The sequence below is a fragment of the Peromyscus eremicus genome, chromosome 8b, assembly GCF_949786415.1.
Source record: "Peromyscus eremicus chromosome 8b, PerEre_H2_v1, whole genome shotgun sequence".
NCBI classification, from domain to species: domain Eukaryota; kingdom Metazoa; phylum Chordata; class Mammalia; order Rodentia; family Cricetidae; genus Peromyscus; species Peromyscus eremicus.
The window spans coordinates 34,860,566-34,930,442 of record NC_081424.1 but is presented as its reverse complement, the minus strand read 5'-3'; the positions used below and the strand labels follow the sequence as shown (position 1 = coordinate 34,930,442).

The following is a 69,877-nucleotide window of genomic DNA, read 5'->3' as shown; positions in this document are numbered from 1 at the left end:
CCTGGTGATAAATCCTGGTCACACCATTTCTAAAAGGGTTTTCAGAATGTTGGGGCCCACAGAGACTCCATAGCGTGGCCTTATTCCATCTTGACTCAAGGCCAGAGAGTCCGAGCTTGTTTTGTCCCGAAAGGCTGCATAATAAGATGTTTTGGCCAGAGGCATGCTTACCAGGTGCCTTATACTTCAAGGCCTAATTACAAGATGTTTTGCCATAAGGCATGGATACTAGGTGTTTTGAGGATTAAGGAAGTGTTTACATTTGTCAGTGCTTTGTACCTTGAACCTTGGTGTCCTTGAGATGGGGAGGTCTTTTGCCTCCCCACTTGCTGGTGTATAAAAAGCTCATGAGGAATAAATTTGGGGTGACTGTGATATTGACTCAGAGCCCTCCTGAATCTATTCTGCATCTCTGTCTCTCTCTTTTTTTTTTTTAACGTCTACATCTCTATTTTTCATATCAATTATTTCTCAATCCACACTTCCTTATATCAAGGACTGTCTGAAGGTTGGGCTTGGGCATCAGAAGACTTGGAACCAGTGGGTCAGGTGATTCCTCTGCCTGCTACAGTAGTCCAAGCTTCCCTATACTGTACTCACAGTACTGTTGAAATGATACAACTTTCTTTGGAGAACAAATTCCTTGAGGACAGAAACCATTCGTTTGTTCCCTGCCTACATCCCTAACATAAAATATTCACTGACTTTACTGCCTACCATGATCCTCCTACTGTGTGATCAACATTATGAAGGACTTACTAAGAGCGAGGCCCGTTGCCCAAGGACTTGGGAACAATACAGTAGCTCTCAACATGGATCCTGGAACAGCAGTATTGGCGCCACCTGGAAACATGTTAGAAATAGAACATTTTAAGCAACCAGCTCAGGCCTGGGGACTCAGAAGCTCTTTGAGTTCACAGTTCTGCAGGGACATGATGCATGGTAATATTTAAGGACCACCTTGGTCACCACAGTTATCTATTTCCATTGTCCATGTTGTTTTGTTCAAGGATAGCGGATCCATAACAGAGAGCACCCTCTCAGTAGCTAGGTGGATCTCAAGCCTGACTCTGCTTTGATTTTTGAGATGCTGGGGTCCCAACCCATGGACTACATCTTAGAATCACATGAGAGATTTTCCAAAAGAATGAAATTCAGGGCTTGTTCCTTCCTGGGAGTCTACCTCAGTTGATCCTAGGTGTGGCTCAGGTGTTCATTTTTTAAAAAAATACATGCTTTTGGTGACTGAAATGTGTAGGTAAACTTGGTAACAACTGAGCTAACAGAGGAATTATAAAGGGGCTGGAGATAGGGCTGGAGAAACTGCTCAGTAGTCAAGATCACCTGTACTTGAAGGGGACCCAGATTCGTTCCCAGCACTCACACAGCCATGATCTATAGACAAAAAGAAAAAAGACCTGGGAAATGGAGAGCTCTTAATTGAGGTAGAAGCCATCATCGTTACTAAAATTGCTATTTGGGTTTTTAATTATTCTTCTTTTAGGGCTGGGATCCCAGACTTTTCTAGATTTTAAACATTAAAGTTTTGCGGGACACATTATTCCCCAACTACTCAATCGGCCACTGTAGCAGTTGAAATCAGTCATAGACAATATAGAAATGAAAGCGTAGGGCTATGTTCCAGTGGAATGTACTTACTTCACCAGGCACTGGCCCCGATCTGGCCTGGGGCTGTAGTTTGCCTACCCTTATTCTAGGTTGCTGATTTTTCATGAATGGTAGGAAGCAGATGTAGCTGATTTTAACTGTTCTATGATGAAACAGCTGGCTGGGTGAATAGGGATACCCATTAGTTATTGTTATTATTACATTATTATTAATTAATTATTAATATTATATTATTAATATATTATTATTATACCCACTAGTTATTGGACACTCAGAGCCTCCATGTGCTGAGCAGCCTTGTTGGAACAGCGAATGTTGCTGGTTCCTTTTGAATACATTTAAGCATCAATGCAAAGCTTGGGGAATCAGTAAGGGAGGAGCCTCTTCCTTCATGTACATGGTAATTAGCAAGCGTTATTAAAGGTATTACCATCATAAGCAATGCATATACCAAATATTCTAAAACCACTGTAGTTTCCCATTTTCAAATGATTTTTACTTAGAGATGATAAAAATGAGGAATATGGCTAGGCTAGTTGTCTTAGCTTGCTTCCTATGGCTACAGGGAAGACACTACAGCCAAAGACAACTTTGGGGAGAAAGGGGTTTATTTCACCTTGTATTCCATCAGGGCGGGAGCCTGGGGAAGTCAGGACAGGAACACAAAACAGAAGCCTGAAGACAGGAAGTAAAGCAGAGGCCTTGGAGGAACACTGCTTACTATTTTACTCCTCGTGGCTTACTGAATCTGCTTCTTTATACTACCCAGGACCACTGGGGTCAGGGCGGGCATTGCTCACAGTGGGCTGGCCCCTCCCACATTAATCACTAATCAAGAAAGTGCACCACAGGCTCGTCTGCAGTCCAGTCTCCTAGAGGCGATTTCTCCATTGATGTTATCTCTTCCTGGATGACTCTAGCTTGTGTCAAGTTGACAAAAAATTAAACAGCATACTCATGCAAACTTATTTATAGATGAGCAAAAATAGATCCCGAGAAATGAGGTGATTATCCACAGACACACAGTAAGGCAGAGATGATGCTAGCTCAATTTTTTTTTTAATGTAAGAATGCTAGCCAGCATTTGTCTATGAATTTTTCAAGTATTACTGAGCACCTACCTTGGGTTGGGTCCAACACTGGAGACATAAATGGGTCCCCCACCTGGAATATTTCTGACATCTAACTCATGAGTCATAGTTAGGCATGTAGCTCAGTTGTGCCAGGGTAGTCTTCATGGGATTTTTCTTAGTTTCAATATGAATGAAGAGAAAGGAGATTTTTAGCTAGAGTTTCTGCTCAACATTCCAGGGTCTTCATTTATTTTATGGTATCATCAATTGCATAACTATGAGTCTATAACAGTTTCAATGTCAGGAAACCCACACTAAGCTACTGACAGAGCCTGATGCCAAAACTTTTTTTTTCTTTTTTTTTTTTTTTTTTTTTTTTTTCTTTCTCTGTGTAGTTTTGGTGCCTGTCCTGGAACTCACTCCATAGACCAGACTGGCCTCGAACTCACAGAGATCCGCCTGCCTCTGCCTTCCGAGTGCTGGGATCAAAAATGTGCACCACCACTGCCCGGCTGCCACAACTTTTAAAATGTTGAAAGGGACGTTTCAGATTTATTTTTCCGCTCTTCTATTGAAAACAGATTCTTTTCTCACACAACCGTATACTGATAACAGTTTCCCCTCCCTCTGCTCCTCCCAGTTTCTCCCCACCTTCCCTCCCATCGGCTCCACTTCCTTTCTGTCACTCATGAGACAAGAACAGGCTTCTAGCCACATTGAGGTCCGTGTTCTGTGGTGCTGCTGGAGGCTGTGTGGATGTCCGTGGTCCACACTCCTGCTGGAAACCACGTGCGAGTCCATCGTCCATGCTGCCCCCCCCCCCCCCCCCCCCCCCCCCCCCCGGGGAAAAAAGAAAACAAACAGTCCAGACAGGAAGCTATTGAAGAGAGTCCTTAAAAGTTGCAATAAAGATGCTAAAATGTAGCTCTTCACAGTTGATGGCTTCTCCCGGTGGAGGGGGGGCGGGCGGGGGGGGGGCGGGGGGGGGGGGCGGGAGGGGATTCAGTTATCTTTAAGGTGCTGGCCATTGGGAGTTTGATCATATTTCAAAGAGTATAGGGGCAACACAAATTGAATTTGGTGTACTGGGGGGAGGGGGCACAAGTGTGAGAGGGTGGACTTGGGAGGAATGGGAAGCTGGTGTGATAGGGGTACATTTTTTGAAATTGCCAATTAATCAATAAAAATATCATGTTGGGGAAAAAAAACCCAAACAAACAGTGATAGCTTAAAAAGAAATTTGGCTGTAGGCAAGCCTGTAGAGTATTTTCTTAATTAGTGATTGATGTGGGAGGGTCCAGCCCATTGTGGTGGGGCTATCCCAGGGCAGATGGTCCTGGGTTCTATAAGAGAGCAGTCTTGGGACTGGAGAGATGGCTCAGTGGTTAAGAGCACTGACTTCTCTTCCAGAGGACTGGGGGGTTCAATTCCCAGCACCCACATGGCAGCTCACAACTATCTGTAGCTCCAGTTCCAGGGGACCTGACATCCATGACGAAACACCAATGTACGTAATAAATAAATAAATAAATAAATAAATAAATAAATAAATAAATAAATAGATAGATAAATAAACAAATAAAAGAGAGCAGTCTGAGCAAGCCAGTAAGCAGCACACCTCCAGGCCTCTGCATCAGTTCCTCTCTCCAGGTTCTTGCCCTTTGTGAATTCCTGCCTGAACTGCTTTTGGTGATGTACTGTTATATGGAACTATGATGGAAATAAACCCTTTCTCCTCCCTTCTTCCTCCTCCACCAAAAAAAAAAAAAAAAAAAAAAAAAAGAAAAGAAAGAAAGAAAGAAAAGAACAGGCTTCTAAGAGATAACAATCAAACATGACAAAATAAAATATAATAAGATAAAACAAAAAAAAACCCACACATCGAAGTTGGACAAGGCAACAGAAGGAAAAGAGTCCCAAGAGAAGTCACAAGAATCAGAGACCCACTTGTTCACACAATCAGGAATCCCATAAAAATACTAAACTGAAAAGCTATTGTATGTGCAGAGAATCTGGTGCAGACCCTGGGCAGGTCCTGTGATTGCTGCTTCAGTCTCTGTGAGTTCATATGAGCTTTGATCACATTGATTTAAAGGGTCTCGTTCTCCTGGTGTCCTCTGTCTCCTCTGGCTCTTGCACTTGTTCTGCCTCCTTCTCCATGGGGTTCCCTAAGCTCTGAGGGGAGGGATTTGATGGAGACATCCCATTTAGAGCTGTGTATTCCAAGGACTCTCTCTCTCTGCATAATGTCTGGTTGTGGGTCTGTAGTTTTGTTCCCATCTGGTGCGGGAGGCTTGTCTGCTAACAGCTGAATAAGGCATCAATCTATGAATATAGCAGATTATCACTAGGAGTCATTTTTATCACTACTTTATTTTTTAAGACCAGTAGTATTTGGATTTATTCTAGGTCTCTGGGCTATCTAGTCTCTGGTTCTTGGTCACCCAAGCAGTGTTGGATTGGGTTCCATCTCACAGAGTGGGCCTTGAGAAAAGGGACATCTTAAATGTAAAGAAATATAGTTACCAAAGTATAAGTCTATTTTTTGTTTAGTTTGTTTGGGGATATCCAAGAAAATACTCCTGTCTATAATCATAAATGTTATACACACAGACACTTGTATGTACTTAGAGTATATGTGAGATATATACTCAACGGAACTGTGCCTTGCATTGGAAATGTTCAATAAAAAATTGCTGAAAGAGTGTTAGGTTCTAACCTGAATAGCCGGATAAGTTAGGTCAGGCTATATTGAGATATTTAGTGCTATTTAAAAGTAGGTGGATAGACTAATTTTTTTTTTTTTTAAAGAGATGAGTTAAATGAAAACAAGCTCTCTGTTCTTACGGCTTCCCCGAACATTTTAAAGATGACTCCTTAGCTTACAGGTTCATCTCAGAGGATGCTCTTGACCCAAAAACCTCACAATCTGCCCTGTGTGTTCCAATGTCTTTGGGCTACTGAAGCTTTCTTTGAGTTTTGTTTATCTTCGATCTGAGGACTTCTTATGCATTGTAACTGTATACAGGATTAAATATCTCCTCCATTCAAACAGAAACCCAAAGCACAGAGGCTTAGACACACAATGGAGACCAACAAGATCATTACAGCCTGGTTTAGAAACAAGGACTTGGGGATGATAGCTTTGCTTTTGTTTCCATGTTAAATTCACAAATATATAGATTCCCTCTTGATAGAACATGGGCAATAGAACCATATGATAAAGGAGATTCAAACTTATTGTGAATGAAACTATCCTTCCTGCAATTGCAAAGTCAGACAAAGACAGACCTGAAGGCCAAGGTCTAATTACCAACACTGGTAAATCACTAAATCCCAGAGCTATGGGCTAGTTTTCTAATGTTCTGTAGATGAGGGGACATTTTCATTAGAAAGTGGAAGTCTTGAAGAATGTGCAGAGAGAAAGCACAGGTTGTGAATTTGTTCACAAGGCAGGGTTTCCACTTGTGTTGGAATTATTTAGTGACTGTTAAACACTGGTGACTTAGAGCCTGCATATCACTCAATCCTGACTTAAATTCCTGAGGGTGAGATGGAGAATTTCCATTCTAACAGAGCTCTAAGTCTCTGATGTCCAATAAAACTCGAGAACCACTGAGTATCAGAATGTGTCCTATACTTAAGGACAGAACGCAATATGAGATTAAGATGAAATTTCTTCAAGAACAAATTGTTGGCAGGATTCCCTAATTGATGAATAAAAAAATACATCAAAATATCAAAAAATAATCAAGGTTTTAAACCATATAAAGATTTGGAGGAAAGTTTGACAGGGAAGGTCTTAGAGAAATTACTGGTTGAAAATACCCTGCCTTCTAAAGGAGAAAAGTGCCCCATGCAGTTGCTTCTTCCCAAATCAATTATTATTTTACAGATTATAAAATGTAAAACTTTCTATAAAATGTAGGTCAAGTATACTTTTGCAGTTAGGTTTTCTAGGATTAAAGCACACACATCCTTTTGAAATTCAGCAGCAGGAAATATGGTGGGAAAAAGAAATTAACTGTCATGGAATTCGGACTTTGACCATCTTTTACTAACCCGAGGATTAATTTTATACTATATATGAAAAAAGAGTTTAAGCAGGATGGTTTATATAAGTCAGATAAATTAATCATTGTATTTATCTACCTAAAAGCCTTTAATAACTCCCCATATCACAAAGGACAAGGTTCAAACCTCAATTCATGGCCTATCTTTTCCCTTTTTGCCAGATTTCCCTTTCTGTTTCTTAACACTCTGACCCCTTGGCTTTCACTGTCAGGCTTTGCATTGCTGGAAACCTCCCTCCTGCCCTCGTTGGCAGCATGTAAGAAGCACTCAGCCAACACAGTATCATTGCGTATATCGTTCCTAGCAATGCAGGAGAATGAGCACATGTAAGACACACTGTATAAGAAACCAAGAAGTTGAAGGAAAATTGCCCTATCATTTGTATATGTATACATTATAGAAGAGGGATTGATCTACAGTAGAATGACCGAGAATATTAGGGAAAAATATTTATATTTGAATATATTAAATTTGCAACCAGAGATATGAGCCTCAGAAATCTTTCCTTCCCCATCGCTGGCCAGTCAACATAGTACTTGATTACTCAGGTGTCATAGTGATGTAGCTTAAGGACAGGCACCACACGGTCCTACGGAGATCCAGGGATGGATTTCCTGTTTGACATCATCTTCTCAATGCCCAGCGGCCTTGAGGTGGACTTCGATACCCGATGTAAGTAAAACTGAGTTAGAGAAGTGAAAGGAAATCTGTGGCAAGTCACAAAGATGGCAAGAGGTAAAGTCTGAACTACAACCAAATCTGATCAGACTCCAGAACAGATGCAGGGGCCCTAACAGAAGACCCTGGTGATGCTGAAGCCCCTTCGGGACCTTCATTCCCTGACATCTCTTGCATCTACCAGTCTCATCTGAGGACAGGGGACAGATTGGTCTTCTCAGTATCTTTCCTGTTCTTCAGATGCCATTTTACAGCAGCTATATGTCACCTAAGAGCAGCTTTTTGTTTAGGTAGTAAATACACTACTTCCATGTAGTTTGCTACCTGAATTTCTGTCACAGAGCAGGATCACTAAAACAAGAAACAAAACAAACCAGCCAGAACTGGGTGTAAGGGCCCATGCCTGTAATCCCAACACTTGGGAACTGAGGCCAGAGGTTCAGGAATTCAAGGTCATCTGAAGCTAAGTAACAAAGTCAAGACCAGCCTGGGTTACAGGTGATCCTGTTTTAATGAGCAAACCAACCAACCAACCAACCAACTGAGCGAGCAAGCGACCAACCACCAAAATAAATCAGGCCCTTCTGTCATGTGAAAACAGAAAACACAACAAAATGGTGCCTTCTGTGAAAAAGGAAGTATGCTCCAGCCAGACTAAATCCACTCACAGGACAGTGGTCTGGAGTTTTCTAGCACCCAGAACTATAGAACAATATACTTCAAAGCAATGTATTGGAAATCTCTGACCACTGCCTTCCAGAAGCCGCTAGAAAAAATCTGGGTCGTAGACTAGCCATTCACAATTGCCTTCCAAGAAACTGTGGTTTCCATATAGGTAAGAGGTTATAGAGAGTCAAACCCAGGCTTCACATGCTCAGCTCTTGCCCTGCTCCTGAGCCACACCCCTAGCCCTCTTATAGATGAAACCCATTGTTATCCCCACATTTCATCGTCCGTTGTGGTTAGCTTGACACACGGAGAGAACCAAGCAGCCATCAAGGCTCCATTTTCTGACCTCAGCTGCCAGGTGCCTGATCAACAGAGCTTCCCAACACTCAAAAAATGTGTTCTTCGCTGGGCGGTGGTGGCGCACGCCTTTAATCCCAGCACTCGGGAGGCAGAGCCAGGCGGATCTCTGTGAGTTCGAGGCCAGCCTGGGCTACCAAGTGAGTTCCAGGAAAGGCGCAAAACTACACAGAGAAACCCTGTCTCGAAAAACCAAAAAAAAAAAAAAAGTGTTCTTCATCAGGACAACCAAAGATCATAAAATGGTCCTGAAGACTAGTCTTTACATCTAACACACCCTTGCCTTTATGAACCACAGATTGTGTTATGCATAAGCAAACTCATCAAGTTGGAGTTTGGATCTGAGTGACTTGGATGAAAAGTAGTGTTGGTTCAAGGATACTGAACATTGAAGGGGGATTCATCTGTAGAATGGGGGAGCTTGGCTGAATGGACCACACTGGAATGTCTGTGTTTACCTTTCATCACTGTGATAAAAATCTAGAAGCAGCTTGAGGACAGGTAGATTTATTTGGGCTCACAGATTCAGAGATGTCAGCCCATTATGATGGGAGAGCAGCAGAAAGAAAACCTGCACCTTACCAAGGGTTATTGATCGCATTTCTCAGTGTCTCCTAATTTCTATGACTCTCCCCTTCCATATAGCTTGACCCTTCAGTACCCACACCCTGTCTATATCTGTTTAAATATCACTTAAAAACAAACAAACAAACTCTGTGTATCCATGAACACCTATATGTCTGTGTGTGATGGGAACATGCATGCCACAGTACATCTGTGGAGGTTGGACAACAACCTTGGCTTTCAGTTCTCGACTTCCCCCTTGTGTGGAGACAGGGTCTCTTTGTCGTTTGCCACGTCCTGTGTCCGTCCATTCACTGGACACAAACCTCCTGGGATTGCCCTGTGTCCATCTCCCATCTTGCCATAGGCACACATAGATGTCTTGTCTGGCTTTGTGTGGGTTCTGGGAATTGGAACTCAGGTCCTTATGCTATGTAGTAAGTACTTTACATGCTAGCCATCTCCCCAACCAGATGTCAGTACTTCTGTATGTGTATTTTGTTTGCAGTTCAAGAGTTTTTGAACCTTGCTTGACACACTCTGGAAGAGTCTTCTCAATTGTCATTGCGATTATTCTGTGAACTACTTCATTGCTTTGTCTCTACTTTCCCTGTGGCAAGGACACGTCACATAAATTTCAGATGGCATGCACATTTTGGAAAGAAAATGGTATTTTGAGTTTGTTTCGTTTTCTTAGATGTGTTATTATTACCTCAAATCACAAAAGCAAGAGAAGTCAGGAAGTATGTAAAATAAGGGCACAGCTTTATTTTGCTACAAGGCAGTAAGTACACTGTCATTTCCGAAGCTGAGGGCCGGCCATCTTGCACCCAGTGTTCTCAAGGCAGAAACCGGCTAGTGACCTCTGTTTGTCTCCACAAACACAAGAACCATGAGGCAGTTCTGTCAGACTCAGAATGCCTGAATTAATGAACAGTCAACTCAAAACAAAACATATGACATGAACAACATAAAATTTCCCAAAAAAAGAAGTGCAATGCATGCTTTTATAAACCAACAATAACAAAAAAAAACTTTCCTAAAAAAAAATAAACGAAAACATACAACAAATGCGAAAATCTCCCAAATAAGTTTTCCAATTACAAAAGGAAAAAGTATATATATAAAAATAAAAAAGTCTTAAGTACTAGTGCATAGTTCATTATCTAACACAGAGTTTCTTTCCTCTCATCCAAGCTCTACCGCATCTCAGATTCTAGCAGCATGTCTACAGGCTAAGACCATAGCAGCGAAACACATTTTTTTTTTTATTTGGCATTTACAAAATTAAATTACTGAATAAAAATATAATTTTTTTTATAAAACTATTTCATACAGTAATAATTTTTAAAGCAAGCTAACAAAAAAAAAATCCTCATGAGTTGGTTTAGTCCAATAAACGTATTTCCAATATTGTTAACTACAAATGAGCTCTGACAGGCTCCATGAACTATTACTTGGTATTTAGCCAACATTCATGATAATGCTTTTACTGGTTTTTAAAAAATATTTGTGTGTATGCTTAGTGATTGAGAAATGTGGAATACTGGGGTATTTCTTTGTATAAAAATTTAAAAATTTACCACAGTCAAAAATACTGATCTGTTGGATCCTCTAGAATACAAATAAATCATTTTATTTTTTTTAAAAAAAATCTGATTACGATATTAACAAATGGTTACAATTCACTACCTAATAATTTAGGTAAGACTGCTATTCATTAATTTTTTTTAAAAAAATCCTTTTTAGTTGGGTGAAATCCAATAAGATTTCATGCAACTAAAACGCACTTGGTGCTGTTCTCAACTGTTGTAACAACAACAAAAATAGGTTCTTCTCTCAATCATGAAGCGCTCCATGTTGAGGAATGATATATCACAAGGTAACTTGAAGTGTTCTGAAAACCATAATGCTTTTCTGGAAATGTCTCACATGACCAGAGTCCGAGCTGAGAATGTGCTCACATATTTTCGAGCCTGACCGGAGACGGTCATCTGATCCTCTGTCTTCCCACAGGATGCTGGTTCCCAGGCACCACCACTGCAGGGCTAATGGGGGAGAGAGGGAGAGAGGAGGGTCAGAGCAGGAAGCACAGGCTGCTGTCCAGAGGGGCATCCCCACCCCAGCAGGGCAGCCAGGTGGGAAGCTGTCCCTGCTGGGAAGCCATGGTCAGGGAAAGTCTGACCCACAGAAGCAACACTTTCATATAATGCAACATCTTGTTATTGGAAGGCTTTCGGCCTCTTAGGCAGTTTTACAAGGTGGAAGACAGGATTGGACATCATTCTCCAGAGTTCCAGGCCTTTTACTCACTCCACAAACTGATGGGTACTTGAGCCAATTACTTAATTAAGCCAATTAAGCCTTGCTTAATTTCTGTAATGCATCAAATCCTGATGAAACCTATACATATACATATGTATGTGTATATTTAAAAATTAACTTTTTAATGTCTATATCAGGACAGCTTTTTTCTTTCTTGCTGTATTGAAGGTCAAACCCAGAGCCTCGTGTTCTTGCTAGGCAAATGCTCTACCACTGAACTAAACCCCATCTCCTGGATTAGCTTAATTTTCTCCTTTCTTTTTAGCAGAGTCTTATGTATCTCAGGCTGGTCTTGAACTCACTGAGTAGCTGAGCTGACCTTGAACTTCTAATGTTCCTGCCCCAACCTCCCAAGTGCTGGGTCAGGCCCTCGTGTACTACAGAGAAGTATCCTGCTTACCGTGCTACACCTCCAGCCCTACTTGAGCTTAACTTTTAAGGATACACTGGAAGTCACAGGATAGACCTAACAAGGAACAAGGTCCAGACACAGTACTGGGGCCTGTGCATACACAGTCATACATGTACATCATACAGCCACCGCATGAGGCAGGTCCAGACAAACTTTAGTTGGCCTGGAAAATGAATCGGTGGGGTTTGGAGATAGCTTGCCCAAGCCCATGCCATGCTATGCATACAGTGGCTTGAGCACTGGTCTCCTGCCTGCCCCTCCTGACTCCTGCTGTTTTCCCAGGTTGACTCAAACTTACGTACAATTTATGTCCCACTTAATTCTCAGGACAATTTACAGTGTTCATAGCATAGACATAACAGTGCTTCAAAAGGTGCAACAAGCAAGATCACAGGAAAAGCAATCAGTGTGAAGACTGGGAAAGGTTTGCATACAAAATACGTCTTTAACAGTACAGTGTAGCTGATACAATAATCACTCAGAAGCTTATATTAATTAAACTGCTTGACCTACTACTGACTAGCTCTTATACTTAAACACAGCCCATTTCTGTTAATCTATATGTCGCCACATGTTCCGTGGCTTTACCTGTTGCCTTTACATGCTGCTCCCTGGACGACAGGCTGGCGTCTCCTGACTCAGCCTTCCTGTTCCCAGAATTCTCTTCTCTGCTTGTCCCGCCTATACTTCCTGCCTGGCTACTGGCCAATCAGCATTTTATTTATACAGAGCGATATCCACAGCCGCACAGTGCCTGGACATAGGTAAACTACCACTCAGACTCTGAGCTACCCAGCAGCCATTTCAGAGAGGAAGACAAACATAAGGCCCAAGAGTGTAGGAAAAACATGATTCCTGGTGTTGACATCTAACAGGAATTGTTTTCCACGGGACAAAAGAAAAGGAAGAAAGACCATCTGCAGGCCCAGCGGTGAACCACAGTAACTCCAGCATTTGAGAGTCAGAGGTAGGAACATCAAGACTTCCTGGCCAGTGTGAGCTACACAGTGAGCTCAAGGCCAGCAATGGACTACATAGCTACACCTCGTCTCCAACAACCAGGGCTTTGTTCTCTCTTCTCATGTTTCTTTGGAGAGACAAAATGCACGCATGGTTTTATAACACGTAATAACAGTCTGTGGAGGTTTGTGGTGCCACAAGCAATCGAACAGGGCACGGGACACTGAGAACACCACATCCAGAGAAATGCTGCAGGGAAAGGCTAGGGGTGGTGGGGACTTAGTGATCTGGACAGTGTTGGTGTGAAAGGACACAGAGAGACCAAGGATCCAGTGGTTACACAGCAGCATGGAACAGACCCTTACTATGTACTGCCCACACTCCCGTCACATTTTAACCCTCACACAAAATACCCACGGCGTAGCTACCCTGTAGTACCCCCACCATAGTTCACATACCAGGAAGTTCACATGGAAGAGAGCACCTGAGCAGCATGTTCCAGATTACACCACTAAGAAACTACAGGATCTGAACTGAGGTGAAATACGATAGTCCATGCCCCTGAGCAGTGGGTGATGCTGCTCCCAGCAGACCTCTTGCCGAGAACACAGTGAGGGAGTTGATAGGAATTTCAGGGGTTCAATCCCCAGGACCTTCCAATGCACACAGAACCATGGGGGTGTGGAGTGAGAAGTGTCAACGCTTGCTGGCAAATAGCTACGGCAACTCGGAATGGACACGGCTGGCCTGGTGCTGAGGTTTCCCGGTTCTAGTGAACTGAGGTCTGCATGCTGTGTTCTGATTTCCCTGAGCCACAGTCTCTCAGTCCCCTCCTCTCCCTCCCCATCGACGTTAATGGCAGTCAGGTGCACAAATGTACTGTGTTCAGAGGCGCAACATTCAACTTGACACCCCTACAGTAAATGGGTCATCCTACAGACTTTCAAGGAATGGCGTATCACAGACATGATGCAACAAAGATGGCCTGAATTCCAGGTTGGCTTCTAACACAAAGTCACATTTAATATTTCCCAAAACAATAAGTTTAGTTACGACATTCTTTGAAATGGTTCTAAACCAGTGGTTGTCAACATGTGAGTCGCGATCCCTTTGGGGGATCGAACAATCTTTTCACAGGGGCCCCCTAAGACCACAGAAAACACAAATATTTATATTATGATTCATAACAGTAGCAAAATTACAGTTATGAAGTAGCAGTGAAAATAACTTTATGGTTGGGGGTCACCACAATATGTGGAACTGTATTAAAGGGTCACAGCATTAGGAAGGTTGAGGATCTCTGTAAAATGAATGTTTCCTTGGACTCAAATGTGCAGACCAAACATACACATCTCTGCACAGCACTTCCGTTCACCCAAAGGCCCTGGAGCTAAGGTCTTCCAGTGCAGCACAGAAATACAGACGGACACATGAAATCGCCTAAAATAACAAAATTTATTGTCCCATGTCCACCGACTGAGTTAGTGCTTGTAGTCCTGGTAGCAAAATAGGATCTATAATAATCAGTGGTTGAGAGGCAGTAATTCAATACGGTGAATCCTCTACACAGAAAGCAGTGTGCAGTGCTTAGAATCAATGACTACACAGAGAACAAGGAGAGAGGATCCCGAAAATCAAATGAGCAATGAGGAAGCCTAATGCAGTACCTTAACCTAAAGACGCCATGTACGTAGATTTAAGATACACAGAGATATACAGTCACAGAAACATGTGTCTTCAACAAATGGAGGAGAAAGAGGAAAGAAGGGAGAAAACAAATAGAAGCAAAAAAGGATTATTTCTCTTTTTTCTCTGATTTTCTATTTAAAAAACAAATTTTTCTACTGGGCTTCAATTAATACAGAATACAATTTCTCAGATTAAGTATCTTAAAATTCCACCACGAAATCAGTTATGTTTGCTTTTACTTATGCTTTCTGGTGATGGCCACATTCTGATCCTTCGTAGAATGGTACTGTGGGTGACTCAGACTGTCCAAGTCTGCTCAGGAATTCTTATTAACTTAGATTCTCAAGTTGAATATGATCGTGATTTTGACAAATCCCCTACATGATTATCCCTAGATTCACACTTTGTTCTGCCTCCAGGACTAGATAGCTGAGATGGAATCAATATATAAAGAAGGTGCCACATATTTTTCATGAGTACTTTGTGGGAAATTTTCAAATAATTAGCTTCTCCTACAATTAAAATATCCAAATTCACCAGGTGGTAGTGGCGCATGCCTTTAATCCCAGCACTCGGGAGGCAGAGGCAGGCAGATCTTTATGAGTTTGAGGCCAGCCTGGTCTACAGAGTGAGTTCCAGGAAAGGCGCAAAGCTACACAGAGAAACCATGTCTCGAAAAAAACAAAACAAAAATCCAAATCCCTCAGCACATGTCCTAAGGCTCAGAGCCTGGGGCTGGTGAGAGGACTTGGGACACCTGGGTCTTGGTGTGTACACAACAGTGCACAGTAAGCTACTGTGTGCGAGAATCACATCACGGCAGAGAGAAAGGCCCGGAGCACATGTGCAGCAGCTCTCTCCGCACTAGAAGTGCACACAGGAGGCACATCCCACAGTGAAGGTAACACACTGTCTTTGAGGACAGACGGGTGGCAACGGTGTGGAGGGGAAGCAAGGTCAGATAGTGGGACCCTGTGGTTGAAAGGAGAAGAACCGTTCAGGCTGCAGTGACAGCCGCCTGAGCGAAGTACTTGCTCTGCAATGAGGACGAACCAGAGTCTGATGTCCAGAAACCGTGTTTCAAACAAACAGACAAAAAGGCTGGGCATGGTAGTGTGCGCTTGAAATCCTAGCACTAAGAAGGCAAAGGCAGGAGGAGCCCTGGGGCTCCCCAGCAGTCAGACTAGCTCACTTGACCATTTGAGGAGTTCCAGGTCAAGGTCTTGAAAAGGGGTGGGGTGGGGGGTTAGATAGGATGAACAGCACGTGAGGTTGTCCTCTAGCTGCCACAAACACATGTGTGCTTCTCCCAAACACACACACACACACACACACACACACACACACACACACACACACACACACACAGAGAAAAAAGGAAAAAAAAAAAAAGAACAGCTTCTCTTTTGTCTTATGATCTTGAACCCAGGGCCCCACAGCAACCTCTCCAGCAGAGGACAGCTCTGACAAAGGATGAGGTGCCTTAGTGTTAAGGACTATTTTTCAACGCCGTCATCCAGGTCTGCGTGTTCTGGTTTTCACCCCCTCAATTTTTGCTTCATTTACTTTAAGGAAGCTGCTGGGCATTGCGGACTTCTGCACATGGATTCTCGCTCTGTTCCTAAGCCATGGCGTTCTGCAGATGTCAGCCTGTCTGAATTCATTTCAATGTTAGTAATCCTACCCGAGAGTCACCTTGCTTATCCTGTAATGCATCTTCCATTGCCGCTGGGCAGAAGTGAACTATAAACAGTCTGTCAAAACTTTAACTGGGATATCCTGTTAAGGCACTTTGGAAAAAAAAAAAATACCCAGACCCTTTGCAGAAGCAGAATAAATGAAAGGAGACAAGACCACATCCACAGGTGGTTTTCTGCCAGAATTAGATTATCTTAGCATTTTCACTTAGACTCCAGATAGTTTTTTTTTTCCATCATGCTGAACAACTGCTAGCATTATTACATTCATACAGCAATCTCATACAGTATCTGCTGAGGTCAAGGTGCCTGGGAAACTGTTATACAATGTAAAAAGTTAATAAGGTATCTAACTGCATCTAATATGTATATACATATATATATTTTTTCAAATTAAAGCAACTTGTGAGATGACGTGTCTTTAATATCTTTAAACTAATAAGCATAGATGGATGGTGTCTAAAGAATCAGAAGTAAGAATTCTCTGATTCTATTTAATTCACCCAAATGAAATACTACTTATCTTATCCTGAATGAAGTCCTGAAAGTCAGAATTCCTTGCCAGAGGGACATCTGTTTACAATGTCATGCATGAAGGATAGCATTGAAAAGTTGAGTTGTGGCTTAAGTCAAGATGTTGCTAAGGTACGATCAATGCACAATTACGTGCTCACAACTTGAGAATTCCTAAGTGAGGGATGAACTATGCATCTGATGGCTGGAAGCTCCCTATCCACCCGTGCCTCCACTTCCCAGGCTAGACTGACAAGTGCCAGCGCAGAGGGATCCTTTGTAGTCATGGGCTTCTTTGACCTAGATGTCTCTAGAGGTTTTCATTCTTACACTTTTATAGCTGTTCCAATAACTTATATCCTCCTATAACTTGGGATACCCAAGTGTTTAGAAGAATGACTCTTCTTGGACACCTCCTAGTAGCTGATTATTAATATCTAGACAATTGCCAAATTACTCTAAAGCAATTTCTCTTTCCTGGCCTCCCCAAGGCAGATTCCATCTCAGTGTTTATTCTAGATGTCATCAAACAAAGCATATGAAGAGTCCGTATCTTGGAATGACTGGGGCATGGCAGACTGACTCGGTTCATCAGAGAGTCACATTTGGTTGGCCTCTCTCAGTGCCATTCCAGAGATGCACACAGAAAGCTCACTTGATTTATATCACCGACTGAAAGCAGGTCACCAAAATACATCGGACAGTGACATGACTTTCTGCCAATGTAAGGGGTTAAATAGTGACCAGATGGAGTACCAGTGATTGTGAAGACACCCTGGGGAGGAACTCAGCAGCACTGTAGACAAACAGATTCTCTGAGTGGACACTGTCCACATCTGTCTTCCTGCTACCAATACAACAACAGAAAAGAAAAGAAACCCAGTCCATCGTCCCTTTTGTCTCCACAGTACCAAGAGGCCTGACTACTCCCTGGGTTTCTGAATGGTTGATCAGCCTCTTTCTTTTAGAGACCCACTAACAAGGCTCTGCAAGGTGAGGCAGGGAATATATATGTATGCTAGAAGAAAGTAATTCATGGCAGTAATTCAGAAAATCTGGCAAGAGTGAGTGAGACCTCTTTACCTGACTTTTAGTTAATTTATATGATATATTTTTTAGATGAGGTCTCATATAGCGAAGGCTATGTCGAAACTTACGATGTAATCACAGTTAGCAAAGGCTATGTCGAAACTTACAATGTAATCACAGTTGACCTTGAACTCCTGATCCTCCAGAGTGCTGGGATTACCGACAGACACTACCTGGTTTATGTGGTGTTGGATCAAACCCAGGGCTTCACACATGCTAGGCAAGCACTCTACAAACGGAGCTATGTCCCTTTTAAAGGGCGGAGACTGTGTGTAGTTATTCTCTAACAATGAATATCATGGGAACACAGTAGTTCAGGTGCCGCCATCTTGCAAACAGCACCATATCCAGCTGATGTTCACAGAGACCTTATGAGATCAGTGGAGGGTGCACTATGGTCCTCAATTTATAGACAAGAACAATGGACTTCATTTAATTTATGAAGCCATCCAAATAGAAAGTGATGGAGCCCACAGCAGAGCCCAGGCTGTTAGCCACATGAGAATTCATGACACTTCTGTGCAACATCTGTTACGGGGAAAGGGTTGGCCTTGTTGTTTAAAAAATACACACATTCATAAACAAGTCATACAAAGATAGTACCAGCTGAAATACACAGAACCAAAAAAAGAAAAGAAAAGAAAAGAAAAGTGAGCCTCAATCACTAGTTAACAGTCCTATAAAATTCTTTGATCTTCTGAGAATATGTTTAAGTAATAAAGACTTAAGAAATTTATTTAAACTCATTGTATGTTAAGAAAAAAAAAGAGTAAAACCCTGACAAACCAAGTCAGGAAATTAAAATTTAAGGCTGTCATTTTGTGGTTACAAAAAAAAGAGGAAAGTGAGTAAGTAAAAAAGCATATAAACACAGCTTTTACACTTGAGTTTTAAATAGGAAGAAAAGGAAATTATAATTTAAGAGAAAAATCCAGAAGCTCAGGGAGCTTATAGCCTGAGTATGGTTTTGAGTCTGGCGATATGAATGCCTACCTTGAGAAACGTTTATTAGCACAGGGTATGTTTTTCAACCAGTAAAGGAAATTGAAAGCATACAGAAAAGCAGGTGACTCTTCCCCCACAGAGGAGCTTTCTCTGGGTGTCTACCTCAGCTCTATCAGGTTAAACTCTGCATGGTAGGACACAGTGGCCTCCCACAGAAAGTCTGACTTTCCTGCTCCAAACTTCAAGTTTTCTAAGATAAATGAATATTCTCTCTGCTTCTCCATTTGTGATCACTGTATACACATCTAGACTCCAGCCAGCTCCCCTACATAACTTGCGGGATAGGCTAAGTACTGATAAAGAAAACAAGAAAGTTTCACACCTACGGAGCCACATGAAAGACACAGATACCCAAAGTGTCTCAAACTAGTTGTAAGAGTGCATTCGCTCTTACAGTTTTAAAGTAAAAGAAAAATGTCTTAATAGAGAAAGAAATCCAGCAATTATGTCTATGCAGTTTTAACAAATTCCTTCTGAAAACAGGGTAAGAAACTATATTTAAGAAACAAATATCTGCCGGGCATGGTGGTGCGTGCCTTTAATCCCAGCACTCAGAAGGCAGAGGCAGGTGGATCTCTGTGAGTTTGAGGTCAACCTGGTCTACTAAGAGAGCTCCAGGGCAGCCGAGGATGTTATATAGAGAAACCCTGTCTCCAAAAAAAGAAAGAAAGAAAAGAAACAAAGACCCAATTATCACATGGCTGTGTGCAGCAGCTCACAAAATTTTTATGCTTCTGTTTACTTAAATAAATTTATTAGACATATAGATTAGGAGATAAATAATAATCAGGCTGGTGAGATGGCTCAGCTGTTAAAGGCTCAGCTCACAACCTAAACTATAGAAGACAAATGGTAAGTACTGTGTTGCTTACAATCCACTGTGTCTCAGGAAGAACCCACATAACAAAATGCACACCCAGCACCTGGGTTTTCAACTCTACATTCCGTTTCCCAACACAGGATTCAGAGCACTTTGGGGGGAAATAATGGGTCCAAAGGAGAGTAAGGAAACAGGGCCAGTAACAAATAAATAAAACTGAAAATTCAGTTCCGAGCCGCACAACTTTCCAGGAACCCCACACGACAACCCAGCAGACCTCACCACCACTGCAGCTAGTCCTCAGGGTGGTGCTGTCCAGAGAGATTTGGAGCACCTCAGAGAAAATGCACCTCAGTGAGTGAGGCTATTTCAGTTTTAATCAAACAAGCAAAATAGACAGCTTTCTTTTGACTGATAAAGTTAATTATGCCCTGGGAATCAGAATATTAAGGAATGATTACTAAAAATGTATGATAATGGTGTGGTGTCCTATAGGGAAATGTCCATTTTTAGAATACAAGGTTATAGCTGGGCTTACATTTAATGCTTCTCAAAAATAGACAAATGTAGCAAACTGTTAACAACTGCTGAGAACACTATAGTTTCCATATCTCTGTGTGTTTGAAATGTATCCTAATAAAGTTTAATACTTCTAGTTTCTTGCATTTCACTTTCTCTCCCTCCTTCAGTGGTTCTGGGGATGGAACCCAGGGCCTTGCACATGCTCAGTAAGTGCTCTACCACCATCCCAGCTTCCTGTATTTCTAACTTTGAAATGTCAAATGTTTTGCACATAGGCATGTTTATTCAATAATAGTGTATATACTAGAAACAAAGGCATAAAGCACTCAGTATGTGGACCCCAACATGATAATAACTGCTCTGTCTAAAAATTTGTTGTCATGATCAAGCCTAGGATTATTAAAACTAGGTTGAATTACATTTACAAATAATTACAAATATTTTACATTTTATAATTAATTATACTATATAGGGCAAATATTTCACATCTTACAATTAATTATAATACATAGGTGGCAAATGTTTTACATTTTATAAAACATTCAAAGTGAAAATATTTGGGGAATTTGTTGTTTTGGTTGAAAGCTGGGCACAGCGAATTACAACTTGCAATCCCAATACTCAGGAGGCTGAGGCAGGAGGATCATCACAAATTTGGGGCCAGCCTGGGCTACACAGTATATATTAAGACCCTATTTCAAAAAAAATAAAAGTAAAACAAAAAAAAAATGAAAAACTCTGCTTTGACAAAAACATTAAGACCGTTTGGCTCAAGAACGATTTAATATTTAATTTATTAAGGGTACAAGTTATAGGTTTTAAACAACGCTCTTTGTTCAATGAGATGGTTGATAGTGAGGACAACTTGACAAGATCTAGAATCAGTCAAGCGCAAGCCTTTGGGCGTGGCCGAGAGGGGCTATCTAATTAGGGTTAGCCTTTGGGGGTCTCTGTGAGGAATTACCTCAATTGGTTCATTGAACAGGGAAGACACATTAACAAGGGCAGCACTGTTCCCTGGGCTGGGGTCTTGGATTACGTACAAAGGAGAAAGCAAGCTGACCGCCAGCGTTGACTGCTCTCTGCTTCCAGACCGGATGTGACCAGCCCCTGCTGCCATGATGGATGATGCCCTCAAACTGTGAGCCAATGCGAGCGCCTCCTTCCCTAATAGTGCTTGTGTCTGGTTACTTATTTCACAGCAACAAGGAAAGTGTCTAAGCCAGGCCATTTAATAAGTGCACAGTATCTTCACCAATGGCCCGTGTGAGAGATCTGCCTAATGAGATCCAACTGAATTACCAACGGAAAGGCAGGAAATGGTAATATGTTCAAACAAATGAAATTACCATTGCATGGGAAAACAGTGAATCTCCCTATGCCCCACCCTTAGTTTTTGTTTGTTTGTTGTAGTTTCAGTTATCTGGGGGCAATGGTGGTCAGATGATATTAGAGAACACAGAAATAAACATTCATGGGTTTAAAATACCATCTATTTACAGTATATCATTATACCTGTTATATTTCACTGTTAGTTGCTGTTATTCTCACTGCCTAATTTATAAATTAGACTTTATGATAGGTATGTAAAAAACCGTGTATGTAATGTTTGAGATCAGCTACGATGCAGGCACCTCTTGGGGTGGGGGAGGAGAAAAACACACCCTCAAAGGTGAGGAATGATATTGCTTAAATATTGTTGGATTGAGATAATAAAGAACATTAGGGATGTGTTTAGATATTCAGGGTCACTTTATGCACCCTTCAGTATTTATCATGAAAGTCTGAAACAGTTTAGAAATCACATGTGTGTATCTACAGTCTCACAGGCTAGATGCCCATGTTGACAGACTCATACTGGCTGTCAAAATGTTAACAGCATTAAAAATTCTGTAGGAGGGAGCCGGAGAGCTGGCTCAGTGGGTAAAAGTACATGCTGCAGAAGCCTGGTGACCCGAGTTTGGATTCCCAGAACCCGTGTAAAAGTCAGAGGTAATGCATGCATATGTAATAATCCTTGTGTGGAGACACTAAGGTGGAGATTGGTGAATCCCCCTGAAGCCCCTGGGCCATCGCCTGGCTTACACAGTGGTGAAGAGTCCCTTCCCCAAACAATATGGAAGGGTAAGGACTGACACTTTCAGTCACACAGCCTAGTTTTTATGAGTTTTTTTGTTTGTTTTTCGAGACAGGGTTTCTGTGTAGCTTTGGCGCCTGTCCTGGAACTCACTCTGTAGCCCAGGCTGGCCTTGAACTCACAGAGATCTGTCTGCCTCTGCCTCTGCCTCTCAAGTACTGAGTTTAAAGGCCTGCACCACTACTGCCCAGCTTTTATTAGTTTTATATCTACCCCATGTTCAGCTCTGAATAGTTTGACCTAACCACTGTTTGGTTAAATCAAAAAATAATAGGATTCAATTTTAGGAGCATAATCAAGAGTTTTCAATATATAAAATAATTATTGTTACCAAATATACTCACATATTTCCTCTAAAGTTCAAAATGTTCCTTCCTTTCTTTTTCTTTTTTGGACATGTTCTCACTATGTAGCTCTGCTGGTATGGAACTCTCTACGTAGACCAGACTGACCTTAAACCCAGAGATCTGCCTGCCTCTGCTTCCAAAATGCTGAGATTAAAGACTGCCATCTCACGCCAGGCTGTAGTTTTCTACACTTCAGTAAACACAGGCTGAATCTTGGGCTACGGTTATAAAATATCCATGAAACTTAATGCATCTTGAAGTACGAAGAGCATTAGTCAAGTTCTATGCTTTGGAAACCAAGGGCCAAGAAACAAAGCGAGGGTTTCCCTCGGCACTGATGATCAGCTCTAGATAAAATGACTGCTCCTTGCTCTGACATCCTTTTAATCCCTTTCCTGTGTCCCACTAGGCCTGGATGAAGTGTGCTCTTCTTTTTATCTCCCCTACCTCTGTGGTACTCAGTCTGTACTACACAGAGCCAACTCAAGCGTGACTGCTTCAGGAACTGACTTTGCATAAGTATTGGCTTCCCCTCCCTCATACTCCTGGCCACACCCATCTTTCATCAAAGCAGTGAGTGTTTGAGGAAAGCTATAGGGAAGTGATCCAATTGAATGAATACATAATTGGACCTATCTATAACTCATCCAGTTGTCTGTATTACCTAAAAAAGTGATAGAAAGTACCAACTTGATTTCTCCATGTCTTGTGACCAAAGGGTATGGTGTCTTCAACAGCTGAGTCTTAACATCAACCATGAGCAATGGCAGTAGCCTGTGTTGTTTTGGGGTCTCTATACTACCTTTGATCAACATATAGAGGGGAGTTATCTTATTTAGCAACCTATGCTTCTGAAATGAGTATAATCCCCTTTGTAGGGTAACTTAATACACACACACACAAATTTATATATATGGTATATATATAAATCATTATATGGTATATAAACTAGTAGGATTCCACATGGCTTTTTCAAACATCCTTAGTGTTGGTTGTCTTTCTCTTAACCCCACCCTCTATTGTATTCTCCCATGCCTCTTCCCCACTTCAACCTCCCTCCCATCATCCCTCCTGTTTCCCCCTTCATACCACCTTTGTTCTGTTAGTCCTCTCCATAAGATCTTTCTTCCCCCATCCCCACCAATGAACCATTTCTAGAGTCCTAGATTATACAGGCAATCCAAATTAAACATACGATTATAAAGAGTCAACAATAAAATCCACATGAGATGTTTGTCTTTCCGGGTCAGCACTAACCAGGAAGCTTCCTCCATACTGGCTAGTTGTCACAGTACTGGAAGATGCTATGCAGACTGCCAAGAGGACAGAGAGTTAGCATCAGTTTTACCCAGCTGTGAGCACTGTGAACTACAATAATGATCCACTTGACAGGATATACCCATGGCCGCAACAGTGGCACTGACGTTATGGAGGTAACCAACTGTTTTCTAATTAAATTTAAGGCCTGCTTCATAGGAGTAAGCATATGCCTGGTACCACAAATTTGGTCGAGAACCCATGGTTGGGGAGTTCACAGGCCCCATATTTAAATCTACTACTATTATTCTGACAAATGGGCATAGTATTAAACTGCCCTCTAAATTCATATCTCTCTACAAATATATTAGAGAAGCTCTCAGAACTCATCAGATAAGTTTTCGTGTTGGATGGTGGCTAATGCAGAAACTCATAACTGGTTAACTCGGAGTCAATAGGTTATTGACTATAAAGAGTAAGTGACTGAGAAACGCTCAGCAACAAACGGAATACCTGTGTCACAACTCTCTCCAGGACTCAGGAACCACCACAGATGAGGGGGTAAAAGACTGTAAGAGCCAGAGATTGGGGGAATCTGAAGCAAAATAGCATCTTCTGGGAATGACAGAACCATGGCACTCAAGAACTCACATCAGCTGCAGCTGACCACACAAGACCAAGCCAGGCCACATTCTAGGACAGAGTGGGAAGGGGTTCATGAACCGTCACCCTTAACTGCGGAGCTATGGACAGTTGGGGGCTTCTTGGGGAGGGAGAGTCAGTTTTCTTTAAGGGTGTGAGGCTCCTGGCAGGTTGGCCATGCTGCAGTGGATGGTTCCACACCCAGGATTATGGGTAGCACAAAGGAGAGTCAATAGGTTGTTCACTAAAACAACAACAAAGAAGACAGGAAGTTGGGAACCAGGAAGGTGGGAGCGGATCTTAGAGGAGTTAAGGGGAGGAGTTGGGGAGGGCAATGATCAAAATATATTGCATAAAGTCCTCAAAGAAATAATAAAAATATATTTAGATGATAACAAGTATCACAAATACCAAAAAATGGGTTTTAAGAGTCTTACAACTTAGCCGGGTGGTGGTGGTGGTGGTGGTGGTGGCGGCGGCGGCGGCGGCGGCGGCGGCGGCGGCGCACACCTTTAATCCCAGCAATCAGGAGGCAGAGGCAGGCGGATCTCTGTGAGTCCGAGGACAGCCAGAGCTACACAGAGGAGGGGGGGGGAGATTCTCAGGACTTGGAGTGAGCAGGCATAGCACAATGGTGGTAAGGTCCTATTAACAGAGATCAGCTCTCAAAGTCTACCATCCTTTTACACTGCCTTTGAACTTACAGCATCAAATATGACTTCTTCCTTCTAACCAGGCTATCTACTTGCTCAGGTAGAGCTTCCCTCTGAGTAACAGTGGGGGAATAGAGGGGGGAGGGCTGCAGCTGTCTGGGTGCTAGGCTCTTTAATGGTGGGAGCTGCTTTAAATAATCTGAGGGAACAAATTTGCATTCTTATGTACACTTGGCTCAGGATTAATTTGGAATTTGCTGTATTTCATCAATACACCCTACTTCAGAGTTACAAGGGAAATCCCTTTGGTTATGAAAACTTGATGTCAGATGGCCCACCACAGATGATCTATGCAACCTTTTTGTTCTCATAGTCAAATGCATTGCAATTATTTTCTAACTAATTTCATATTTCATTAAAAATCTAGTCTCTGAGCTCTTGGTTGCTTGACGACAGAGCATGCATAATAAAGTTCTGAAACAAAAAAAAAACTATAGAGATACATATTTTTAAGATTGTTTAAAAGCAGAAGGAGATACTAGCACAGTCTAGGGTAGCACATGATTTTAGTCTCAGTTACAGTTAAAAAAGAACGTTTCACTTCATCATGCTTGGGGGCCCTGATTTGACAAGACTTTCCAGTGTCTCACATGATTAGTAACAAAAACACCACTGGGTGACTTCCAGACACTAAGAAGTTGGTTAAAAGCATCATTCCTTTATATCTAAAACATTAAAAACAATGTAGGGAACAGATTTTCGGGCAGTGAGTCTTAAGACACCAAATGTTAGAACAGTCATTACCTGTAAGGGACCCACCAAGGGCCTGTTTTTAGGTGCTGTGAATGCTTTGAGAACATTGTCTTCGTCTTCTGACACCGACGTCATTAAAACAGAGCTTGTAAGAATATTCTAAAGGGAAAGGAATCATTTGAAATTTCAGTGGGGTGGGATAATCCAGGAGCGAACTAAACCTAAGTCTAGAGAGTAGATTACTAAGAGATGATATACATTAGCATGAAGAAATGCAAGCGTCTGCCAGAAATTCCTTCCCCTCTGAGCTAAAAGGAGCCAACGCTACACTGGCTTCTCACCCCATTGTTGCAAACGTCACCAAAACAATAAAAAGGTGGGAGGGTCCCACCTAAATCTAGGCATATGGCATGTACACAAAACCTATCTACTAAATGAATTTATTAATCCATGCTTCTAAAAATAAGAGGTGTACTACTGAGAACTCTTTATGTTATCTATTGGCACAGAAGTATTTGAGACCTACAAATCACATCAGTAGAATACAATGATGGAAGTGTGGCCTTAACAAACACACTTTCACAGTCCTCGTGCAGCACCACCCAGTTAAGTTTATAACATTGAGCAACTAAATCACTAAGTTACCCAGCGGCTTGCAGTTGGTACAATGAAAGTGAAAATGTTATCACCATTTTGAGGATTACAGGAATTAATTCAGCTAAAGCCCTTGAACTTGTACTTACCAGTTAGCACACACTGAGTAAATATGAACAATTTTCCTTAGCTCTGATTGTCCATAAGATGTAGGAGACAGACTCACTGTCAGAATGCAATTACAACCAGAGCAAGGTGACAGAGCTTCTGCTTTGCATCCATGGATTCACCAACCGAAACACTCAGACAGAAAAGTGCTCTTCACACAGCCTTTGCACACCACGTGAGATAGGAGGGAATCCACAAGCGATTTAAAGTATATAAGAAGATTGTGTGGGTTATATGCAAATATGGTGCCATTTTAATTAAAGAACGGGAACATCTGGTATGGGGCCATTCTCTTGTGGCTATGGAAGAACCCCTATGGTAGGGCCTAGAATGCCAAGTATTTGCTACACACCATGACTGACACTACCCTAGATACCCCATGGAACCAAACAACAGATTGCTTAAGTAGGAGGAAATACACAATATTGAGAAGACAAAGCAAATGCCATAGAATCATGTGGCTGTGAATATTTAGAAACCGGGTGACACTAACGAGTGAGTGCTGAAGGCACTGTGGTCCCACATGCCACACACAAAACTCCACGGGTCACAGGATCACAGAAGAGTCAATGCCCAACCTGATACTTACCGGGGTATCTGCCACAGGAGACGCCTGAGCGAACAGCTGGGCGCTCAGACTGTTCCCTTCCCAGTGGTTTGAGCAGAAGAAATTTCCTGCTTTATCAGTTGGTGACTCCACCTGAAAGCAAACAGGAAGTGCTTTGTTATGGAAGATACTTCCAGGAAACACTTACTCTCAGGTGTAAATTTCTATCCAGTCTTCCGAACACAAAGCCTGGCAGAAAGGAAAGGGAGTTTGGCCTGTGGGAAACGGCTCTTCCCAATAAGCTAACGCTTTGATTCCTGATGGTTAAAATTTCTTTCTGTTGTGCTGGGAAACTCCTTATTCTCTAAGGGAACATGCCACTCAGGGCAACTTGAATCTATATTCTCTGGCCATGGTCATTCTATCTTAGAATAAACTATTTCTTAGTCCTTAAAAACAGATGATAGGAATGAATCTGTCATCTATCTCCTGTCTGTCTGTCTCTGTCAGTCTGTCTGTCTATCCGTCCACCCTTCCATCCCCCTCTACTGATAAACCAGCCTGCCTCCATCTTAGGCTTGAAAGATACCTTATAGTAAAGACAAACTAGGTTCCTTCCTGTTATGATTAAATCTGTTTCTCAAGGATTGTGCTATGCGCCACCTGTGACCTTAACTACAAATGGTTCTGTACTGTCTGTTTCAGGAAAGGACAACCATGCCTTTGGTTCAAAAGTTGCTATGACCACCTTGCAAATATGTCTTTGTTTCAGGATGTTGTTATGACTTACACTTGTTATGTTATGCTTATGTTCAGCTTCTGTAACACTGCGTGCCAAATCACCCACTTGGAAATCCCCTCCTCCCGAGCTATAAAAACCCTTATTTTCCCCTTGTCCAGTGTTGACCTCTTGAGCCCTGTCTTAGGGAGAAACAAGCCCATGTACAGGAAAAAAACATCTTGTTTTAATTAATTTGGCCATGATTTGGTTTGGTGGTGTTAGGATCCTGCTCTCTCTGGCTGCACTCGGGCACATGCACAGCTCGGGGTCTGGCGTCTTATGTCATCCGGGGCATGGGCAACTATGTACCCGCAGTGCAGTCATGCAATCCCCGCCTTAAAAAGGTGGACGCCAACCCCCACCCCGCATCTTTCTGTTTCCTCTCTGCTCTCTGCTCTGCTCCCCACTTCCCTCCCCCCCCCAGGCCTGGCTCCTCCCTCCTATCCCCTCTTCTTTCTCATAAAGCTCTTTATAACTCTGGTAGTCATGCCCGTGACCTTTCCACTGGTAACCAGCGCTGTATACCCATCAGGTGGTCTTTCTACTTGCATCTATGTGATTAACACGGTCTATCCGTCATCAGTAATTTCTGAAGGTAGAGCATAGACCTGCTGCCCCTTCTTCCCTTGAGCCTCTCTGGCATCTTTTCAGTCTAAAGGAGTTAATGGAGGTGAATTTCCAAATGGGAGACTGGAGTCCACAGCACAGCAGTGCCTTTCAACTTTATTTATTTATTTATTTATTTATTATTATTATTATTATTATTATTAATGAACGTCTTGTGTGAAAAGTGTCAGTGTCACTAAGAACCGATGTCAGGCTTACCTCCTGCTTGATTTTCTTCAGTAGTGGGGGTCCATTCTCTTGAAACTCAGCAACAACTCCTGATTCGTCAGATTCCTGCTTGATCACATCCTGCAGGTCTTCCACCAAGTGAGAGGGTGTCTGAGGCTGAGGGAAGAGCGGATGTTTCTGGATCAGAGGAAACTTAGTGTCTACCTACATACGCCCATTCAACCCAAGGACCTTTCTTGAACTTACTAGCATCTTCAGGGGACCGTATTTGATTTCTTGAGCGGCGAGTGCGTGTTTGAATGGCGTGGGTGTCCTCGGGGAGCTTTCAAGGATTGACCTTTTGATAGCTGGAGTTCTAAAGCTAAAGAAGAGAACAGTCAAAGGCTCAACAAAAAGACACGCACTGCTTACATCACCCTCAGCACATAACCAACAGCTGGTCGTGGCATTCGTTAAGGGATAGTGGATCTGCATTAAGTTATATTGCAGATCTACAAATATTTCAAAATGCTATGTTCTAAGACTAAGAGCACTGAAATAGTTCTTATCTCTTGAGAACAGTCCTGGAGACACAGGTAATGGCCCTGGATCTGTGTAATGACCAAAAGCACTGGGAATATCTGATATCACTTACAAATCAGTCTTACTGACTCCCTTAAATCAGGCCAAAACTAGAAAGCATGGTAATGTCTAAAACTTAGCTTTTATTTGGAAGTAATAAGAATGCTTTTCTTTCAAAGAATGTATTTCTTTTCAATTACTCAATCACCCAGGCTTTGAAAGACACACACACACACACACACACACACACACACACACACACACATTCATTCCTGTGATTATCTAAAGAGATCCTAATATATATATATGTAATAAAAAAGAAAAAAAATAAGCTTAAAAAATAAAAAAAAAAACTATGAACCATTCTCAATTCTACTCCGAATGCTTTAATCTTTTTTTAAAGGACACTGAAAAATAGTGAGAAGAAAAAAACTGGGTGGGAGTACTGTGTGAAAACCACTGCTGCATGCATTTAGGGCACACTACAGAAAGTAATTAAGCTCATTTCTGTCTTTCTTCCCTGGTTAGTTAGTGGTAACATGTTCCGGATATAGTCACTGTGGGAATGCACAGGATACACACAGTGAATGAATGACATGTATACAAGGGGCTTGGACTTCTGGGACTGTATTTTCATTAATGTAAACAAATAAGATAAACATTTTTTTTTTTCTCATTGAGCTGAGGACTTACACGGAATTTTCCTTCTGGGGTTTCACAGTCTGGTCTCTGTGACACGGTGTTGTCAGTTTGTGACCGCTGAGAGGAGTGGAGGGTAAGGAAGGCCCTTCTAAGGCCGAGTTTTCGTGGTTGCTGGGAGTGTTCAAGAACTAGATATGGAAAGAAGGAAGAAAAAATAACTTAGATGAAATAATGAGTCTGTGCTCACCCCAATCCGGAGCCAAACCCAGAGAGCAAGCAAGGATACTCTAGTGACTCATGACCCCAAACACTGACAACGCTAAGAATCATGCCGTGTTGATGAGGATATTGATTCCCTTCAACTGAGCAGCAAAATTTGAAGTGTTATTTATAAACAACAAAAATCTAGGGTCAAAGCTAAAACCTTGCAAAATTCAAAGAAAATCTTCTCCATAAATGACACTTGCCATTAAAGAGAATGGGATGTGCTCTTGACTAACATTAGAAAGATTGTTATTTTACTCCTCCTTCATATTTAGCTTTCTCGTTTTAATGATCTAGTAACTTAGAGTAATATTACATAAGGTTGGCATTATGTGGGAAATCACAGAGTAAGAACCTATATGTCTCAGAATCCTGATGTTCCCAAGAAAAATAGTTTTGGGAAGAGTAATGGATCTTAACTCCTGGGAAGACCCGATACACATCAGCACACTTAAAACTCTCAGGGAGGTCAGGCATAGTGGCTGGTCCCTGTAGTCATGGTTATTCAGAGGCAGGAAGGTTCTAGAGTAGAGGAGTATGAGGCAAGCCTGGGCAGCATAAAGGCTCGCTCTGTCTTCAATTTGAAAAATTAAAAAAATCCAAACAAAAACAAAGTCTGAGGGGTACTCAAGTAAAGAAGCCTTTCAAAACATTGAGTTAGCTTTCCAAACTTTTATATCTATCTAGATTTTTCCCCCCTGAGAGATCTATTAGGTCTTGCAGAACTAATTTCACAGAGCACCGTTTAGGAAAATATGAGAGAAAAAAACAACAACCCTAAATCTGTATTTCAGTGGATGGGAAGATCATTTGTCTATACTTAAAGTTCTTTTTAAAACATGTCCAGGAGTATATATAGCTCAGTGGCAGAGCACTTCCCTAGTATTCACAAAGCCCCGGGTTCGATTTCAAGAACCACAAAAAAAATAAAATAAAATAAAGTAAAACAAAATACAAAACCCTCAACAGATATAACTCGGGAAAAATGTCTTACAGAGCCAAATTGTCTCTTAATTATGATTTGGGAACACATGGCTCTGCTAAGCATTATAACGTTCATACCTTAAGAGCGCTATATGAAAATAAGAATATTCTTTGGCAAACAGTGCCCTAGTAAAATGCCCCGGCAAAATTTGAAAGAACCAATGTTGAAAATGCTAAATTATTTTGCATAAGCATCTGTTTCTCATTGCCTCCCTAAACATTTCCACTTCCAGATAGGTTATGATGGTTTCGTTTTCTCATTGTAATCCAAATGTTATGTAACCATAATTTGGTTCCCTCCTCCCTGGGGTCAGTAAATCACTTAGTAATAAATGAACAAAGAGGCAGAAAACATGTTAAAATTTAAAGAGGGAGGGACGACATGAGGGACAAGGAGGGGACGTAAATGTCCCGTTCTAGTGGAGAAGGAAATGAAAGTACATCTCATGCAACTATCTATCTTCCAAACCACCAAGAGTCAGAGAGAGAGAGAGAGAGGGAGGGAGAGGGAGAGAGAGAGAGAGAGAGAGAGAGAGAGAGAGAGAGAGAGAGAGAGAGGGAGAGAGAGAGGTGACAGATCCATCTGTCGGCCCGCAGCCAGCCTGAACTCAGGGAGGCCATCTGCAGTCACCCCAGCTAGATCTGATGCAGAGTTAAATCGGCCAGGACAGTGGTCAGTCGTTAGTGATTTGTTCAAGAGATTAGTCTCTAATTATCAAGGCTCAGGTGTCCGCTGAAAATTAGTAACAGCTGTGCAGAAATTGTGGTCTACCTGAGTGGGAGAGAAGGGTAAGCCTTTGACAGGGGAACGCTTGGGAGTTGAGCTGCTGATGTCAGCAAAGAGGAAGGAGCTAGAGTCTCCCGTGGCTAAGGGGCTGTCCTGGCCCCACTTTTTTCGAAGGATGACCAGTGGAACAATGTTGTGCCTTGCAAGAGGTAAGGCCTTGGCTGGGCCAAGGGATGCCTCCTGGCTCAGCACCGGGCTGTTCACCCTCAGGCCAGGCTCTCCTGAAGGTCTAGTCCCATGGCCCTCTCTTTGCTGAAGCTGGAAGGCTTTGCCTGTGTGCTGTTGGCTACGTGAAAAAGCTGCTTCTTCTTCTTCAGAGAATGCAAAACTGCTGAGATCACACCATGAAGAATCCTGAAACAATGTGGGAGGCACAGAGCTTTGAGACAAGACCTGTGCGGGTGAGGAGAGCCACCATCACCTGCAACACAGCACTGAGTGGGGGATGCCCGATGCAAGAAAACACCGGGCCTGTCTGCTGGACTTCCAGCTCACGGGTCACAGCGGTCCAGAGGTGACCTTGCACGTCTACTGTGGGGAGCTCGTGCACTCTCTTTTGTATGCAATTTAAAGCAAGCAGAAAACCTTTCTAGATGATACATTGTGGCAATAGCTAACCCTGTCCCATGTGTAGGCAATAAATGCTTTTTAACCAACTAGGTGACCAAGAAAATGAACTGTTGGTTGAACTTAAAGTTGTTTCATTGAGGATGGTTTGTTTCCGTGAACCAACGAGATGGTTAATCAGTGTTCAGTATTCTGTAAGAGAAAGCTGTGTCCCACCCTTGAGCTGAAAGGCTGTCTTCAGCTCCAGGGAAACATAATTCCAAATGTGCTGTCCAAAAACAAACGGACGAACAAACAACAAACCAAAACAGCAAAAGCAAAACAAAACAAACAAACAAAACAAAAACAAAAAACAGCAAAGAAAAATTTTTAGAGAATCACAAAGAAGTAAGCAAAATACAAGAAATTCTGTTTAAAAATAGCTCAGACACAGTGCTTATCCTGAGCCCTTCTTGGTAAGTCAGAAATTCATTATTATTTAAAGGAATTCACATTTGGAAGCCAAAATAGGGAAAGCTGCCTCTTGTGTGGATAGCATAGGACCTCAGGCTGCTGAGCGAAATGGGTCCTTTCACTTTCCGTGAACGTAGGCCCAAAGCATACTTGCTATAGAAAATGGCAATGACTTATGTTATCAGTCTCAATTCCTCTTCCAGAAACAGTAACGCGCCTTAGCAATTCTACTTACAGAATCTATAAATTGGAGTGTTTCTGCAAATTCTAAGAGGTTCTTAACGTTATCCAGAATGGTGCCCTGGTGGACGATCATGCACCTGGCTGGTGAGGCGCTTTCTTCAGGTAGAGAGCCAGGATCTGCAGGCAGAGAAGGAGTGGAGGAGTGGTGGTCTCCCAAACAGGAAACAGGTGCACTGTCTCCATGAGGTCTGGTCTGGTCCACAATGGAGGTGCTGTGCCACCCGGGGTAGCTGCAAGTATGGTTCTGTGTCTGAGGAAGGGGGTGTGTAGAAATAAGGATGGGGGAAGAAAGGAAGAAGAAACTTAGCACCGATGTTGCACAAGGTATTAGATGCTGTTGGAGGCAAGATAAAAAAAAGTAGTTGCTTCATCCAAACTCATGCCCGCCAGACAGTTGTCAAGATGTTTCCTTTCCGACCTCTTGGCAATAGCTCTCTAGTTTATAACTACAGGATTGCTTCAGCTGCCCTGATGTTAGTCCAATGTAAAACCTGGGGACTGCTAGAAAATACACAAGTCTTGGAGTGTTTTAGAAATCCATTTGAGTTTAATTTGCAAACTGCCCATGTTTGCTGTGACTTAACAATGATCCTGTTTGCATTCACAGCCATTGAAAGGATTCGATGGTTAGAGCTGCTTTTATCTGTACATATCCTGTTGCTTCTATTCTTCTTCTTCTTCTTTTTTTTTTTTTTTTTTTTTTTTTTTAAGGCTACAGGTTGTACTGACGCAAGGTGGGACTGCAGAGGGTATGTGGTTAGGAAAGTAGATCAAGTTAACAGAAATCCCCTTATGACCATGCAAGAGGAGAAATTGCAAAATATTAATTCAAGTTCAAAAGTGGTTGAACTCCCATATGCATGCTATTTTATTATTTAACAACAACAACAGAAAAGAAATTTCACCGGAAGAATCCCTACCGGGTATCGCTTCTCTCATACTCACTTTTTGGGTAAACTACATATGCTCCAAAGTGTAAGCTGCTTTTTCAGTTTGCTGCCCAATCAAGGATTCAGAAATGGCCCACATGAGGGTTAGTGCTGTGGCTCAGGGGAAGAGTGCTACCTAGCATGTGAGAGGCCCTATGTGCAATTGTCAGTACAAAAAAGGAAGGGGTGGGGCTATTGGGGAGATGTCTCAGTCTGAAAGGTGATTGCTAGGCAAACAGAAGAATCTGAGTCTAATCCACAAGCACACACAGCAGTTCAAGTTTGTAACCCCAGTGCTAGGGGTAGAGACGAGCAGAATCTTGAGCTCATTGGCCAGCAAGCCTAGCCAAATGGGCAAACCCCAGGTTACAAAATATAAAAAATTTTGAAAAAATTAAAGTTTGAGACCCTGTCTCAAAATATAAGGTGGATGGCCAGCAAGATGGCTAGGCAGTTAAAAAAAAAAGAGCCCATGGTAGAAGGAAAGAATTGATTCTGGAAAGTTGTCCTCTTACCTCCGAAAGTGTGTGTGTGAGCATGTGTGCACACACAGACACAATTATAATAAAAATTTTGATCTAGAGATCTATCAAGGAAGACACTTGATGTCAACTTCTGGCCTGGACACATGTGTGCACATACACCTGCATGCACATGTGCACACACCTATGGGAACATGTGTGTGTATACAGAAACACGCTATCACTACCAATACGAATGGGCCTCACAGCTTTCATACATGCAAATGAAAGATAGGAACAAACATTTGAAGAAGTGGCTTATGTATATATTCCTTTTTTTACATGTATATATGAAATGTACATCAAATTGATTTTGAGATTGTAAACTATGTAAATATGGGCTAAGAAAATAACAATAAAAGAAAAAGACTCAAGCAAATGAGCACTACATGTGTATAGAGCTTTGCTAAAATGCATAAAATGCAGATTGTTCAGATCATTTTATCTTTCTTAGTCTTCAAATTGATGAACGTCCTTTTGAAGGAAACAATGGGATGCTGATGGTCACAAGTGGGTACTGTGGTCCTGTTATAAAACAAACGGCTAGGCTACTTCTGATTCAGTTCATGCACATTCTGAGACTAGTGGACTTTTATTAGTAGCAGTTTCTGGTGTGAGCATTGTTAGCAGATACACAGAACTTGGCTGGCACAAGCTTTGCAAGAGGAGAAACAGGATAGAGAAGAGTGCTAAGATAAAGCTTCCCACCACACGGTAACACTCTTACTGGTAACGTCTGCTGTCCTTTGAGCTCATTTTCCGTTGACATCAGGAGCAATTCTAATTCCTTTATTCGCTTTTCTTTCTCGGGGTCTTCATCATTATAGTGTCTCTAGAGTAACAAGCGAAGCAGGGAAAGACAAGGTCTGAGTGAGGTACCTTACACAGCCCAGAGAGCTTCCATGTGGAGCCGCCCCCACGCTATTCACCACCACTTGCTCAAAGTAATATGGGACTTAAGGCAATCAGGAGAAAGCAGAGGCCAGAGCACATGCTCACAGATGCATCAGAAAATTCCAGAAGCCACCATTGGTAAATGGCTGTCCCAGAGTAGATCCTCAATGCTGTTAGCTTTTCTTTCTATTACAGATGGTAAAATATGTGCTTATGTGGAAGAAATAAGGGATTCTTTAAAAGTGGTGTCTTGCTCAGCTATTGGGTTTGCCCATCGGACAATCTCACCTGTATGGCTGCAGCAGCTGGCTGAGGGACATTGACTATATTTACATGCAACGCTACAGGATATGGAACGTGACTGGAGACCTAGACCAAAAAGCAAGACAAAGACCAAGTCATTCACACTTACAGGTGCTTCGGGGGGGACTCATGTGTTCTGGGACCGAGGGGGGAAAGGGACTTGGTTGATAAAGGTCGCTGAATGATTAAATAACCAAAACAAAACTTCTCTAACTTGAAATTTAGCCAGGTATTTATAAATGGCTCAGTAGTTCAAGAAACAGGGAAAGAAGCCCCAAGGGTCTTTCTATCCCAACAGAAAGCATTCCTCAATCAGAGAAAGGAACAATGGAAAAAAGTATTCACGGATGTGTGAAAGAAGTTTTGAGAGACATCCACACCACTAGCTGTTTGTCACCAGGGATATTTTTCTTAGAATAATGTTGAGTTTTAATAAAAAGCACAGAAGCTTTTATGATAATTCATTCACCGGAGACCTTTCTGGAAATTCTGTAGTCAAATCTAAGAAATGGATAGAGCCAAGTAAGAACTACTCATGAATATGTTTTACATAACATTTGCATGTGATCTTTGTAATTCTTGTCTTTTTTTTTTTCTTTTTTTTTGACAGGGTTTCTCTGTGTAGCCCTGGCTGTCCTGGAACTCACTCAGTAGACCAGGATGGCCTTGAACTCACAGAGATCTGCCTGCCACTGCCTCCCAAGTTCTGGGATTAAAGGTGTGTGCCACCACTACCTGGTGGCAAATTTTGTCATTTTTTAAAAAATCATCAGTTCTATGATAAGCATTTCTTGATATTCTCCTCTTTAGCCTTCTCGCCCACATATTATAAAGGATTTCTTTCCCTAGCTATGAATGTCTAGAAATGGGGAAGGAATGATACCAGTTCAAATGAGGATAAAGGGAGATGTACAGAATCAATGTCACAATGCTCTTGACTCAGAGTAAGAAAGTAAACATTTACTGAATGTGTAAATGAATACATTTCCCTTAGATCATTGCCAGAACTGGATTTATAGTCTCCCTTTGTATTTCAGAGTTGAGCTATCACCTCTTTGCGATTTAAATGTAATATTACATCCATTTTTCATTTTGGAAAAGAAAAATATTGGACTATAAATCTACCTGCATTCACCCATTGTTAAGACTCGGCAATATTTTAAGGACATTTACATTCAAAGGCTAACTTGAAATAGGTTTGGAAAAGCAAGTTAGAATCAAATGACTTAGATTCTTTCAAGCACTGCTTCCATTCAGGACAAACTACTTCCCACTCTTGTTTCCAGAAACTTAAGTCAGACTCAAGTCTGTCCAGTGGGTCTAGCTGAGGACCCTCTGTGACCATGCTCATGCAGCTTCTATGAAAGCACACAACCCTAGAGTATTTTTGTGACCTGGAACCACCATAACCATCTCTCTCCTCCCTCTAAGCTCTCAGGAATGGCTTACATTTTGTGCTTCGGAAATGTGGTAGTAGGGATAGTCGCTGTTGACTGACGGCTGGCCAGTTGGAGAGAGCTGAGATGAAGGCGAAGCATGAGCAAACCCCATCAGATGATTGTTCTTTGGGAAGCTGGCGGCCACTGGTGGCTGACTGGCTTTGGAAGGCTCCTGCAGGTAGCCTTCCTGTTCCACCTTCCGGCGCATGGTGGAATTCCAGTGATTCTTGATAGCATTATCAGTCCTGTGCAGAAACACCCCACATACAAACTTCACCAAAATTTTAATTCAGACTATAGTTAATTGACAGAAAACTGTTTCTAAAAGAAATCTTCTCCATGGTTTCACTAACTAACTGCTATTTTTCCCCTTTTTAATTGTTTTGGTCTTTTCTATCCTGCTGCCTAATTGACAACCCATAGATTTCTCTTACAACTGCATGCTGGGATGCATGGAGTTTTCTGCAAATGTTGCTTTCTTTTTAGCATTTTGACTCCTTGATAAAGGCGTATGCTCAATATAATAACCCTTCTCTAGGTTCTGACTGTTCTTGTGCTACTGGACTTTAATACACCTTGAAGTCCCAGCTGTTATAAAGCCCTTATGTTATGGCTTTTAGCAGGGTTGAGACACTGCAACAGGGACTTAGCTAAGCTTGAGGACAACAATGACAAAGCCCCAGTGCCCACTCTTATAACTCTATGTACAAAGCTTGAATAAAAAAACCATCCATCACCTTTTGGAAAGCACTCCCATCATTCTTATAACTAGACTAAGAGGATGATGCGGTAATGGCATTCTCTACCACCCTCAACAGGATCCCAAATGAAAGATGCTAGCCCCAGCATATTTTCTGCCTTTTGGGAGGGGTGGGTGTTGTTCTCCTGGAACAGTAGTCTAGGCTGGCCTTGAATTCCAGATCTTTCGGCCTCTACCTCCTGAGTGCTGGGCATGATTACAGGCATGTGCTGCCTACCACACTTGACTACCTCGTATAGTTTCAAACTGCAAAGTGTTTTCTAGAAACTCTTTCCGCTCTTGGGAAAAGTTTCTCAGCTCAAAAAAAAAAAAAAAAATTTAAGACGCCTTTTTGCTATTTCCATGGGGGTGGGGAAATGTGTGTTTAAAAAGAGGAAGTTCAGATGCCCCTTTAATTTTTAGAAAAGTCAACAGCATATCCTGAGGCCACATGGGAGGAAAGACCTCCTTTGACCAGATCCATGACTTCCTGAAGCTCTCAAGCCATGAGAAGCAGGGGGAGAATGCTTTGGTGCTTGCTATACTGCGACATACTAAATAAGCCATCTCTGAAATGGTCTTTTGTCCACTTCAGGGTTAAGAAGCTCAAGAATAAAAATACTTCATATTTTTTTCATTCAAAAGTTTATAGTGAAAGTATTTCTTGAAAACAGATAAAAATCAATTATATACATAATATTTAAATATAGACAAGGGGTCAAAGGTGAGCTTTCACAGTTATCCTTCACAAAGGGGTCATTTCCCTACCTTGTTCAGTAAAAAGAAGATACGACACTGAAATTAGTTAAAAACCTGAAACAGGCATGATAATTCTATACAGAATTGTCTATATTCTGCATGTTATATTGCTATATTGCTATAGCAGAGGGATGACCAAAGTGATTGCTGGTCACTAAATTGGTTGGATGAACTCAGACTACAACCAATTTCTGTGTTTTGGGTTTCCCTTTCCCTCTGGGTATCTAGAGTTCTTCCGCTTACACAATGCTTTGACATTCATGTTACTTGACCCTAACATCAGCTCATGAGATAGATCATTAGTTATTTTGCAAATGGAGATGTGAAGGTTGAGGACAGAAGGCTTGGCCCAAGGCTCATAAATAATTCCAAGATCTCTTCCACTTCTAAAACGCGACGACTTTGGGTTACCTAACAACATGCTTATGATTGATGGAATGTAATTCATCTACACACTCCTAATGTTCAATGGCCATCCCCTTGCTCTTTCCGATCAATATATGGTTTTGACAAAGAGTTACCGTCCAGGCAGTAGCTTTGCGATTTCGGCCCATCTGTTCCCCAGTCTCTTGTGTGCTTGGTAAATGATTCTGTCTTCCTCTTCTGTCCAGGAGGTTTTCTTAACTTCTGGATTCAAGTGGTTGTGCCACCTCTCCCTACACTGTTTTCCAATCCTCCCTTTTAAATGCTTGGCAATCACGGACCAACGTTTCGGGCCGTATTTCTGTACTAGCTCGATCACCTTCAGATAAACACAAAAATAACCTGTGTTTTAATGTTACAGAAAGAGTCAAGGTCATCAAGCTTCAATGTTACAAGATCTTTAGAGAACTAAAAAAAATCCACTTTCATCCACTGGACATACAGGAGCAAGCCCTTGACTTTCTGTTTATACATTCTCACTGCTGCCCTGGGGGTGAGGAATGTGTTTTAGGAATACTCTTAACTACAATTCACACATCGAATGGAAACAGAACTTACTCTCTGATCTTCTTCTTTGGTCCAGGGACCCTTGATGAGTTCAGGGTTTAGCACCTTCTGCCACCGGTGTTGACACTGCACATCTGTCCGGTTCTAGACAAAGAATGCACCATCACAAAGATAAATGTGATGAGCGCATGAAGACTTCGTTCAATAGGAATTATATGTGGACAATACACAGTGCAAACATTGAGGAACACTTAAAGGCATGTAGAGAGAGCCCACCTATCCCACCCACACTGCTTCCAGACTAAAGACTGTATCTAAGTTGCAGCTAAGATTGGAGCCTGTGACTCATGAAGGAATAGTTGTGTCGCATGAATAAAAGGGACCGTCTTATTGCACACATATGTACTGACTTAACCTTAACCCAAGTCTGTGGTTTGTATCTCCATGGCTTAAGGTGTGCTAGAGATTCCATATTGCTAGGCTTCAATGAAAATCCACTTGAAAGAATTAAAGTGCCTCCCATTCAAACCAAAAGACCACCAGCACTTATATTTAAGAGGAACGAAAACAGTAAAAGGTTCTCACTCTCTAAGAGCTTACAATCTTAGAAGAAGGGAAAGGTAAACATGGAACTGATCATCACAGAAGGCTGAAACTGATGTATCTGCAAGAAGAGAGAGACAGAAGCAAAGTGCTCTTAGGGTTCAGGAGAGGAGGACCCCTTAAGATGGAACATCACTTCTTTCAGAGGCATCCAGGGGCTCTTGGTATGGCCTTTGGAAGATGCTCAGAACTTCTAACTGGGGAAGCAAAAAAGAACACTCTAGGGGGCAAAATCCCCAGGAAGAAAAGCCCAGAGGAGAAAAAGCAGAAATGAACGCAACCAAACCTGCTTGTGGGAAGGAAGTAGGAAGCAGAGGGGGTAGTGGAGGGGGAGAAGAGTGGAACCCTAAGTTGAGAGCAGATAGGAGAGCCTTCGGGTGTCAGGTCAAGGAAGTTGACTTGCTTTGTGAGAATCTATGTCGCCACTGGGGCTCTGTTTAATTGTTGTTGTTTGTGTATGTGGTGCAGGAGATCAAAAGGCCAGGGTCTCAGACACCCTAGGCAAGCACACTGCTAGTGAGGAATGGCTGCAGTTTAGGAAGCTCTACCAGCTAATCGTGTCTGGATCTGGATCTGGTGGAAAAGGTAGGAAGCCGCTGTGAAAGAGAGGGCAGGGCGGCCACCCTGTGGCCAGACCGTAGGAATGAAAAAGATGAGAAGGACTGTAAAGGAATCCTAGGCTCCTAACGGGGGGGGGGGGGGGGGGGGGGGGGGGGGGGCTGGGAGGTTATAAGTCAAAAGGCACTCTAGAATTTTAAACCCATATACCAAAAAATGTGGCTTTGATAAAAATGGGGACTTTGGAAGCTAACTTGGAGAACATACGAAGTTTAAAATTCTACCAGCCCATCAGAATGTTAGCTTATGTTATCAGGATAAGTTAAAACAAAACAAGAAGCAATTTTGGGGGGAAAAATCAAAATCTCTTAATAGTATATTTAGAAACATCAATTATATGTTGTGTAGTCAGAAATAAAAATTATGGAGGGGTCTCTCCCCCTTATGTCTACAGGAACAAATACACAGTATTTTAATAAACTCTCCAGGAACTTCTCTTTAAATCCAGAGGGGGATTTTCGGTCACAAAAGGAAACAATAACTAACTTACCGGCAGGTAATTGGCGATCACTTTCCAGTCATCTGTCCCATTCTGTTCCACCAGCTTCTTCAGCTTTTCATCCTAAGGCATTTAAAGGCAATCCTAGGATATCAGTGGTCTACTGAATAGCGCTGTTCAAGTTATAATGAACAGAGGAGCCAACCTCATGATCCAACCGGGGGGGGGGGGGGATAGCTTCCAAAAGCATCCAAATAAAGCCAATATTAATGTAATAGACTGCTCTGAACACAGATTTAGTTACATGCACACTAAAGCTTTTACTCTGACACAGCTGTTGAATAGTTCTATAAACAGATTCATATTGTCATCTATAAAATAGGAAAGGCAGTATCAAGAGGGTTATCTGGAGATTACACAATAGCATTATGCAAAGCAGTGAAGGAAGCCTGGCATGTGTTAGTGTTTAATAGATGGTGACTGTTGACACTTTTCCTGAATGGTGGAAAGTGAATTCCAATGTGAAACTTAGTTGCCATTCAACCAGGGCAAGAGATAAGACTGTGAGTGAGATGTTTCCCATTAGCTCAACTTTATTCATATAAAAGCCAAAAATACTTTACATATTTAACTTGCAGGTGAATTTAATTCAGTAAAGTCACTAAGGCTTTGTATCAATATGTTCAGAGTTTATGAATGACCAAATATATCAGAACTTGGGAGACACTGAACATTCTCAGGCAGTTGGCTCTATCAGCTCATCATCATACACTGGTCACCATTCTACTAGATCCCACATGCCTTTATAAACATTGTTTTCCTGGGTTTCTGCAATGAGACCCTTCACACATAATACAAGACAGACAGGAACTGGGAAACTGTGGTTAACAACAGAGCTTCCGTATCCCAAGGGAGCAGCCCGGTGCCTGATCTTGGTAGGTGGGACATGCATTTCCTAGGTGCTTCCCTGGGAGTCTTGCCCATGTGTTCTCAGGAGCTCCCAGTTTTAGAACACAATGAATTCCATAGTTCAATAAAGAAGAAGAAGAAACCTTTCTTCATACATTAATGATTTTGTTCTTGAAAGAAGTGGGCATATCTTCACCCATTACTGGATGTCTTTAGAATAATATTTCACATACATAAGTCTGTGAAGTATTATATATAAAGAATATTAGGTGTATATATTATGGCACAATGAATTCTATGACTGTTCTAGTTTATGAAGTAGCAATGCCTTACTTTATCTAGAGAACGTTTGTTACTATCCTACATTTTAGCAAGTCATTTTGGGTTCAAGGAACACAAAGATGAAGAGACAATTTAGTCTCAACCCACAAGAGATGTGCAGTGAGTGTATTGGGAAGGACATACATGTAGCAACATCAGCAAAGCCAAGCATGCACTCAGGGGCATGGGAACACAAGAGGGTGCATCCAGCCTTAAAGATGGCAGCCAGTAATAGTTTCACAGCACACACAGTGTGTTAAGACATAATGAAAAAGTGTAAAAAGTGGTGGGGCTCCAGAATGAGAAATTGACAGGCAAAGCATAAAGGGGGAAGCTGAGAACATTCACAGAACAACAAATGATTTGGAAACAGATAGCAGAAGAAGCATACTGGCAGAGGTAGGGGGGACCATGCTGTATGGCGTGCCAGGATAAAGTCTCCAAGCGTCTTCAGGTGAGCACAGGCAGCTGAGCTAAACTTTCGGTTTTCACCCATCACAGACTCGACAGTTTTCTTCACATGTTTTAATAAAAATGACTAGTTACCTCTTCCCTGGTCCACCTAGTTTTCCCCAAGTGACGCTTTCCAGATTTGGGAAGCAGTCCATCATAATCATGGTCACACATGTCAATGTCTTCATCGTCCTCATCGCTACTGTATATGCTGCAGAAAGAAGAATGGACAGACATGGGCTGGAAGCAGAGGATCCAAACTATTGGATGATGAAACTCACACAAAAACTCTTCAGTGAGCTTTCCAAGGTCTACAAAGACCCAAACTTTGCAAACTTGCGCAACGGGGTTATTTTCTGCATTCTGTTGCTGGAGTGTTTGTAAACTGGTTCTGCTGTTACTGGTATCCACAGAGACACCAGGAGCCCTGGCACTTTCTCCTGTTCTGCATGTTTGAACCTGCTCTTACTGTTAGACCAGTGACAAAGTTACACATCTGGCAACTTCCCAACCAATGGACGCTGAAGTGTGAAGCTCAATGTTAAGGACAATAAAAGGAACAAGAGCCCACGTCCTTTTATATAAGTGCACACTCAAACTCCCTGGCATATGTCAAATCATTTGAATAGTTTCTGAACACAACGAAACAATCAATTATGTCCTAATAGAGCTGCATTCTGTTTAAAAAATCAAGACAGAATACATTCAAAAGCATAATTGTGATCATCCCTTAAAGGCCATAATACTAGCAGGAAAAACAAAAAACAAAAACAAAAACTGAGGTTTCAAAACCCCTTTCCCCAGGAAAGGATACAGCCATCAAACTGTTTTGTGATGAACATAAACAGCAAATCATTCAAAACTGAAGGTCTGGCCGACCCAACTCGTGGCTGTGTTTACAATGCTGTTTCCAAAGTAACTAAGCACATTACTGGGGTACTGACTAGTCAGAATCCTACCTACTCTTGTTTTCTCTGTCTCTGACTGAATGGTGTCTAAAATATCTTACAATGTACCTAATTAAAAACCAAGGGGTTCCCCCCGACAAAATCTACAGGTTAAAAAAGTTACTGTTTTCAAAACAGCCTTTTCTTTTACTGAGTTGAGTAACACAGTGAATTCTGATGACTGCTGAAGTAACTCCAAACTTATCAATCATACACTGAACAGAGTCATTCTGCAGTCTAGTTTTAGTTATCATAAAACTTAAGATATGAAAATTATACACTTAACAACTTCACTAAAATTCACCCTTGGAAAACCGAAAAACCCATCAAATCCAAACCAATAAAATGATATAGAACAGTTATCATATGAAAATTAATTTTTTTAAAAAAGCAAATTTATATTCATAATAGGTTTTGTCTTCTTGAACTAACTCACTAAATGTACACTTCCAGCTCCTACAAGTTAAACAAAAGTGTTTACCAAACCCCTAAAGAATGATTCTCATCATTTAAAACTATTATTTTGGGCAGCAAGCTAATGGTTCTGGTTACACAGTGGCAGGATGTGATCTAACCTTAAAATAACATCACCAAAAAAAAATCCCACTAAACTATATTCATTTTTTTCCACTTAGTGTCAATCCTTTGAACCAAGAACACTTTTCTACAGTAAACAGGAGACAGTAATAATAATTTAAAAATTTCCTCTTCATATACAACAGTGTTATAAAGACACGAAGGAAGGAAGGAAGGAAGGAAGGAAGGAAGGAAGGAAGGAAGGAAGGAAGGAAGGAAGGAAGGAAGGAAGGAAGGAAGGAAGGAGAAAGAAAATCATAAGCCTAGAACTGTAAATCAGTATCTTTCGGTGACAATTTCCTTTTTTGCTATGGAACTCCTTGGAAAGCCTTCCAAATGAAGCAGCCTTCCGTAAAGTATCAGGGATACCAAGAAAGCCAACGGGATCTAAAAGTGGAGCCACAGATTTAAATCTCATTAGGGTAGCCTTTTGGGTTTGGCGAGATCTGGAGATGTCACTTTTCAGAACTATGGACATTTTCCAAGCAAGTAATTGGGTTTTTCTCTAGTCAAAGCTTAAACTAAGAACAAGCAACATACTTAGTCACCCACAGGGGGCAGTCGACAGTCAGGTGAGGGTGAACTGGGCTCACAGGACCACGGTTCTGGAAGCAAAGCTCCCGCCAGCCCTGGTTCTGTCTGAACCTAGTTGTTTGATTTGGACTAATCTCTCTCCCTCTCATGGATGCTGTCTTACACATTAGGGCGTTGATTCTATTTTATGAGGTACTTTCCAGAGCGCATGTCTCCACTGTCTTCCGTGCCTTTTAAAAAGCGAGCTCTGAGCAGATGTGCAAAGCCAGAGTCTTGGGGTGAAACGTGGCATGTGACTCTTTCAGCTCCGAAGGGCTATTAGAGGCAGTGGGGCGAGTCCAGCCTTGGCAAGGGGATCGCCTTCGAGCTTTGCATGCAATTTCCTTGCTCTAAAATGACCTGGTCGCCTCAGTAGCATGATTAATTTCGACAAAGGACTTGAAATAACTTTTCCTTTATCTGCTCTGACAAGATCTCAGACCCAACAGTCAAAGGACTTTCAAAGGCTGATTTCAGGCTAGATGCTCTCGGCTCCTCCACCTGCGAGAGCCTGTGTGGTTACAAGAGTACAACTATGAATATTGCATTCTATCAAGGAAACAAACCGTGCAAAGAAACGAAAAAGAGTTGCTGGGGGGTTGGGAAGAGGGAGGGGAACCGGAGGAAGTGCCTGTGGCCGCTTCATGATTCTAGAAAAGGGGTTCAGACTCATTTCGCTGACCTGGTTAATAATCCCTGCCGAGTTGACGCTCGCCCTGCAAGAAACGGCTCCGAGCCCGCAGCCGGGTTTCTCTTCCCCCTGAGTCAAGTTCAAGGCTCCCGCCCCTCCCCGCCGCCTCCCCTCCGAGCTACCTGCGAGCCGCAAGGAACCTGCGCGGCCACGCCCCGTGCAGACTAAACCTTAAGGCACCGAGCCTGGGCCGCGCCTCCTCGGAGCGCCCTTTCCCAACTCCCTCCGCCTGGGTGCAGGTTTCAGCTTTCTACAAAACAGGTGACCCGGGTGCTGTCGGTTTAGGTCCCCAAAGCGAAAGGCGAAACGCCTTAAGGGGTGGCACTTGGGCCGGTGCAGCAGGCCTGGGGCCAGGCACTGGGAGCCAAGATCCAAGGTCTCCCCAATTCACCACCCCCGTCTTGTTCCGACGCCCAGCGGTTGCCGCTCCCCGCCTGGCCCAGCCCGAGGGTGCGCTGCAGGGCCCACGCCCACGCTCTCTGCAACTTCCCAGAGCCCGCGCCCTGCAGGGCCAGTACCTGCTGGTTCCAAAAAAACAGATTAAGTTTAGCCAAAAATCAAACCACCGGTGGAAAGGCGGGCGGATAGACTTTGTCTCCACGGACTTGTGTGTGTGTGTGTGTGTGTGTGTGTGTGTGTGTGTGTGTGTGTGTGTATGTGTGCGTTTGTTTGCCAGACTCCTTTCTGTAGGGTCGTCCCCTGGCCTTGACAGAGGCGGGCTACCTAAGGCAGCTGGAGCAGAGTGCTGGGAGCAGCGGCGACCTCAGCTGCGTCCACGTGTGCGCGGGGCGCCTGGACCTCACTCTGGCCAGGATCAGAGCCGCGGCGACGTAGCCCCGGGGACGCTGCAGCTGCCTTGGGTGTCTCCAGCACTTTGCGCCCAGTGACGGCCGCCACCGAGCCAACCCCACCCCCCCGCATCCGTTGCTCGCTGGGATCCCCGGTGTGTCCTCTCGGGAAGTCCCGAGACCCGCAGGACCCAAGCTGTCAGCAACTGACAGTTCCGTCCAGCGCTCCCTTCTGTTTCTGATCTCTCTTCCCGAACGTGGGGCCAAAATGGAAAAGGATTGCACCCATCATCCCGACGAGCGCGGTGACATGTGCGACGCGGGCGCGTGCAGTGTTTGCAGTAGAAATAAAAGCCTCTCCCAGAACAAGTACTCGGATCTTCAAAAGCAGGGTTTAAAGCAATCTGCAAACCCATTTTATCCTCCTAAAATCTTTGCGGCAGCCTGTCAGCTGACACCTTTCTTGCCTCCATAATGAATGAATGAAATTTAAATGAACTACCTGCAGCCACTAAACAATCCGGCCTTTCCCTATATCTGCCATATGCTCTTCAACTCCAAGTGCAAAAAAAATCTCAACGCATCCAGCAATTAGTCTGCGACTCCCTCGCCGACACTCGGGGCATCAAGCCAAACACCTGGTGGGCTTCCCCGGGTTTGATGAAACGGTCCTGTCCTTGGCTGAAAACGTGCCCCCCCCCCCAAAGAGAAACATATCCCCACATAACTTGCAAAAAATAAAAATAAAAAAAATAAGCCTCTGGGCATGCTTCCCACTGTACCGGTGCGCTTCTCCCAGAGAGTTTTCCATTCATCCATCTCCAGAGTGGCTTCTGTCGCCAAGGTACCGACTGACAGCCCCGCAAACTATTTGGGAAGGAATTCCCACCTGCTTCCAGGTCCCTGGATCCCCGCGCGCCCTTGCCCGAGGCCGCCCGCCCAGGCTCCCCCGTTACCTGTGCCGGGGTCTCCGGGCCATGGCGAGGCGGGCCGGGGCTCCGCCAAGAGCCCCGGGGACCGCACCGGTTGCCGCCTCCCGCTGCCCTCCGCCTTGCCTGCGTCCTTCCCCGGCTGCGCAAGCGGCGCTCCGCACGGCCGGGGCGAAGTTTCTCAGGAGAAAGGGGAGGAGAAGGAGGTCACGGAGGAGGAGGAGGAGAAGGAGGAGGAGGAAACAGGTTGATATTAAAGTGTAACTCTGTAAACAGATGCCATCAAACAAAGAGCTTTGGACACTCCCCCTCCCGCCAAATCTGGCGCCCCTGCAGTGCGCACGCGCCCTGCCCGCCGCCTCCGCGGTCGCCCAAGCTGCAGCCCGCCGGGCCGCCGCTCCCATTCGCCTCTCGCGCCGCGGTGCTGCTCCTGGCGCGCAGCGAGGCTGGGACGGCGGGCGGGCGGGCGGAGAGCCCGAGCTGGGGAGGGGCGGCCCGGGCCCGCCGCGGCGCCTTTTCCTGCACAAACCCCGCTCGTCGGCCCGGGTGGCGCCCGCCCTCGCCGGGTCCCGCTGATGCGGCTTTGGGGGGCTGCGGCAGCCGCAACGCGGTCGCTCCACTCGGCAGGCTCCCAGGGCTCCCGAGCCCGAACCAGCCAGCGCTTTGGATGGGTGGGGCAAACTCTCCTGCGTTGAGGGTTGGAACTGCACCCCCCCCCCCCGGGAGACAGGGGTTTAAACTGCCCCTCCAACCCCAACCTTGGAGATGGGTTTAAACAGCTCGCACCCCTACCCTACCCTGAGACACACACCCGGGAGCAGGGCGATAGAGAATGGGAACATACTTTTTTTTTTTTTTTTTTTTTCGGCCCTAAGATATTTGGCTGGGTCCATCTTGTCACTTAGTTTTAAAGGGACATCTTAAATTCACTAATAAGTGTCAAAGGATCCTTAAATACATGCCGACCTGTGGCTGCGGCCTTTGACAGATAGGGCCCCCGGGCTCATCTTTCACTCCCCTCCCAGATCCTGCAGCCCACACACCACGTACGTTTTGTCACAGGCCCTTCCTCCCTCACTTAGACATATGCCCCGGCCCCACCCACCCCCAGGCGGTGCCCACCACGGGCACCTCTGCCTCCTGCGTGGTGCGCTCAGTGCCTCTTGCTTTGTGCGCTCGGGTTCAGCATCACACACCTGCTGGACATATCCGCTGGATCCCAAACAACCAGTCCCTAGCAGTTCTCAGGAAACCCTACGTTTGCACACGTGAATTTAAAAAGCCAAACCAGCGTTTCTCAACTGGTGGGTCGCGACCCATGGGGGAGGGTGGGGGGTGGGTGAGTCCAACCACCGGTCTTTATCAGATATCCTGCATATCAGATATTTACGTTTTGATTCATAGCAGTAGCAAAATTACAGTTAGGAAGAAGCAACGAAAATAATTTTAAGGCTGGAGGTCACCACGACATGAGGAACTGTATTAAAGGGGCAGCGTTAAGAAGCTGAGAACCACTGAGCTACAGAGGAGTCTGTGTCGTGGTTACCTTAACTACAGGTTCCCAAAGGAGGAAAGCGCGAAGTGCTGAATTCATAAGGATTGGCAATTGGGGGATTTCAGGGGAGTTTCAGCGTTACTTCTGTTTATAAATCTGTACCCTTGGGGATTTTTTTTTTCTTTTCATTCTCAATACACACCAATTTATTTTGCCTTTAATCTTTTAGGAGTTTGAGACTTCTGCTGACTGGGTTTGTGAGTGTCCCAAGTGCCCTAGCAGTTCAAACTTAGCTCAGAAAGCATTTTTTTTTTCTTACTAAAAAAGCACGGTCTTACTGAAATGAGTCACGATTTTGTTAAATGGTGAAGCAAGCTGGGTTTCAAGACTTTATCTGGTGTTTGAAACGTTGCTTCTTAAAATTAGGTCTATAGTTTAATCCTTATGAAAACATGTCAGAGTCAGTTTGGCTGCTCCTAGGGATTTCCAATCTTTTCCTCCGGAGAGAAGAAAACAGAAAGTCGCTGTGAGGGGAAGCTTCGGCACAGCTCACCATGGCAAGCCACTTGCGAGTTAATATGTATTGGAAGCCAATACTCAGTTACAGATTCTGCACATCAACAATAAACATTCACAAATCTGTGCCAAACATCTAGGAGCTACTTACCCCTAAAGGGACTGTAGTCTGTCATGGTGTTATGCGCCCAACTGGAATAGTTTTCTTTTCCTGAGTCTTTGAACCCCCCTGACAGGGATTTCACAGCCTCCTTCACAGAGTTCTTCGGAGGTAAACCTACTTTATGATTCTTAAAACAACATCAACAACCAACTTTTAAGTAGAAAGCACTTATTTCACATTTTCTTTATTGCCTTTTTATATTTTTATGTATGTGGCTTTGGGATTTCATAATATTCGAATATCACTATCAAAATTCCTGTCTGGGTGAAAAAGTGTTTTTAAAGATGCTGCAAAATGTTTATTGTGACTGTGTTTACATACTTCTGCCTCCACTCATAAGAATGGTAAATGCATTTTAGATAATAACTTTGTTTTGTCACTCTCAATTTTTATTTATTTATTTTTATACACTCATAAATTGGGCATTTTAGCTATGGCAAGATGGGGATAGGACGAGGTTCAGATGCAGCCTTTTAGTTGAGATGCACCACACAGGTAAGAAAATGTTTCTGTAAATGACAAGATGTTAAAAGGAAATGTTTTAGACTCGATGATTGTGCCGTATTTTCTTCCGTCCCTCCCTTATTCTGCCTTCTCCTCTTTTTCTCCAAACCCTAACAAGGTAAAACAAAACAAAACCTTAGTATTATTATTTTTTAACTCAAAGGTGGTTTCCGTACTGATTCTCAATCTTGATTGTGCATCAGAACCCCTGGCTGCACCCAGCGCATGGTCCTGATCTTGCATGAACCTGATCTGAGCTGTAGTAAGTCTGTTTCAGTAGGTTTGGGGAGTACCAGATAATCCACATTTCAACAAGTGTTCAAATGGTGCGCCTGGGAGGAATCTCTGGACCACTAGTGACAATCTCAGCGGTTCCCATATGCTTTTACCTTTGCCGGTTTTCTCCCACGGCCTTCCATCTCTCCAGGGCCAAGTGTTCCAGCTCTCCACAGCTCATCTTCATAGGAAAGTTAGTGTCAGTGACCAAGATGGCTGTTCCAACCTGTTTGCTTAGCTTCTTATCTGAAACACAAAGGAAAAGGAATCGCTGGTCCCTGGCAGGCCTCTGTGGGCCTTTGTGGTTTTCCCTCTCACAAAAACAAGCTTCAGAAGCATTTTTTTTTTTTTTTTACTCTCAATGTTGGAGGAAGGCTAAAGGAATAAATGCATAGAAAAGATCCGAATTCCTGATGCTTTGCTTCTGTTCTTTAATAATAAATCAGCATCTCAAAGACGAACGAACATTATCAATGTTAGTCATAGCCCTGGGTCCAGGGGTACCAGGGCTCTACCACCCACCTTTCCCACCCCCTCAACCCAATTTGCTCACAGCATTCAAAGAGAAATAATTACAGTAAATACCAAACAGTTAAAGTACAGACAATTCTTGGTCCTGTCGGCTAATGAAGAACAGCTGTGGCAGGTACAATTGAAATCCATAGGTTTGTGCTCAATCTCATGTTGACTCCCAGCAGACCTTTTAATCATAACAATGAGGCAAGTACTGCCTCAGGGCAGTGTGGTTCATGGAGCCTCCAGAAAGGGTAGTGATCAAATGCATTGCTATCTTTAAATGATTACTGGATTAGGCATAGCTTGTTTCTACTCTGCAGATTTCAATTGATTTATATATCCCCCTAACAACCAATGCACATACTTTTATTAATGCTTGAACCGAGTCTTGAATCAAAGGTTTGAGTCTTTCTAGGAACAGGAAGGGGAAGAGTGATTTGGGCAGAAGAACTGAATCATGAATTAAAGGATAAACTCCAAGTTTAGGGAACATGGAGCTGTCCAGTTACCCGGCCTGAGGAGAACTTGGAAGACCAGCTCTGTGTGTGTGTGTGTGTGTGTGTGTGTGTGTGTGTGTGTGTGTGTGTGTGTGTGTATGTGTGTGTGTGTGTGTGTGTGCATGTGTGCCTGTATCTATGTCTGTGTGTCTCTCTGTGTGTGTTTTGAATGGATAAGCTATCTTATTAGAGCTGTGCATTTGGAATATTATTTTAACAAAATAATTATCAGATAGATTGGAGTGAAAAGAGCCTGAAAGAGAAGAGGCTGGTTGGTTGGTCTGAAGGAGGGCAGTGACCAACTGAAATGAAAAGGAGGCAGAGTGGAGAACATTGCATAAACTGGAGACACAGTTTATAGAAATAGCGAAGTCAAGAAAAAAGGAGACTGGGGCGTCAGGAATTTCAAAGAGGGGAGCATTTTTAGATTTCAGTCTGTTGAGTTTGTGGTTTCTCATAGAAGAGACTGGAGCAACTTGTCAGCAGGCTGCAGAGACAGAGGGATGATGGAGAAGGTGCACCAGGACAGTATTGTATTGGAGCTGAATTTCACCAGCCGGTTTTCAGACACCATCATATAAAAGAGGAAAGCACAAGGCCAGAGTATATCTCAGTGAAAAAGCGCTTGGCCTGCATGTACAAAGCCCTAGGTCAGACCCACCACAAAAAAAGAAATGAATAAGTAACTTCTAAGTAAAAATCGCTTAAAAGATAATATTTAAAACTCCCCACTTCTAATTTTACTACATTTTCTTCTGATACATTTCTATGAGGAAATACTATAAAACATGCTGCCTCTTTCTAATTTTGCATTTTGTGAATTATCTTAGCTTGAAATTGACTGTGGCTAGAGTGCATTCTACAAGTAGGAGCTGTTTCCTTGGGAAACATTCATTGTTTAGCATCTGTTAAACAAGCACCTTGCTCAGCAATGCTGTTTTTAGGAGTCTGTTTGCATGAAGGCCACAATTACTTCCAATCACAAACTTGCTAATATGCAAACCTAATGTACAGAAAGTCATAGAGAATATGGAAAAGGTTGACAGAAGGATTGAGACTAAGAAATAGAGGTTAGATGAGAAAAATATTATATATGTAATATAATATGCAGTATTATATATAGTATATATTATCATATATTATCTGTGACATAATTAACAGTATTATATATACTATTATATATTGTGGGATGTCTTTCTGTATGCTGTGAATATGTGTTGCTCTGACTGGTTGATAAACAAAGCTGCATTGGCCTATGGTAGGGCAGGATGGAGCCAGGCGGGAAAATCCAAGAGAGATAGTGGGAGGAGTAAAGAGAGGAAGGAGACACCATCCTGCCATCCAGGGAGTAGCATGTAATGGCACACAGGAAAAACCATGGAATACTTGGCGACATATAGATTAATAGAAATGGGCTGAGTTTAGGTATAAGAACTAGCTAGCAAGAAGCTTGAGCCATAGGTCATGGCCACACAGTTTGTAAATAAAATAAGCCTCTGTGTGTTTATTTGTGTCTAAGTGGCTGCAGGACCAGGCGGGACACAGGAAAACTTCCAGCTACAATTATATATAATGTGTGGAACTGGGGCTTGAACCCAGGACTTTGTACAGACTAGGCATGTGAATTACCTCTGAGCTGTATTCCCAGACATGGTTTTGTTTTTTTTTTCATTTAATACAGTTTGGTTAACTGATTTTAGAAGACTTTCCTTTGTTTTGAGAAAAAAAATATTATTGGGCAACAACTTTCAAACATTTTTAACTGTCTCATAAGAAACACATCTTGGGATGGTGCAGTCATTACTGTTCTTCCAAAGGACTGAAGTTCGGTTCTCAGCACCCACATCTATTAGCTCACAATTGCCTGTAATGCCAGCTCCAGGGTATCTGATGCCCTCTTCTGGACTCCCTAGGAACCTGCACACACATGCCTATACATACATAGGCACATAGACACAGACACACACACACACACACACACACACACACACACACACAGTAGAATAAAACCTTTTTAAAAATAAAAAAAATCTTATATCCTACCTTATAGGTACACATACTTAAAAATAAGTTTTAAGGCTGGGGTTGGGGGTCAGTGGTAGAGTGTTCGCTCTGTGGTTCCCAAAGTAAAATACATGTTTTACAAAGCAGTGCTTACCCAAGCTGTGCAGGTGGTGATTAACTCATGTAATCCCAGGAGAACAATCTTGAGCTCAGGCTGGCCTGGTCTACTTAGTGAGGGGCAGGTCAGCTGGAGGTGTATATGGAGATTATGTCTCAAAAACCAAACAAAAAGGAACAAATCAAGACAAGACAAAACAAAAGAAATGCTGATTCCCATTACCATGAACTCTGTTCTGGTCCATCTATGTACATTTGTCAGGAACCCTAAATTGCTTTTGTGCCCTATTTACAGGTGGCGATCGACAGTTTAGAAAGCATGGTGCAGACGATGAAGACCATGCCTCTTTCTCTTTCGATAAACTCGCTTTGCAAAGTTCCTAAGTTCTCTCCAAGTCATCTTTTCAAACCTTGGAGGCAAGTGCTAAAATTTAGTTTACAGGAGTAATTTCTCTCCTATCTCTCCTTTCAATTGCTCTGAGTGGGTTCTCCCTCTACATATACACAAGTGTAAAACGGCAGTTTTCAGTCAGTTAATGGAATGCAAACTTCTGTTCTTAGAAATACAAATAGGGGGTGGGGGAAGGATGATGGCTCTGTGATTAAAAGAGCACTGGTTGTTCTTCCTGAGGACCTCGGTTTGATTCTCAGCACCAACATGGCAACTCATAACCAACCACCTATAACCTCAGACCTAGGGGATCTGATGACATCCAGGCAAAACACTCAACCGCGTTAAATTAGCTTTTAAAAAGAAAGAACTACAAACAGAAACAACAACAGAGAAAGCAAATGACATTTAGGGGCTTAGTGAACAACAAAAACAGGTTTCCTAAGGCAAGTCCATCACATGTAAAGGCAGAATGGGACGTCTATGGGTTGTATAATCTATGCCTCCATGCCTGGGGGGTGCACTCGTGCCCGCTGGCTTCGAGGAGAAAGGTCCCCCACAGGGTCCAGTATTTGGATACTCTAGTGAGTGTTGCTGTTTGTGGAGGCTGAGAAGGTGTGGCCTTGTGGGAGGAAGCCTGTCCCTGGAGGCTGGCTTTGGAGCTTCCACCCTTGCCTTGCTTCCAGTTTTCTCTCTCTGCTTTGTGCTCACAGTTGAGGATATAATCTCTCCAGCTTCTTTCTCCACTCTCTGAGCCTGTTGCTTGCCGCCATGTTTCCCGGCCATGAAGGACTCTTATCCCTCAGGAACTGGAGGTCAGAATAAACGCCTTCTTCCATCAGTCGCTTTTGGTCATGATGTTTTATCCCAGCGACAGAAAGGTGACTACTACAGCAGCCAAGGTGTTTCTAGTCCTTAACATTCTCCCCTGTGAAATACATGGGTCCTTGTTTCACCTCGGTGTACCTAATGGTGTTTCCATAGCTCCTTATCGCTGATAAACACACGTAGAGTGTGTACTCAAGCACTACACTCTACCAGCCATGGACTTTTGAAAAGAAAGAAAGGAGCCTTTTGTTACATAATTCCTAGACACACACACACACACACACACACACACACACACACACACACCCCTCAACACACATGCATGCACACACGCACACACGCACGCCATCCTTTCCATCCCCAAACTGCCTCACGGCCTCCTAATTACTCCCCACCCTATGGCCTCATTCTCCGCCATCCCGTCTACATCCCACTACTTGATGGATCTCATTATAAGCACTTTCAGCAACTTAGTCATCTGGGTAAAGACCTATAACTGGCTGCCTAATGTTGACAAGATAAGATCTGAACTCCTTAACTTGGCATTCCCTGTCTCAAGTTTGCTTGGCCTCTGTGCCTACACAACCTTACCCCCAGGGGTGATGGTAGGGAATAATTGGGACGGCTCATGCACCAGCCAATCAAAAGGGGCTTAGCTGTGGACAGCCTGCAAAGCTCCTCTGGGGACACTGGCAGAATGCCATTTTTGCCTCACAACCAACTTACCTTCCAACCTTAACTCCTACCAAATGTGTCTGCACCCCCCTGTCAAAACAAACAAACAAAAATCCTGGGCACTCTGAGGCTTTTGCTTACGGCATGCCTCCAGCTGGAAATGCTGGCCTTCCTTCTCTCTGCTTATGTAAGTGCTGGTCATCCATGACCGAAGCAATGTATAGAAGAGTTTATTTCTGCTTATGGTTCTGGAGGGGGAGTCCATTTGGCGGGGGGGGGGGGGGGGTAGCCATGGCAACAGGAGGCTGACACAGGAGGCCCAGAGATCACATTTCCAAGTGCAAACATAAAGAAGAGAGAATAAACTGGAATTGGGGTGCGACTATAAACTCTCAAAGCCCACCCCTGCTGATGTTCTTCCTCCCCCAAGTCTATACTTCCTAAAGGTTCCATAGTAGCATCCCTAAACAGTGCCACCAGCTGGGGACCGATTGTTGTTCAAATACCCGGGCCTGTTGGGGGCATCTGTCGTTGAGACCACCACATTCCTTCCCTAAAGCCTTCCCAGACTTCTACAGCCCACAGTTGACCCTTCCATGAGTGCTGGGCTAACTCTACCTTTTCTGTAAGTCTTTCCCCCACCCCACCCTCTTTTTAGACAGTGTCTATGTAGCCCAGGCTGGCCCCAAACTCTTTGTGAAGCATAAGATGACCTTGAATTTCTGATCCTCTGGCTTCTATACCCTTCTAAGTGTTCAGATATAGACATGCCTTACCACGTCTAGTGGATGCTCTTCTGGAGATTCGGATGCCCATGGGCATGTTGGGAAAGCACTCTATCAACTAAGTTATATTCCCAGCCCTCCTGCCTCTTCGTCAGGCTATTTACTCACTTCTCTACTTGTTTTCATAAGTGTGCTTTGCCAGCCTCATCAGGAGTCTTAGTGAAAACTGGATGGCAGGAATTAGCCTATCTTTAATCTTTCTACACAGTTCCTGAACTTGAGCACAGTAAGCACATAAATGTTTATTGTGCTGTTGGCAATTGATGGGGAACTAGTTGGGACTGCTTGCATATTTGTTTATTTCAAACATACTTCTTTAAAGGATTTTATTTCATTTTCTTCATTTTTATTATTTTGTCTTGTTTTTTATTATTTTATTTTATTTTATTTTATTTTATTTTATTTTATTTTATTTTATTTTATTTTATTTTATTTTATTTTATTTTATGAGTGTTTTGCCTGAATGCATATGTGTGTATCATATCCATGCTTGGTGCCTATGGAGTGGAGTTCAGAAGAGAATGTCAGAGGCTCTGAAACTAAAGTTATGAACTTTGACACATGTAGGTCCTAAGAATTGAGTTTGGGTCGGTCCTCTGCAAGAGCAACAAGTGCTTTTAGCTTTTGAAACACCCCTCCAGTCCCTTCTTTTTACTATATTTTTTAATTATATAAATGCACGTGTATCTATATGGGAGTATGTGCAATTGAGTGCAGTTGCCTGTGGAGGCCAGAAGAGGGCAGTGGCTACCTTGGAGCTGGAGTTTCAGGTGGTTGTGAAACAGTAGGCATAGGTTCTATGAACTGAAATCAGGTCCTCTGTGAGAGGAGTACATGCTCTTAACTGCTAAGCCATCTGTCCAGCCTTATTTAAAACACAATGATGCCTTTCACTAGATCCTGTTTTTTTCCATCTACTCTCCGTTTCCCTCAGCTTTGCTTTATTTGTTGGTGCTGGTAGCTGAACCCAGGGCCTTCTACACAGCAGGTAAGTGCTCTGCCCCTGAGCTATAGCCTCGCCCACCATTGTGATTACTATTTTTTCATCTTCCCACGGGATTACTGAGACTGAGAAAGATGAAGTGGTTTACCCATATGACTAACGGTAGAGCTGGAGTGAGAGCCTAGGCTTTTCTTCCTAAATCCCTAACTCTCTCCACAGCTCTATGAGAGCCTCCAACATTCATTTCCTCGCTCGCGCATTCTTGCAATTTCTCTCAACCTGTGGGACCCGCAGATGGACACCATACTCTCCTTGGGTGAAGGCTGGTAAACTTGGAGGTTGCACAGTATCACAACTGCTCTAAGCAGCTCTGTTCTAAGCAGCTCTGCTCTAAGTAGCTCCGCTCCATTTCTCAGCTGTCCACAGAGCGCTTTCCTTTGACAGCGTGGTGTAGAAAGGGCTTTCTTTGAAGCATGTTGTTTTTGTACAGCGTTTCTGAATTTTGTTTCCCCCCCTACTCTAATGTTGCATATCTCTCTCCATTTATTTATTGTAACATACCTTTATGTAACGTTGGATGAACTGTGACGTAAATTCCAGTGGCCGTCCATCTGAAGCTACTTATAAAAATTGATATGGGAATGAATGCCTGATTCCAACAACTGAAGAAAGGTTTCTCAGTTGTAAAAGCCATTTGGTAAACTTGTATGTTTCTTAATTACTAGTTTGTCCTAACTGCTTGGGGGCACTATTTCTGACCCTCCTCCTCCTTCTCCTCATTCAAAGTCTTAAAAACATGATGCTTTTAAGTCAAACAGTTCAAGAAGGAAGTGGCCCTAAGGAAGTTATTATATATACTTTGGACCCTTCACATTAAGCAAATGACATAATTTAAATGTGAGCCTTGTTGGAATAAGGCACACCATCACTGCCTTCTGGATTTAGATTTATTAGTAGAAGTATAAAAAGGTTTTGGATATGTAAAGTCAAACCACAAAGTTGTGATGCATGCAGAGACCACCTTAACTTACTTTTAAGTAGCAGTAGTAATACAAATTTATTATAAAATAGTCAGCTTATGAAAAAAAATTGTTTCCAGAATGATCTTGTTTTGTTAAGTATTTATGTTAAGCGAAAATGTTTATGTTAAACAAGCATTTTACTTTAGTAAGTAAAGTATCCTTTAGAGAGACTGTAACAAAGCACTTATAATCTTTTGCATGAAAACTTAAAGACAATCCTAAGGTACTAACTCTCATGAGAAATTGAGGGAGATCACCTGATTTTATTGTAACTCAGAGCACAACAGACACTTTGCCATGGAAAGGCAATGTTTTGTTTGAAAAATTTTCAGGCACAACAAAGATCCCATATAAAAGTTCTGACTCATTCATTTTTTTTCCTTGGTAAACAACTGGATATATTTATGGGGTATGAGGTAGCATTTTGATGTATGGACAGATGTTTGTTTTATGTTTTAGTTTAGATTACATAGGTTTTATTTTTATTTATTTATTTATTTATTTATTTATTTATTTATTTATTTATTTCTGGTTTTTCGAGACAGGGTTTCTCTGTGTAGCTTTGCGCCTTTCCTAGAACTCATTTTGGAGACCAGGCTGGCCTAGAACTCACAGAGATCCGCCTGGCTCTGCCTCCCAGTGCTGGGATTAAAGGCATGTACCGCCACCACCGCCAGGCAGGTTTTATTTTTAAAAAGCCTTTGATGAGCGGAGGAGATGACTCAGTGGATAAGGTGCTTTCCCTGCAAGAACGGGGACCTGAGTTCTAATCCCCAGACTCATGCAAAGCCAGGTGCAGTAGTGCTCATCACTAGTCCCAGGGCTCCTAAGGCAAGACTGGAGGTGGAGACAGGAGAGTTCCCAGAAGCTCCCAGGCCAGCTGGCCTGGCATATGTAGCAGTGAACAACAAAAAGAGAAACCCTGTCTCAAACAAGGTGGAAGGGCTAACCCCTGAGGGAGGTCCAACCTCCACACATGTGCTTTGGCACACATACACTCACACACACCAACACACATATATGCACACCTGAGAAAAACTAAAAAGAAAGATAAAAGTTAAAATTAAAACCATTTGATATGTTCCTTCCTTTTAAAATAACAGAAAGTTGAAGATATCCTCCTGAACTTTAGAGAAGTGTGTGTGTGTGTGTGTGTGTGTGTGTGTGTGTGTGTGTGTGTGTGTGCAGAATGGTTTATTACAGTGACTTTTAGCATTACATTATCGCTGCTGCCTCTTTTTACATGTAGCCCAGGCTGACCTTGAACTTATCATCTTCTTTCCTCAGTCTGCCCAGTGCCGAGATTACAGATCTGGACAACCATGCCAAGGTACATCCTTCTTAATTAACAGGTTGACAGTCCTGTAGCTACAGGAAGTAGATGTTGCTGAGGTTAAAAGCCTGGGGAGAAATCTTCCTGTAATGTATTTAAAGGTACCCTCCAATATGTAATGATGGGAATTTTTATGATACCAATGTTAGTTAAGACTCTCAAAGCAGTAAGGAGTCTTCTGCCAAAAAATCTAAACATGAGTCAGAGTTTGTGAAAGCAAAAACTGGTGGCATTCCTGTGTAGTGGTTTGTGATTTTTGCGCCATGTTACTTCTTCGTTGGTCATTTTTCAAGACTGTGAACAGCTTTTGCATAGATGACTCATTGAACAGAACATGCCAAATAAAGTTTTGAAATGATAGCTGGCTGGCCTGTAGATACTCTCTCTGAACAAGGGTGACATTACCACCCTTTTGGTTGTAGTCAAGCCAGAAACTTGGAGCCACCCCAAACTCCCCCTGGCCCTACATTTAATCATGGATAAAGTCCCGTTAAGTTTACTTCCTTAAACTTTATACAGTAGTCCTTCTTTTTTGTACCCCACTACTTCAGGCTAGACTCTTATCAACTACGTGATGCTGAACTAGTCCTCTCAGAAATCATTCTCTTAGACATTGTCACACAGGAAAGGTCCTAAAGAGTCCAAGTCGTAAGACTCAAGTTGCCCAGAACCTTGCTTGTAGAGATGACTCTTGACCACAACATCAATTTCATCTGGGAACTTTGCAGACTAACACGTCTCTTCTATTACCTCCACCAATGTCTCCTTCACCTTAAATACCAGTCTCTGTAGTGTTGTGAAGATCACAACTCCTTTCTTTTTATCCAAGATTCTTCAAAATCTCTTATCATACCTGCACAGATATCAGGCCACAGCTAATAAAATCCCCACAAACGCCACAAAGCTCTATGCCCAGGTACTTCATTTATTAGTTTGTTGGTTTGTTTGAAACAGGATCTAGCTCCGTAGTCCATCCAGTCTCCAACCTTGAACTCAACTCAAGGTCTTCCTACCTCAGGTTCCTAAGTTCTGTGATTTATAGGCATGCCTTGCCATGCCCAGCTTACCTTGTTCATCTGGGTCCTCTGCCCATCCTTATTCAGTGTCTAATTCTTGCTTATTGTGCTAGCCTTAACTAGAGGTCTGCTGCTCAAAATTTCTTCCATGACAAGCTAGGTTCTTTGGTGACTGGCAGAACACCAGCTTCATGTCTCATGTTTGTTTGGCATCTCTCTCTCCCTCTAATCCTCTAGAAGAGTGACATATGCCTTAATGGACGGAAATTATAAACTGGCATGCATACCTTGTCAATGTATAGAAGTCTGATTCAGTAGACCTCACTGAGATCTGAGGATATGTATTGTCAATAAAATTAGGTGAAGCTGATAGAAGGACTTATAGGGGAACACTTGACGCTTGTACGTGACCATAAGTCCCCTGGAAAACTGGATGTAGGGTTCAATTAACCCTTGCGCAACAAGTCACTTGCATTTTGTAAATATTCCCCAACTGTTGGAGGCATCCTGTTTCAGAAAATGAAATCGGCTTTGTCTGTCCATCTATCTTACCTTGCTTAAAGACTTGCAGTTGGCATAATGTTGTGTTTGCTATGTTTGTGTAAAGCAATCTATCACTTCTTTGGAGGTCAATAGCAAATCTTCATTTTGGGACTCATCATGTGGTGGACACTTGTAGGAGATGGTACGTCAAAATTGAGTGGCCAAGTCCCTGATCTGAAGGTGCTCAGTCGGGAAGACCAGCCTGAGTGGTTCTCACACAGAGAGATCTGTGACAGATGAGGCTGTGTTTAATTCTAGAACAACCAGCTAAGACATCAATGACGACTTGCCCTTTTTAAACCATTCTGCAGAGGGCTGGTTAGTTGCGGTCAACTTGACACAAGCTAAAGTCGTCAGGAGGGAGGGAATCTTCACTGAAGGATTGCCACCACCGGATTGACCGATGAGCAAGTCTGTGAGGCATTTTCTCGATTAATGATTGACGTGGGAGGGCCATGTCTACTGTGGCCCACCAACTCTGGGCAGGTGGTCCTGGTGGTAAAAGAAAGGAAGCTGAGCAAACTGTGGGGAGAAAGCCAGGAAACAGCATTCCTTCATGGCTTCTGCCTGAGTTCCTGCCTTTGGGTTCCTGCCTTTGGGTTCCTGCCCTGACTTTTCTAACGACCGGACTGTAGGCTGTAAGACAAAATAAACCCTTTCCTCCCCAAGTTGCTTTTGCCCATGGTCTTCATCACAGAAACAGAAAGCAAACTATGACAAACAGCCTAAAAAAAAGGACACTATTTCTGTCTATCTGACAATAACCCTAAAGGGAAGTCGGAATGTTCTTCCAATTACTGCTTTTGAAATTAACATATAGGCCTATTTATTATTAATACAATGCATTCATTTGTTCTCTTTTCCTTTTCTTCCTGAATCAGGGCCTCAGTTTGGAGCCCAGGCTGCCCTAGAACTGGTTGTGTTGGCTCAAATTGGCAGTGGTCCTCCTGCCTCAGCCTGCCTAGTGCTGGAATTAGAAGCATGCACTACCATTCTGGGCTTTCATTCATTCTTGAGTTGGGAATTTGGTTGTGAAGAGGCCCAAATTAGATAATGGCATGAGAAGTTTTATTCAGTAGTAGACAAATCCAAGCAAATGTATCCCCTACACTTAGGAAGACTGGGAAGGGGCCACAAATAAACCTGTGTTTCCATTTTCACTCTGTCCATAGGAAATACTACAGTAAGCATTGTAAATGTTTCAAAGCACCTTCTCTTTAGATGTCATTGGGGTCTTTATGATTACAATATCAGATTCTTATTTTATTTTGCATAAACAGTCAAGATAAATCTATTTGGGCTATTGTCTGCTTAAGTGAGATGAGCTCAGTCATTGATGGTTATCAGGGACTCCATCCCACAATCTCCGGGGATGAACTCCATAGCCAGCCAGGCACGTGACTCTAAAGGTCTGTTTAGTCTGGTGACCCGGAGATTTGCTTCACTGATGACTTACTTAGAAGAATCCAGGTCCAGAACACTATTCGGCAAGCAGTGGCCACATTGTTTCTCCATCCCTGCAGAGGTAGAAAACCGCTAAGTGTTGATGGTAGCATCAAACAGCTCAACTGAGCGCTTCGAAAGGAGGTCATGGTTTGGCTATCACCAGATGAGAGCCACAAGTACATCCAGAAAACCAAGTTCTGTCTCAAGGGTGAACTAGGCTGTGGCCCCGATGAGGTATCTGTTTAGTGAGTTACAACTTGGAGCTGTTATCAGCTGCTAGGGGTCCAAAGGAAGCCTCCCCCAGTCTCTTTTTTTCTCTCCACAGTCCCCTCTGCTTCTGCTGAGATAGGGAGAGATTGTTTAATGAGTAGCCTTTCACCTCGAGAAGGCGGGATTGTTTTGGGAGGGGATTTAACACTGAATTAAAGACAGAAGTTGGTAATATGTGCCTGGTAATGGGTCTCCCGAGGATGCTCCACTCTGCCAATCAAGCCAGGCTAAGGAGCTGCCAGGTAAGCAAGGCTATAGCCCTGGCGGTTCAGATAGATGAGGTTTCTGAAGGAATCTGTTGGAAAATAGCACACACACACATACACACACACACACATACACATACACACACACACAGAGGCATGCACACATACACAGGCATGCACACACAGAGGCATGTATGCACACACAGGTATTTACACACACACACACACACACACAGAGGCATGCACACATACATAGGCATGCACGCACACAGAGGCATACACACACAGGTATTTACACACACAGGCATGCACACACACATACACACACAGGCATGCACATACATGCAGAGGCATACACACACAGGTATTTACACACACAGGCATGCACACACACATACACACACAGGCATGCACACATACACAGAGGCATACACACACAGGCATTTACACACACAGGCATGCACACACACAAACATGCACACACACAGACATGCACACACGCAGAGGCATGCACACACACAGACTTGTATGCACACACAGGCATGCACACACACACAGACATGAATGCACACACAGTCATACACATATACACACAAAGTGTTCTGAATATAACAAATAGGTGAAGAAGGAAGGCTGGGAAATGGAACGATCAATCCATTGATTTTTGCACACTATAATTTGGTCTATTTTTTCCTAAAAGGCATTAACTTCAAAATATTGCCACCATTCTGTATTGCATATTGCTATCAGTCATGTTTTATTCATTATGCTCTTTTGCCAGACATAATATTGATGCCTGAACTCTGGAGACTGAGGCAGGAGGATGGTGAGTTCCACCAGCTCCGACTGGGCTACGTGGCAAGATCTTGTAAATAAACAAACAAACAAAAAATAAAAACAAAACAACAAACAGACAAAACACAGAAAGAAATTATTTTTTTCTTAATTTACAATTTATCACAGAGTCCTGAATCGGAATACTCATCATCAAATAAAAATTAAACATGCATTTGGGGGGGTAATCTGTTTTATGAGGAGATTTTAGTGTATACTTGAACTTATATAAAATACAATAAACACATGCAAGTTTCCATTGTTTAAGAGGGACCATTTCCACAGTGGTCATAGGTTCATGAAATCATTGGTAGAGTGAGAAGTTGTGGCTGGTTGTTATGTGTCATTTTACATGTGTTTAGACAGAGAATTAAACCTGGGTTTAATTATGCTTCATGAAGTTAAAAGGCAGAAATTCTTATCCAAACCTAGTTGTTAAATAACTACTGAGTCCATAAACGAATCCGATGCAGCTGACATTAAGGTCTAGTATTGGTTACTTAGAAAAGTAAAAAACTTGTAGAAGTATTAGACTTTATGATTTTTAAAAATAAAATCATATTATTTCTGCCAACACTTAGAGATGTCTACTTCGAAGAACTTATTTTTAAAGTGTAGATGTTGGTTTCCAAAAAGAAAAAAAAAAGATGAAAACTCACTTGTTTTTTTTTTTTTAATAAGAACAGTTAACCTTTTCCACTCCCAGAAATACAGATTCAACTAAAGAGAATCAGAGTTCTAGTCATAAGCCCTGCTTCTCCGCACTTGAAGAACTGAAAGGTTTCTGTTATTTTCTGAAGGAGGGGGTTTCCTGTGCGCCTCTCTCTCATGCTCTGGGGATCTCCTCCTGGTCTCACTCTCCAGCAGCCTTTCTTTACTTAGAGCATCTTTGAATCAACAAGGGCTTCTCTGCCTCTTAGGAGAGCCATCCACCTTTTTTCTGAACTGAATCAGGGCACCTTTTCTTGGTGTCTGGCCGGGTGGAGCCGCAGGTACCTCAGGAGGAGGCGGACGCTGACCTGAAGGGAGGTGGTGCTGGATTCTCAGCTGCCTTTTGTCACGCTTACCCAGTCTGGAGCTCCCTCTTTAGTAATTGACCTCCCACAAAATACATTTTCCGGAGACTTTTTCCACCTTTTTACCTTTTGGCTTTTGAAAAGCAGTCTTTTGTGTTGACAATGTTTTGGCTTAGGGGTATGGGGGCATAAACCTTAAGGGGAAAGAAAAAGCTTGCTTGGTGGGAAATGAGAACCTGGGTGGGGACAGCTGTGTACTGTCTGTGTCAAAGGCTCAGGTGTCCTCAGTGGGTTTTCCTCTGCCTTTGCCTCAGCTGAGCACTCCTGTCCAGGGGCAGAAGGAAAGGGCTTCCTAAGGCCCACTCCTGTAATGCCAGGAATGGCCACTAGGGAAGAAAGCTCAAGATCATTTCCTTTCCCCTAAATCTGCAATAAAAGTCCCCCCCCCCCCACTCTATCAGTGTTTCAGACCAGTAGGAGGAAAAGATACATGTATTTCTTTCATTTACACAGAGATCCTGAACTTTGAAAAAAATCACAAATGGTGTTTTAAATGGATTATTAATGCTGAGCATTTTATTGTAGTTCAATAAAGACCTCTGTGTCTCCATTACACAGACTAATGACACCTCCAGACATATTTACAGTAATTTTCCCAGCTGATAGAGTTTAATTAATGATATAAGGACATAATTACATGTTTCAGTGATCTCTCACATATTTACAGGAACTGCTGTAACTAGCTTAATTAGAGTAATTATGTAAATAGCTGATAATGCACAACAAATTACAGAAAAAATATCTCCTAGAGTCTGGTGTGTATCAGTGTCTAAGCAAGCATATAAAAGGCAAGCACTGGCTACTGAGGTTCCAGCATGGAGATACATGGGCTGTATATTTCTTGCCTCCTAAGCCAGGCAGAGTATACGCGTTAGAGGTTTGGTCGCTGTTTTCTTCCTTCTTGAAGTTCTGCAGCAGAATGAAGTTCTGTCAGGGATGACTTTGCTCATTTTGCGCCACCCCTGGCTGGAGTTTCATGATGAGTTCTGTGTCATGTGGGGCAGCGTCATGGCCTTAGCTGAGAACTGGAGACGGTGCCCAGGGAAAGGCTTGACAGATCTCATGCCCCTCTTTCATTTCCTTTCTCGCCTTCTCTTTATCTGGCGTCTCCTGTTTCCATCACTGTCATGTACAAGATGTTCTTCCGGACCAATCAGTCCCCCAGTGCTCTCTCATTCGGTACAGTTTAGCACCCATGTGGAGAACCTGTAATTGATGTTCTACTGTGGATTCGAACTCTGGTTGCACACCACTCAGGTCCCTCCAGGGTTGTTCTTCCCCTTGAAGTGATCAGTCATTATTCCCGAGGAGGAAGCGGGCATCTCCATCTAAAGTGAATAACTCCAGCCCTTGATCCACTGCTGTGTCTCCATGGACTGCCATGAGGCATGCTCTCTCCCTGTACTCTGGCAGCTGGATCTGAGTCATCACTTTCTCCTCTAAAAAGACCTAAGGAAAGGTAAGTGGGCCAAAAGAAATATTAATTTTGGGGAGAATATGGAGTCAAATTTTAATTACAGTTCTCTCAAAGTAATGACTCTTATAGGCTTGTACATCCACCCTGTGCCCACCTTCCCAGTCTCCTCCTGTTCTAACTCATTTCCCACCTCCCCACAACCTCTTCAGCCAGGCAAGACTCTCAACTATCCCAAGAACATAGTCTCCAACCTATGTGTTCATATCTTTTTAAAACCTTATCATCTACTGGATTTTATCCATTTAAGCCCCTTCTTAGGTTCAGCCTCTGCACTAAGCCTTTCACTAGTTTCATTGAATTTGACCTTCCAGGACATAGTCAAGTCCAGAGATGTCCAAGGTAATGCAATATCATCTACAAAACATTATCATCTACAAATGTGTTGGGCTACATTCCTAGCTATCCTGGGGCATGCGCAGTCAGTGGGTTGTGCATACCTGGACTAGACCATGTAAATTTATCTGGCCTGTACTGTCGTGTATGTCTATCTACCTCTTCTCCAAGCTTAATGAGAATCTTCTGTGAATAGGACCACTGAGTCAGCCTCTCTCTCTGTCTCTCTCTCTGTCTCTCTGTCTCTGTCTCTCTCTGTCTCTCTGTCTCTCTCTCTGTCTCTCTCTGTCTCTCTGTCTCTCTCTCTCTCTCTCTCTCTCTCTCTCTCTCTCTCTCTCTCTCTCTCTCTCTCTCCTCGTCCTCCTCCTCCTCTCCTCTTTCTTTGTGTGTGTGTAGACAAGAGAACAACCTTGGGTGTCATGCTCAGATAGCCATCTTATTTTGTTTCTGAAACAAAGTCTCTCCTTTGGCCTAGAACTCTGTGATTGTGCTAGGCTGGCTGGTTGGAGACTCCTTGGAATCTGCAGGGGTCAGTCTGTCTGGCACCATGCCCGGCTTTTCCATATGGGTTCTGGGGATCAAACTCAGGTCCTTATGCTTCTGTGACAAAACTTTACTGTGGGTGCAGAGTCTGGGACTTCCTTACTCCCTGTCTTATTTCTATCATGATGTTGGATATTCCCTGTCTTATTTCTATCATACTGGCTAGATTTTACATTAACTTGACACAAGTCAGAATCATCTGAAAAGAGAGGCCTTCGACTGAGAGAATGCTTCCATAAGATCTGGCTGTCACCGAACCTGTAGGGCATTTTCTTCATTAGTGATTGACGGGGGGAAGGGCCAGCCCACTGTAAGTGGTGCCACCTCTGGGCTGGTGGTCCTGAGTGCTATAAGAAAACAGGCTGAGCAAGTCATGAGGGGCAAGCCAGTAAGCAGCACTGATTTATAGCTGCGGCATCAGCTCCTGCCTCTAGGTCCCCGCCTGGTTTGAGTTCCTGCTTTGGCTTCCCTCAGTGACCTGTGATTCAGGATACATAAGCCAAATAAACCTTTTTCTCCTTAATGGCTTTTGGTTATGGTGTTTCATCACAGCAATAGTAACCTTAACTGAGACACTTATGAACCTTTCAGTAATTTGTCATTCATGGATTTAAGTATATGTAATCAGGATCTCTGCATATACATGGTTGGTCATCATCTAATGACAACTTCCCAAGGCTTTTAACTGTTACAGGACATCTCATCCCTGCTCCAGTGTCTGCAGCTACTGATATCTGTATCACATCCACAGGAAGTTCTGGAAACTGCTTTTCAGGCAGTGGTCCCCAACCTGTGGGTCACAATCCCATTGGAGGTTGAACCATCCTCTCACAGGGGTCACCTAAGACCATTGGAAAATACGAACCATGATTCGTGACAGTGGCAAAATTACAGTTATGAAGTAGCAGCAAGATTAATTTTATGGCTGGGGGGGGGGAAGTCACCACATCATGAGTAACTGTATTAAAGGGTAACAAGACAAGGAAGGTTGAGAACCACTGTTGTAAGGAACTTTCAAATTGTAGAGGACACAGGCAAGTAAGTAAATAATTGCCGAATCTTGTGATGTATGTGAGAGAGAAGGGGTTGCAGAAGTGATTCAGAGTGAGTAATGTTTAAATTGTAGGATGAACAATACTAGCTGGGAAATGGGCTGAGGGGAATTAAGACGGAGAGCATCAGGCCATTCCTAGATTGTTGACATTGAAGACATCACCAGGACAACATTGCTGTGCAAGAGAAAGCTCTGAAAAAAAGATATGAGAAAGGTTTGGAGGGAAAAAAAAATATTTGGACAAGCATGGGACAAGTGTGGTCTTTGAGATACCCATGAGAGATGAGGGGAGCTAGTGATGCATTGATGTCATGAGAAATGAGAAATATTCATAGATGCCATGACAGTTATATGGAGTGTTAATTTTTCTGAGAGAATATGCAGAATGAGCAAACAGAAGGAGAGTTCCTGGGGTGAGAAAGGAAAAGAGAACACAGTATGGGTTGAAGAGACTGGAGCTCCAGGCTCCCCAGGCCATGGGGATAGACCATTCAAAGATACACCATGAAAACCTAGGAAAGATTCCACACAAACCCAAATAAAGGCCACTATGAGCATGACTTTTGTTTGCACTTGAAGTAGGTGGATAAAAATATTCTTTCTAAGGGCTGGAGAGATTTCTCAGTGGCTAAAGCCATGTTTCGGTATCCTTCTTGACTCAGAGTCTCTTTTAGGTGTTTATCCCTTTATGGCTTTTAGAGTTTCTTTCACTTGCATTCGTGTTTTCTGTATGTTTATAATTCTGAAACTACATCTCCTGTCTGAATTTCTCTTGGCCTTCCAGATTCACATAAGTGAATGCTAGATGCCCAGTGTTTCTATCTAATGTGGCTCTTTCTATGTCTTTCCTTCCTGGGCAATGGCAACTGAATTCTTCCAGTTAGAAAACTTTGTGGTTATCCTTTGATTTACTTCTTCATCATTCATCAAGGAAACATGTTAGGTCCCCCTTTGAAAGTTATGCAGAATAGGACCACCCCTCACCCCTCCGGTGCTGCCACTCTGTCTAGTCTCATCATCTCCACCTGTAATGATGCACTGTTTTCTGATTGGCTGGCTTCTATCTAGTCCTCCATAAAAGGACCTTCTACCTTGTGACTCTATTATTTTTGCCCAGGCCATTCCTGTATCTGTGACTTCCGGACTGGTTCTGGAACATGCTAAGCTTGCTCACCTAAGATCTATTTGCACTTCTTTGTTCTTCCTGCTTGCCCAGTCCCCCTTCTAGTCCCATGATTCGCTCCTCTACATCCCGTAGTCTACGTTCAAACTACCCTTTTCAGTGAAAACTTCTGCTCCCTACCACCACATTCCCAATGCTCCTTCCTTGCTTCATTTTCCTTTTCAGGACTTAAGCACTTTCTAATGTGCAATATAGTCACACTTCTTTATTTTCACAATT

The 69,877-nt window shown here is 42.9% G+C and overlaps 1 protein-coding gene across 6 annotated transcripts; it reads right to left on the bottom strand.

The window, feature by feature from the left end:
• Positions 1-10,836: 10,836 nt before the first annotated feature.
• On the bottom strand, positions 10,837-47,662 carry Myb (MYB proto-oncogene, transcription factor). Of its 6 annotated transcripts, none has more exons than XM_059273040.1 (16): positions 47,640-47,662; positions 43,202-43,319; positions 41,477-41,548; positions 39,817-39,909; positions 39,357-39,577; positions 37,348-37,582; positions 35,884-35,964; positions 35,429-35,533; positions 33,244-33,501; positions 31,974-32,342; positions 30,005-30,141; positions 28,997-29,111; positions 28,781-28,906; positions 27,217-27,327; positions 25,917-26,024; positions 10,837-11,092 (listed from the first exon to the last, which is right to left on the bottom strand). In XM_059273040.1, exons 1-16 carry the CDS (start codon positions 47,660-47,662, stop codon positions 10,973-10,975), a joined length of 2,292 nt encoding a protein of 763 aa, XP_059129023.1. In that variant the 3' UTR covers positions 10,837-10,972. The 6 variants fall into 6 exon arrangements, with proteins under 6 accessions (XP_059129023.1, XP_059129024.1, XP_059129025.1 ...); XM_059273041.1 differs by having other exon boundaries at positions 33,292-33,501; XM_059273042.1 differs by lacking the exon at positions 31,974-32,342.
• Between the last annotated feature and the right edge of the window lie 22,215 nt (positions 47,663-69,877).

Bases quoted from the DNA above. Each gene is read 5' to 3' on its own strand.
- Myb (XM_059273040.1), bottom strand. From the start codon at position 47,662: ATGGCCCGGAGACCCCGGCACAG. The intron at 28,907-28,996 runs GTAAGTTCAAGA...CTCTTCCCTCAG, and splicing joins ACGGTCCCCTGAAGATGCTA to CCTCAGACACCCTCTCACTT. The intron at 11,093-25,916 runs GTAATGACTGTT...CTCCCCCATTAG, and splicing joins CCTTGGTGGGTCCCTTACAG to CCCTGCAGTGGTGGTGCCTG.